The sequence below is a fragment of the Tachypleus tridentatus genome, chromosome 4 (assembly GCF_004210375.1).
Source record: "Tachypleus tridentatus isolate NWPU-2018 chromosome 4, ASM421037v1, whole genome shotgun sequence".
NCBI lineage: Eukaryota > Metazoa > Arthropoda > Merostomata > Xiphosura > Limulidae > Tachypleus > Tachypleus tridentatus.
Genome location: NC_134828.1, coordinates 40,775,154 through 40,847,242, shown reverse-complemented (window position 1 = coordinate 40,847,242; position 72,089 = coordinate 40,775,154). Strand labels below are relative to the sequence as shown.

General features: G+C 34.0%; 2 protein-coding genes and 1 non-coding gene across 3 annotated transcripts; 2 read left to right on the top strand and 1 right to left on the bottom strand.

Moving 5' to 3' along the window:
* The first annotated feature begins 6,534 nt into the window (after positions 1–6,534).
* LOC143248923 (transmembrane emp24 domain-containing protein bai-like) lies at positions 6,535–22,760 on the top strand. Its single transcript, XM_076497915.1, has 5 exons — positions 6,535–6,889; positions 8,920–9,040; positions 18,614–18,684; positions 18,961–19,087; positions 20,271–22,760. Exons 1-5 carry the CDS (start codon positions 6,710–6,712, stop codon positions 20,390–20,392), a joined length of 621 nt encoding a protein of 206 aa, XP_076354030.1. The 5' UTR covers positions 6,535–6,709; the 3' UTR covers positions 20,393–22,760.
* Positions 22,761–46,398: 23,638 nt separating this feature from the next.
* Positions 46,399–55,882, bottom strand: l(3)neo43 (cytochrome c oxidase assembly protein COX16 homolog l(3)neo43). The gene is made up of 4 exons (XM_076497911.1): positions 55,753–55,882; positions 52,931–53,005; positions 49,709–49,786; positions 46,399–48,485 (listed from the first exon to the last, which is right to left on the bottom strand). Exons 1-4 carry the CDS (start codon positions 55,822–55,824, stop codon positions 48,351–48,353), a joined length of 360 nt encoding a protein of 119 aa, XP_076354026.1. The 5' UTR covers positions 55,825–55,882; the 3' UTR covers positions 46,399–48,350.
* Positions 55,883–56,395: 513 nt separating this feature from the next.
* Positions 56,396–56,502, top strand: LOC143250043 (U6 spliceosomal RNA). Its single transcript, XR_013028082.1, has one exon. It is a non-coding gene; the product is annotated as a U6 spliceosomal RNA (small nuclear RNA).
* Positions 56,503–72,089: the final 15,587 nt, after the last annotated feature.

The following is a 72,089-nucleotide window of genomic DNA, read 5'->3' as shown; positions in this document are numbered from 1 at the left end:
AACTTTTGTAACTGAATCTTTAGACAGCATTATAATCTGGATTATTTCCTTCATATATCTTCAATATGTTGATTCGGTTCCCCTCGGTTGGCTCAGCAGATAGCCCGATGTGGCTTTGCTATAAGAAAACACACTTCAATATGTTTTCTGAATAAAAATACTGCAGAAATCTATTAAAAGGATATATATTTTCACGCTTTATTTTTTAAATTTAATTAATCGAGATAAAATTTAATAACACGATAGTATGTGTTCGTTTTATTTTTAAAATATAAATCGTTAACATGCTGTTCTCGTTTACTTTCAGTTATACTTAATCGATAAATTTTACATTTTTCATCTTAACTGTAGACGTTTACCAACATATTCATATTTTTTTTCAAATTTTGGAATATTATATATACTAACTGGGCCTTTTAATGCTTCTTTAATATCCTTTAGTTGTTTTGGTTTATTATTTTTATCAACCAATGATGAATTGTAATTTTCTCTATCTGTTGGATGGAAATATGTTGATATATAATACACGAAACATTCATGATTTGTATTTCCATTATTTAACACGTTTTTATCATGCATCTTTTCAGGTAATTCGATATATCATGAACAGTCTAATAGTATATACCTATTAATTCAAAATTCTAAACTGTCTGTGCTTTCTAAGGTCCATTCAGATCCTCTTGCTTAAAACTTAGTTATTTCACTTAAAATTTGTAAACAAGATCTCTATAATATTTTTCCTGATCAACTTCAAAATTATTTCATTTTTAGTTTTGTATGAAATTTATTATTCTGTTGGATAGTCATAGAATAATTTATCACTACCTTTAACTTCCTTTTGCATTTTAACGCATTAATTTTAGAAATTAAAACAATTTTTTCTAGCTTGGTTTGTTTTGTTTTGAATTTCGCGCAAAGATACACGAGGGCTATCTGCGCTAGCCGTCCCTAATTTAGCAGTGTAAGACTAGAGGGAAAGCAGCTAGTCATCACCACACACCTCCAACTCTTGGGCTACTCTTTTACCAACGAATAGTGGGATTGACTATCACATTATAACGCCCCCACAACTAAAAGGGCGAGTATGTTTGGTGTGACAGAATGTTTTCTAGTAAACAAAAATTGTTGAAGATCAAAATAATCATTTACATTGACATTAGTTTTCAAACGCCTTTATGGGGTGTTCCTTTTCTTGAATAACTTCATTTTATGCTTTTTAACTTTCAATATAATATTTCTTATAAGATGGTTTGTAATATTTTTCATATACATCCCGTTTTATTTCTTACTGCCTAGGCTTATTCATTTTAACAATTATATCTTCATGATACTTATATTCTATAGACATTTCTCTTCTATTCTTATCGATAAGAAATTATTAAATACCATCTTTTCCAAGTTTATAGTAACACTATATCCTTTTTGTTAACAAATTTTTCACTCATTTTCAAAGCTCTACTTCTTGAATAACTTCTTTTTCTTTTACTTTCCATATGAGAGTTATTATAAGATGGTTAATAATCTGAATCGCATAATCACATTTTAATTGTTTCTGCCTAGGTGTAGCGATTAAATATCTATGACACGTGTGTTCTCTATCAAATACTTTTCTGTCATTTATATCTATAAGAAGTTTTATAAAATCGACTGTTTTATTCTTATCAATAAGAAACTTTATTGACTCACTTTGGGCCTGGCATGGTCAGGTGGGTTAAGGCGTTCGACTCCTAATCTGAGGGTCGCGGGTTCGAATCCCGGTGGCATCAAACATGCTTGCCCCTTTCACGGGCGTTATAATGTGACGGTCAATCCCACTATTCGTTGGTAAAAGAGTAGCCCAAGAGTTGGCGATGGGTGGTAATGACTAGCTGCTTTCCCTCTAGTCTTACGCTACAAGATTAGGGACGACTAGCGCAGATAGCCCTCGAGTAGCTTTGCGCGAAATTAAAACAAACAAACAAAACTCACTTCTTTTACGTTCAGAACATCTATAACGTCAATTTGTTTTAAATGGTTTATTCTGAATAAATGACCGGACGAAAAACAGTTTTAACAAATGTGATGCGGAATTTAACTTAGTATGTTTTATTATTTGTATTAAAATTCCCTTAAAAGCAAACCATTATGCAGTTAACACCGCCATATATAATGGTAATAGTCCTAAACGTCTTTCGCTAATTAGCATCTATAAATATTATAAGAATAAACTACCTACCGCTACCAAGTGGTCCCATCATAAAGATAATAAATCACATGTGTATTAAAAAAGGGCAATTTTGTAAATACAGGGTGTCCCCAAAAATATATATTTACAATTTGAATGATTATAAATACGATGTTTATTAAGATATATCTAGGTTTTAAAATACAAGTTTAAGAAGACAAATAAAGAATCTTTTGAGTTATCGCAGGTGTTCGAACTTATGACCGTTCTGATCCAGACACTGCCGATAACGTGAACAGATGAAGTTGCAAACTTCACGAATCATTTCCTTTGGTATTTGGGTGCATTCTCTTTCAATTGCTGCTCTCAGCTCATTGATTGTTGCAGATTTTGTGTTATAAACCTTACCTTTGGCGTATCCCCATAAAAAAGTCCAGCGAAATTGTAAGATACCATGGAACTGTTCGTGAAAAGTAATATCTCTACACGAATGTATCTGAAAATAATACACGGACTTTGTCCTAAGAGGGGCCGGAGTAAGTACTGTTTGCTTTGACCCTCATGTACATTCATCAAGAACTGTGCACCAACGTACAGGAGGGAGGAAAAGGTCAATGAACCTGACCTTCTTGGGTCGTTAGATCTAAATCCCGATAAAGGAAGAGAGAAAAAGAGATCACTAGTTTTACATGGAACAGTTGTAAGTTTACAGACTACAACGCTAAAATCTAGAATTCGATTCTTGACAGTGAACATAACAGATAACATATTTCGGCTTTCCCCTAAAACGAACAAACTAAACATTACTTCTTTGAGCTGCTGGGGAGAGAGAAAACTAAAGAAATGCAAAGGCTTTATTTATATAATTATGTAACAACTTAAATACAATGAACTAAATAACTCATTTATTTAATAATTTATTGACTGCAATAAATATAACACATACAAGTAAAATGATACTAATTAAATAGATTTTTAAAACGATTTTCACGAGCTACTTTGGTTGGAAAATTTAGACTGCTTCGTTTACATCACATAGCCAACCAAAGTAGGGATTGAAAATCGTTTTAAAATCTGCCCAACTAATATTTTTTTACTTGTTTGTATACTTTTTAATGCAGCATTTATTTTGTTTTGGATACTTCTTATAGCAATTATACGAATAAAGACTTAAGCACAAAGCTACACAATGGGGCATGTGTGCTATGCTCACCACGGGTATCGAGACCCGGTTTCTCACGGTGTCAGTCTGCAGACATACCGTTGTGTCACTATCGCTTAAAACCCTAAACCATTATAAATCAGATTTACTCTTGTGGCTTTTGATCCTTTATATTATACGGTCTTTCTAAAGTATATAGATTACTTTTGTCTCCTACTGGAACCAAACTTGTTTTTCAATTTGCACACATTTATACTAATTATCTAATTTAAGGTTAGTTTATGTACAAATCTGACTAACTTCCCTTTTTCAACTTTCTCGTCAACAAAAACTCTCAACATCTGCTTCTTTGTTCGTTTCAAAAATTATTTGCATCTACTAAATTGTTTCAGTTTCTTTAAACTACTTGGACTCTTCATCATCAACACTCAATTTTATTAATTGATTTTTTATAGTTTGGTAGACGGCGTTTATATAGAGTTCCCTCCTATCTCTTCCTAACCTTAGCTACCTTTATCAACACTGCCTGAGCCCATCGGACCAAATTCCTAACCATTTGTACACGTTACACTTTACATACTAGTAACTTCTAATATATTAACTGTAACTTCACAAAATTTGCTAGACTTTTAGTAAGCATTACAAGACTTTTGCATAAGAAAAGTAATATTTTTATGAAGTATTTTTTGTTACTATTTGCTCGTGAAATTGTCGATCATTTCTAACTAGTACTAGAGCAAAGCAATTTTCGTTCTGAGATTAAAAATACTTTTCTTTGTCTCAAGAATCTCATCTTTCACTTGTATAATTTCTAGAACCTCTTAATTATGAGGTTTCAAAGTACGTACCCTGCAAGTTTCAACTGTTTAACATATTCCATAAATTTTCTGTGTTTATTTTACTTTCAACATCTAAAGTTAAGCCCACTGTAAATTAAGCTGACGTCAAGAAGCCTCAGAATATGTTTTAGTACGTCGTTGCACACGACACTCGTAATAAGACACCCTCGAGAACAAAAACGCACGCGCAAAACAGAAAAGTGCTATTCATACTTGCCCTTGTTCCAATAACACAATACTGGACTAAGCGGCTTATGTTTCCTACAACCTTTACAAAAGAAACTTGCAAGAGTAATAAAATTGCAATTATAATGTGTGACAACATTACATAGTTCAAAGTTGCGCTTGTCCAATACACATTGTAGGTTTTGAGCCTCGCCGATACATTTACATCTCAGGTGTTTCAGTATTACTACTCATCTATTTTATGTTTATCAAATTTCGCAGCACATCTATATGGTGTTACTTGGGCATATAGTTATAAAATTTTGTTTTAAAGTTGTCAAGTTTTGTATGTGGTATAATGTGGTTTTAAATTTGCCCCAGTTTATACAATTAGAATAACACAAATGCAGTAGGCATAATTGTGTATTGACCAATAAAAGTGTACTATTTCTGTTATTGTACGTTACATATGTGTATAAATATACATGTACTTATTACTATTTATTCATAAATGTTTAAATTTTAGTTATATTTCTTAAAAGAAATATCATTTTCTTTTAAATTAGGTAATGAAAACATATATAATATTAAAACTTAAATTATGAACTACGTTTTGATGCCAGTCTCATTGACGTAAGTAATAAAAAGGTTATTTAAGAAACATTTTGAAAATAACGCTCCAAACGTCGTGACACGTACATTTTAATCTACAGGGGCGAGCAGAGGCGAAAGTTCTACCTCTTTTTTATGTCACTACGAGCATTTAACAATGTCACAACTGTCCCGTTGAATTTAAGTTACGTGATAAGCAAATGCACTGTACACCTATAAAGGACAAGAAAAACTATCGTTATTTAGACAAGAAAAATAAAGTGTGTGTACCTACCCCAGGTAAGTGGATGATTGCTGTTGCTGGATCAGTGATGAATATCTGCCAAACTAGTCTTCATGAAAACCGAATATAATTGGAAAATGTGTTTGAATTTGGAACATAAATCATCTTTCTTTGTTCAGTTGATAGTAGTACTTCGTGACCTATATACTCGGCCATCCAAAGATTTATCAGTACTAACCTATTCAATTCAGAATCTACATGCAGTACTGAAATATCCTTCTGATTAAAGAAGACACCACCTACTACGGAACAAAGAAATGAAACAGATAGAACAAATAAAATTTCTTGACCACTTGTAGTTGCCAAAAGAGTGCGGAAACGAAATGAAACGGAGTTAACTGTAAATTGGATGAAAAGTATCTTAAAATCCCATAAATACCATTTTTGTTTTAATTCTGTGTTATTATAAAGGTAGAAAAAAAGCATGATATAATCTCATGGTTAACAGTAACACTACTCAACAAACGAACAATGTGTGCACTTTCTTATAGCAAAGCCGCATCGCACTGTCTACTGAGCCCACTGAGGGGAATCGAACACCTGATTCAAGCGTTGTAAATCCGTAAACTTACCGCTGGACTAGCGGAAGCACAAATGAATAGATATAAGCAATATATTCATTAACTAGTTTAATAATACATTTTATGATTATTAACATTTTTTCATTTTTCAACTTTATCCGAAAATCCTAAATGGTATTAAGTAATTTGGACTAAATGTACTTATTTATTGTTATCAATTGTTTTAGGCTTAATAAAATAGGTAAGAATAAAATAAATAATAAGAATAAGAAGCTTTGGAACTAAACCTCTTTTTGTTCAGGAAAGTGTTTAATGGGACCAGCATGGCCAGATTGTTAAAGCGTTCCACTCGTAATATGAGGGTCGCAAATTCGAATCCCCCATCGCACCAAACATGCTCACCTTTTCAGCCGTGAGTGCGTTATTATGTGATGGGCAATCCCACTATTCGTTGGTAAAAGAGTAGTTCAAGAGTTGGCGTTTGGTGGTGATTAACTGCCTCCCCTCTAGGCTTACACTGCTAAATTAGGGACAGCTAGCGCAGATAGCCCTCGTGTAGCTTTGTGTGAAATTCAAAAACAAACATATAAAAACAGTGTTTAATAAAATGATACAAAATAAAGTTATTAGCTGTTTTTACATATATATAAATGCCTTATTATTATAAATGCTGAATAAATAAATTTGATATATAAAATTATAAATATCGGTTTCGTGCCTTCAAGGATACTGTAACTTTAAATCCAATCTTACGTTTATGTTTCTGCAGAAATTTTTGTGACTTTGAATTTTTTAATTTTATTTTTGTAGAGGACGTCCTTTCTTAAAATACACGAAAAGGTTATGAGCAGTATCCTAGTAATGTGGTGGTGGTGCCACGTTAGCTTCGGGATAGATGAGGACCTAGTACGTAGTTGAAACGTGGAAAGAAGTTGTTTAACCTTTCCGTTAAGTGTGGAGAATATGTATTTGTGTTGTAGTTTTTGTCTTTTTTTAATATTTTTAACTCATAGTGTTGATTCTTTAATGTTACAATTACCGCCAAATACTAGGCGTTGTTTGAAAGAAGAAATAGAAAAAAAAGTTCTTGTTACAGGGGAGTATGAACTAAGTGATGCTCCTGGACAGAGAACTGATATAATAGTAAGTCATTAATGGTGAACTTTAAGCCTAAGCCTGAAAATTGCTTTAGGATAAAAGGCAGTATTGAATTCATAATTTCACTTAGAGATATATTCGCCTTTTACCTTATTTATTAATTTTGTTTTTAAACTAAATTAATACATTCACTTTTCTTTTAAATTTAAGTTTTAAGTAATTTGTTTTGTCACAACTGTCACACTCGGTACGGATCCAAAATTTGTGACAGTAGGCTTATCTTTGCAGTATAACATAATCATAATGTAATTAACACTAAAAAGTAAATTTTAAAAATACCCCATGATCAATGCATACGCTTGATAGAATTTTAATAATGACAGTAGTTTTTATATTTTAACTATTGAAAATCTCTAATTCAATAATTGTGCAGTACTTGCTAATTTGATTTGATATTATTAATAGTATTACAGAGTTAGAAAGTAATTTACTCAGTCTTAGTAAAACTGGGACTATCGTAATTTTTAGCCCAATTTTTTCTCTTTCAGTCGGAAACAGTAAAATTGTTAGTCTTGTAGTTTCTGTATACATCAGTGCAAGATTGATATGCACAATTTGCCATTATACATTGCTTCTTTAAATTTTATTTGGAGAATCACTTGACAGATAAAGATTTTTCTGTACAGTATTCCCTTCCAGTTCCACATTTTTTTAATCTAATCTCAGACAGCTGCAGGTATTAGAATACTTGTTCACACACAAAAACCAAAAGAAAACTGCAACCTTTTTCCTTTAAGACTACTTAAATATATTTTTAATTTATTTTTATAACTAGGTAAGCTTTAAACAAATTTTATTTTTTGTAGGTTTAAAAATAAAATGTGATGCAATAAACTTTATCTTGAGATAGGTAAAAAGTTTTATAATTTAAATTGTTTCAGAGTTGTTATAGTGAAACTGTATGCCACAATTTTTTCACTGGAAGTCTGGTAATCTTAATGATGATAATTATAAAGAATTAGCAATAAATGATTAATGATAAGTTATTTCAATATTGACATGATTAACACTGGTGTACAAAATTTGTGAAAGCTATTTTAATGAACTTTCATTGGTCTGAAGCATATTCAATTTGTCTTAACATTATCTGTTGCTGTCCTTAGGAAGTAATGTATGAAATACAATTTTTTTGTTTCAAGATTTTCCATCAGTGTCTGACAAATTTCTCTTTCTGGATGTAAAATGTGGATGTTTATGCAAGTTATTTTGTGCAATTTTTACTGCTTGCACTGTAAGTATTAAATTGTATACAGAGGCAATTGTTTTTCTGGCACTTACCAATTTCTGCATCTAACAATTTATAGATAAGTAACTGTTTTGTGATGTATGTTGAAAGAATTACATAACTGACTTTTTCCTATTACATTTTCAAAACCTTAAGACATGATGTAAATAAGAAACAGTGACATCAGTAGATGATATTTATAATCATGAGACCAGTTTTAAATTGATTGGAATAGTATGGAATCATATAACAAGGGAGATAATTTTCTTGAAATGATTCATTAATATTTTCTGAACAAAATGTTATGAAGCCAGTCAGAATTGGTATTATTTTAGATTTCTTTTTAACTCCACTAATATTGTTGTTACAACAGTTGAAATAAGAAAAAATTGATAAAGTAATCATTGCATCATTTAGTTTGAGGTTTGCTCCATCATGTGGGGATAAAAATAAGTGAAATTTGTATTCCTAATTTTTAGAAAGTCCATTTTTGAGGCCAGAGATAAACATTATCATTAGTGAATTGGGTAATGAGCTAAAGGTGATTTGGAACAATAGATCCACAGAAGTGTCCTAAACAATATCTTCTTTGGTTTGCTTTTATTAAGGCACAGTTAGTGATTTCTTAAAACTGATCTATTCAGTGATATGTGGTGGTTACAAGGATCAACTAGGCCTCAATTTTCCTTTTCACCAAGACACTACAATTTAAATGAGGTAAAAAAATATCAATAACACAAAAATACTTCTCTGTGAACTAAATATGATGTGTTCCTGTATTAATTTTTAGGTGACAGACTCTAGAGGGCAAGTTTTGTTTTCAAGAGAAAACATTGATAAAGGAAAGTTTGCTTTTAATACAGATGAAGCTGATGTCTTTGAAGTATGCTTCATTACCAAAATGCCTGCAGGTAAAATGGGTTTAGCAATTTAATGAACAAAGATTGTTTTGTTTATTGAGAGTTATTGTCAATATTTAATAACATATTGAGTCAGGATTTTGAGAATGCAAAGTTATTAGAAAATTTAAACCAGTTTATGCCTTTTTAATATAAGAACAACAAGGAATTATTTTCATGGTATCTTTAATTCCTGTCTTAAACTTGTAAAGTGAAGAATCCACTACAGTCAACAGCTAATCATCCAGTTCTTAAATGTTTTAACTAGAGTTTAACTTGTCTTTTTCAAATCTCAAACTTGTCATCTTACCATGGATGATCTTGTAGACTTCAATAAGATCAAGAGTTTATCTTAAGGTTTACCTAAACATTGATGCTTTTATTGTAAAGGATGTTCAATTTATCAGAACATATTTCCTTCTACTCTTTCTTCTGTTACTCTTTTCATTGAATTTTATCAAAGTGCAGATATGTCATTGTGTAGGTTTGTACTTAATTCCAAACAATCAAACACAATTTTCTTTCTTAATACAAGTACATTTTAATATACAAGCAATAATACGATTTATAATAAATGTTACTATAAATAGGTAATACAAATAATGATTTTAGATACAAAGGTTTTTCAAACTTGCAAATCAGTTTTTTCCCAGTCTGTAACTTTCTTGTTATCTTATTGGTGGTTCACAATGAACAAATTTATTCCAAGTTGATATATATAGAAGTCATTTAACAGCTTTGTATTTTTTGCTAGTCTTGAGCCATTTACAGGTTGATTTCTCACCACAGAAGTTATGTAATGTTTTCTTAAAAATATTGATGTCTGATGTGAATTAACTGAAGTTGAATGAATTTTTCATAATGTTCAAAATATGTAAACATTCATGGTCAGATATCTAACTTCCTGATTAGTAAGTGATAATCTAAATTATAGCTGTATAGGTTTATACTACACCAACTGTAGTGACCCAGTAATATATACTGCCTCTTGGCATGTCAATTTATAAACTTTAGGCGAGGTTCTCACTTTCAATTGACAACAATAATTGATGATACACTAGTGTTTCTGTAAAACATTGTTGATCTTTACACTAGAGTATCTTCTACTCATTTAGTGAATTGGCAGAAGTTTGGCAATACACATTTAACAGTACAAGTTACATGCATTTCTAAATATAAGTTTATCTTGCACAAATGTCAATAATAAACTGAATATATAATAGCAAATGTTAGTGTATTTACACAATTTTGAACCTCTCCAAGTGGATTCTTGTATGTGGTGAGGGGTCCAACACCAATACACCACTTTGGGCTTGAATTCCTATAGACAGGTGGCCCCCAGTGTCAGTTGGCTGGCCCACTTGGGCTATTGTTAACCAAGTACCAGTGTTAGACATTCTCAACGGGTGTTGTGGACATTGTGTCTGATACTGGTGTTCAGGTATAGTGCGTATGAAACCTTGGCGTTGCTACAGTGTCCTTATTTGGCATTGTAGTGCATCCCCCCCATAGAGCTTCATGGTGGGGGGTGGGGGTCAATGGGCACTAAAATGTAGCATCTTTACTATGAATGACCCCATTTATGAAAAAATAAATAAAACTGAAACAAAAACATTATAGGAAAACAACCACACATGGACAACTGTTGTACAGTCAACATCAGTCAGATTCTGTACCTTGATTTCTTATTATCTATTCTTTATCTGAGAAATCCTTTAGGCAGATGTCCCCCTCTTTTACTTAAGGGATTGGCAAGGCTTGCTGGCTCCCCTAAGTCAGTAAAGAAGTTGTGCCTTGGAGACATTTTGATGGAAACATCTTCACTACTGCATACCAAACTCCTTGAAATTGAAAGTGATTGAGATTACTCCTTATAATAATTTGAGTTATTTCAGAGGAGTTATAGATGAGAGGGATTTAAGGAACATTCCTGAGTTGGAGAGCCTCACTGGTTTCTCAAGCCCGAGGCATTTCTGCTGTTCACCAAATCTCCACTCCTTTGCAAAGATGGAATTATTGTACTTACTAATGGTCTGATATTGACTTTTACATCACCACATCCTCTTGCCACAGTTAAAGCAGGTTATCTGAACTGTAAGGTATGGTCATGCATTCCCAACTTTAAGATGTTACCAGTGTCAACAGTTCAGTTACTCAAAAACATCATGTCATGGTTCTTTAACATGCTCATTGTTGTGGCAAAGATCACAACGCATACGAGTGCAAACAAGAACCATGTTGTGTTAACTTTAATGGTCCATCCCATCTTACTCTATTTCTTGCCCTAAATTGGAGGAGAAAGAGGTGCAACACTTGACTATAAATAATCTCTCCTATCCAGAGGCTCAGAAATTATTGTTCTCAACTCCATCTCAGACATATGCTGCTGCACTCCATTCCACTGCCACAGTGGGAGTGCAGATTACCTCTCTGTCTTCAGCAGAATTGTTTACAAAACATTTGAATAGTCTTTTGCCCTCTATGATTAAAAAAGATGATTAATCTATGTCTACTTTCATCTTTGGTCCTGCCACTCCTTCCAGTGACTGCATGGTTCCACTTCCTTTGGTTTCAGGTTTGGGTATTTCCATGGGTCCATCCTATTTGCAGACCTGAGAAGTAAAATGATCATTCATTCATGCCCTCAGCTGCTGAAATCTTTGTCCACAAATAGAGACCTGCCTACTTGACTGAGGGCAGGATCCATGGAGGTCAATAGACCTCTACCCAGTAAAGTAAAAAAATACATGGTCAAAGGCAGAAGGACTCCCCACCATGTTCTTATCCACGTAAACAAAACTCGTCACTCTGATCCAGTAGAACTGTCAGGATTTTTGTATGATTGTAGATGACATTAAGGATCTGATTAATTCTATCATCCTATATCTGTCTTCTTACAGGAAACACTTCTGAAACCTGCTGATACAGTCATCATTTGGCAGTTTTCTTTGTAAAGATATGACAGGTGATGTGAGGGATGAGTGTATGGTGGTGTGGCACTGCTGGTTGATCAGTATGTGCCCACCCTGTCCTTACCACTTGATACATTCTTGGAGGCTGTAGCTAGCCATGCTTCCTTGGGTCATACCATCACTATTTCTCTCTACCTGGCTCCTGAAGACACCTGTGATCAGTCAGACCTTGATGCCTTCATTGAACAGTTACTGTCACCCTTTTTAATCCTGGGGGACTTTAATGGACATCATCCCCTCTGGGGAAGTGCTGATATTGATGGGAGGGGTTGCTCCTTAGAGCGTATGCTCTCTTATCACAACCTTTCTCTTTTTCAATAGTGGTTCTTATACTTATTTTTCGTGCACAGTCAGTCTTTTACTGCTGTTGATCTTTCTATATGCTCCCCTTCACTTTTCTCTTACTTTTCATGGAGGATTGACAGTAACCCATGGGGCAGTGATAATTTTCATATCATTTTGAGACAAACTGGTTGTGGCCAGTACCACCTGACCCATTTGCCTTGATGGAAGTTTGACCAGACCAATTGGCCCTTTTTCACTGCTCTCTCAGAACTTGATCCTGCAATCGTCTGTAAACCTTCAATAGATGACTGTGTGGCAGCAATGACTGACTGTATTGTCCAGGCAGCTGCTCAGTATATTCCTAGAACCTCTATCTTTCTCAGAATATCCTCATCCTTGGTGGAATCCTGCCTGCCATATGCAAGGAAAGCTCAAAAATAGGCTTGGGATACTTTCATAGGTATCCAACACAAACGGCATTTCATTTCAACAGGTCTGTGCAGTGCTTGGCAAGTCAGATATCAAAGCCAGAAAGAATCTTGAATTAAATACACATCTATCATCTCTTTTACCACTAGTTCCAAAGTCATTTGGTACAAGATTTGAAAGGTTAATGGACAGTATACTTTTGCCCCCCCTCCCTTTTTATCTTGCTCTCTGATGGCCAGGAAGTTGCTGATGCCCAGAGCATTGCCAGTACTCTTGATAAAAGTTTTTCTTGTGCATCTAGCACTTCTGTTTCATCCCCCACCTTCTTAGCTATCAAGACACAGGCAGAGCCATCGTCTCTTTCCTTTTGGGCTGATCGTCTCTGACTATAATTGCCCCTTTACACCGGTGGAACTCAAGCTTGCTCTTCATCGGTCTGGCAGTATATCAGTTGGACCTGATGATATTCATTACAAGATGCTTCATCGTTTCTCTCCTGTCTCTCTTGCTATTCTTTTGGTTGTATTTAACTGGATTTGGCAGGAGAATGTTTTTCCTGATGTTTGGTGCCATGCTAAGTCTGAGAAGGATCCCAAGATTCCTTTGAACTACAATTGCATTGATGAGCTGTCTTTGTAAGATTATAGGATGATTAATGCTAATCTTGTTTGGTTTCTTAAATCAATCTCCTTTCACCCACTCAGTATGAGTTCCGACAACAGCACTCCACCTTGGGCCACCTCATTCAACTTAACATTAATCAAGAAAGCCATTCTCAAGCAACAACATCTTGTTTCTGTTTTGTTTTGTTTTTTGACTTGAGAAAGCTTATGATACAACGTGGATGTATGGCTTCTTGTGAAACCTCCACTCCGTATGGATTGTATGGCCATTTACCCATTTTGTAATGAACTGGTAGTTCCAAGTCCGTATGGGTTCAACCCTTTCCTGTTCTTTTCAACAGGAACTTGGAGTACCTCAGGGCTGTCTTGAGTGTTTCACTTTTCATTATAAAGATTAATGCCAGCAGTGGACAACTTTCACATTTGATAACAGTCATTTAGAATGAGGTTTATTGACTGGCAGCTACAGACTGCCCTCTTACAGAAGTGGACCACAGCAAACAGTTTTACTTTTTCTTGGTCCAAAAGCATTTGCATGCCCTTCTACCACCAACAGGTTATTCACCCAAAACTTGATCTCTGTCTCAGAGAAGTTATGCTTCCTGTGTTCCCTAAGGCAAAGTTCTTGGGGCTTATCTTTGACTGTAAGCCAACCTTTATTCTACATGTGAAGCAGCTGTGTGTCAGATATACAAGGGCACTGAACATCCTTGGTGTCTTCTCTTCCACCTCTTGGGGAGTGGATTGATGTTCCATAATAAAATCTATTGTGCCCTTATTTGATCAAATCTGGACTACAGGTCTCTGGTCTGTGGCTCTGCCATGAACTTAGCCTTGAAGATGTTGGACTCCAGTCCAGAGTTTGCTCACTGAGTCTCATGAACCTCCTGTATATCTTTGCTGTTTGCAACTGTCTTTACTGTATGCTTAAAATCTTCTATACCACAGCATCCCACCTGGGGTTGTGTTTTCCTTCCTCAATGAGCTATGATTTTTCAGAATAAATGGTCTGTCATTGTTCCTTTTGACCTTTGAATGAGATGCAGTTAGATAAATTTGGTCTGTCCTTGGGTAACATAGCTGTATCCACTGATTAGCCCATCCCACCATGGCTCATTACCATCCCCAGGTGTGGCCTTTCTTTGATTCATCTGAAAAAAGTGGATATTCTTGTTTGGAAGTATTGCCCACCTTCTATTTGCCGAACATCTTTCGAACCATTCTTCCATTTCAGTTTATACAGATGGTTTGAAATCAGGTGACTGTAGACTCAGCATGGTTTGTAGTGATGTGGTTGTTGCACACAGAATCCCCTCTACAATTTGTGTTTACTGCCAAATTGTATGCCATTTCTCTTGCTTTGGATCACATAGAAGCTATGCAGTACACGACCTGTACTATTTATACTGACTTGCTTAGCTCTCTATTGGCCCTTGAATCATGTTAGTTCTCACCCTATTCTCATCGATATTTGAAATTTAGTGCACCATTTCTCTTTATCATCTACTTCTATCCAGTTATTTTGGATATCAGACCACATTGGTATTCATGGGAACAAGCTCACTGACATTGCAGCTAAGTCTGTCTGCACTGGTACTGTCATCATCATACATGGACTACAGTCCTGTATTGCTCTTTGGCTGTCTTGCTTCTGTAAGGATCAGAAGGAGGAAATTGTTTTGGCTGAGCTATGCATTGGTCAGTTTTTTAACTCATTACTTTCTTTTATATGGTACTGATGCACTGATGTGTGGTCTTTAACACTTGGGCCCTATATATTTTGCTGTCATACCATTGTCTACACAATTTTAAACGTATTTTTACAATGGGTTCACCTTTGATGTTGGACGGTGTCATTGACGATGGTGACTGTCAACCTTGGTTATGTTTTTAAATTTTTAAGAGCTGCTGGTATTTTTTAATGCTATTTAAGATTTTAATTTGAAAATTAGACTTTTGTTTTATCATGATTCTTTTTTGCTGTTTTTACTTTTTTTACCTTTTTTGGGGTTTGGCCCAGAAAGCCTAGTTGCTTTGCACCAATAAACACTAAACAACCAACACAATTTTGAAAAATCTTGCATGACTTTTGAAATTAAGATGCATTTGAGCCTGTAGATAACATTTGATTAATAAAAACTGTACACATACTCAATTACAAAAATTGAATATATCCTCAAGTAATGAAATTGGTATTCGTAGGTAATATGTAAAGGTTACTTAGTGTAAGGATATATGAATTTGCTTAGTATTACTTGACAGCTAAAATTGGTTATACACTTTTAAAATATTCTTATTACTTTTATTTTATAACCACAATATTGAAAAACATTTGAAGACTGGTCAGATCTTGATTTTTGATTAAAAAATAATAAATAAAAAAAAAGCAGAACTTAAAGAATCAAGGTTCATTTGTTCACCTATTTGGGGAACATTGCATACAGTCCAAATCATAGATCCAGAGTTGGCCAGAATAAGCTGAATTTTAGTTATGTCAGTATTCAGTTTGTTACATGTAACTGCATATACCACATTTTTGTGTAAATATTGTAATAAAATATATTGACTACCATATTAGCTCTTGAAATGCACATAACCTACCTGGTTCTACTTTGATTCTTCTCTCATATACTCTATAGTCTCCATATTATATTTGCTGTTTTTGTAAGTCATTCCTTTATAAAATCTGTAGTTTTATAAAGTAGCATTATTTTTTGGAATTGCAAGCTTCAAAAACTCAGTGGTATCTTGTCCCTTGTAGTTAAGCTTGGAATATATGAAATTTATACAGAAAAACTTGCAGTGCTGTCATTTGTGTATTCAATTCTTGTTAGTATAAAACTGAAATAAACATACACAATTTATCTCAGAAAAATGATGAATCTTTCTCAATTCATTTGTTTTATATCCATAGAAAAGCTGAATATAAGGAAAATAGGTAATATATTGCTTGTCATTTCAAAACAAACTTTCAGTGGTATCAGCTAGCAGATCGTAACATTGCTGGTGGCATTAGAATGTGATATAAACAGTATCTGCCAATGAAATTAGAGAAGTTATTAGGTTACTGATTCTTGGTTGTAGTGAAGTCGTGATCTACTCTATGAACTTGGTTGTTTTAACTTGCAACATTTAGCAACATAGTTCTCGTTAGATTGGTCAAGTTCAAACTTGTCTTGGAACAACAAGAAAAGGAGGGGGGTACAAACTTAATGTTGGGTAAAGAAGTTAAATATCTATGTAGAGCAGCCAACACAGAAAATGCATTTCTGTTTCAAAAAGCTATTGTAAAATTATGGAATTACTTTAAATAAAACATCTGATTTGTTTTAGTATAGTCCTCTGGTAGATCACCAGTTAGTTTCAGAACTTACAATACTAGAAGCCAGTGTTTGATTTCCTATGTAAACAGAATGCAGATAACTCATTGTATAGCTTTGTCCTTAAAGTAGGCTCAATGTAATACACAAGATATATTATTCAATAACATTTGGTAACCAAAGTGTTGAAGTTGTATAATAATCTCTAAATGAACTAATAATTATTAACATCATTAGAAAAAATTTTTAAAGCAAAATGGCCTTGCTAACAATTTAAGAATTATAAACCAAATTTTAAAATATAATTTGAACAGTAAAATAAAGGTTTTGGAAATATTAATCAAGCACTTGGCAAAAACTTATCAAATGCAGTTAAAATGGTATATCAAATATAATGCAGTTTTTGTAACATTAAATAAATTAGAGAAATGGGAGAAAATATAGAATAGGTGTAACGAGTACAACCCTTCTATTTATGAACATTCAAATACCTGCAACAACTGTAATCAAACTAAAACAGGAAAATTTTTAGCCATGAAAATGGTTCTACCATTAGAAAAATCAAAAGATATCACAAAATTACTACCCCTATGACTTTTCAAAATGGGTCTTAATTCAAACAGCAAATGTTAGATATAAAAAAAGAAAACATCTCTTGATTTTGCCATTTGAATTTTTACTTTTTTATTACACTTGGTAATACTGAGTAACTTCATTAAAACATTGTATACACCTTCCATTTTTATTAAATTTTGTTACATGTGTGTGAAATTGTAGTTACTAGTTTCAATACCTTACTCTTTTTAGCCACAGCTTATAGAGTGGCTCCAAGATTGTATTCTTTTTGAGCACAAATTTTTAGCTCATAGCTCCATCTCTTGACCAGTTAAATATCTAATTACAGTTTTGGATTTGTGCAAACATACTCTTTCAATTGCTGTATTTAACCATGCCCTAGGTCTTGTAGATTAATTTATTCTAATCCTGCCAAGGCTGAGGATTTCCTCTTATCATAAACTCATGCTGTGTTATATGAAAATTGGGAATTGTAAACAAAATTGAATTGTTGAGTTATTTTTAAAAGCAAAATTATAAAGTGTTACATGTTTTAGCTGATAAAATTCAAACCTTAAGTAAGGGTGCACTATCTCATATGATTAGTTTCTACAAGCAGTATTATAATAATTAAACTTAAAATTTCTTTGTCAAACCTTTATGATTGGTGAAAAGGTTTAAGCTTGTTAGATTGTTGCATTGTAAAGAGAAGTCAGGGAATGTGCTGTAAACTGTCATTTCTACAATGTGTAATTAAGACAAGGTCATGCCTTATTCAGATAGCAGTAATAGTAAGCACAAAGTAATAAATCTAAAGAAATGCAACACAGTAAATGGTAACCTACTGTTTATTATTAAATATTCATAATTTTTGTGTATTAGCAAACCTAGGTTGCTTTATATACGTATGTGTTTATATGCGATATAAAAGACGGAAATGAAAATGGTAATTGTGGATCATTTAATGCTCGCATACTGATAACCCTACCAACATGGTCATCCTATAGTTGCAAGTCAAAGGCCATGTCACATCCTTTGTGGATCTACATTAAAAATTTTATTGAATTACTATTTTATGAATGTTTATCAACGAGTTTGGAAGGAAGTTGTAGATTATAATCTGGATTTTAATACTATGTATTAATTAATTTCTTAGTTAGTAATTTAAAAAGTTACAGTACAGTTGCTTGATGGTTACTTTTCAGAATACTGGCTAGGTGGAATCTACCCATCCATATTAGAAGGGTTAATTTGACTTTTGATACATGTTAGATGTCATGTTCCATTGAGTGTTTATTTGCTGTATTTTTTAAACTATTTATAATTTCATTTACAAAGCTTTGGTTTTTGGACCTTAGAAATTTTCTCTGAAAAAAGCCCTACAATTTTTTCGTTTTCAAGGTCAAGGTGGAATGACAAGGGAAGCAACTCTTTCTCTGAAACATGGGGTTGAGGCCAAAAGCTATGAAGGTGTAGGTAGATGAGTGAACTAGAAGAATAAAACCTCTTGTGTTTATAATTTGTATATGATCTTATATGAAATTATAAACTACTATTGATGGTATGGTATCTCAATTATTTTAAATGTGTTTTATGAGTATTGTGTAAAACTTGTGTGCATCATTAAAAGATTTCCTTATGAAAATGTAATGATATTTTAAATGTATTCATACAGAATGTTATCAAAGTTCAGTTTAAAGCATGTTACTTAAAGAAGTGTCGTTTTAGTGACGTCTTTATACTTCTAGCTTCAAGAAGTAGGGAAGCTGAAACCATTGGAAATTGAACTGCAAAAGCTTGAAGATATGTCAGAAGCAATTGTTAAAGACTTTGCATACATGAGACAGCGAGAGGAAGAAATGAGAGACACAAATGGTAAACTTGTATTTGAAATACTTCAGTTGAGTATAATTACTGTAGAAATTGAGGCAAACTGTATCATGATTTGACCAAATGTGTCTTTCCTGGACATTTTTAATGTTACGTGTACACCTGATTATAACATTTAAATATTTAAGTAAAAGTTAATTCTATTAACATTTTGCTCTAAATATTTTGATATTTCACACACACAATTCAGTATTTATGTATTTATTACTGCACAACTCCAATACATTTGACTGTTGTTTTTTTTGTGTGTGTGAAATATCAAAGCTGAAGTTTATACTTGGAAGTAAACTAATATCTGTTGAAAATATAATAAGCATATACTTTTCACCATAATTTACTTCCTCTGTCACTGATTTTAGTAATAACAATAGTTAATTGTTTTGTGCTGGTGAGAGTACCATTAGTAATGTAGCTCAGCTTTAAACAACTAGATGAAAGATTGTTATAGGATATAACAAATTATGATATAAACACCTCATAATAAAGTAAACAGAGTTTCATTCAATAATAGTTTGTAGGGGTCAGTTTAGACTCAATACAAGTTTTTGAAAGTAAGGAGAATCCACATTTCTCTTAAACACATTCCAAACATATAAACATAGTTTATTAGAGGAAATGTTTATTTTGTGGGTAATTGTATTTTTCTGCATTGTGAACCAATAATCTATCTTTGTTTAAGATAATATAAAATTATTTTCTGAGTTACTGCATTTTCTTTTAATTTTAAACTTTTGAATGCCCATTATGTTCTGACAGTTTCTGTGCCCAGTTGCACATATCTCTTTTTGTGCATCTTTACAGATTAAGTAATGGCAAAAGTTGTGTGAAAATAAGGATGCACTTCAAGGGTTAAAAACAAGGACATGGTTTTTTTTATTCCAGCTCTTGTCAGTATTATTACTGATGATGAAATTCTGTAGAAAAATTATGCCAAAGTACAATATGGAGGTTTTCTGATGCTTGTAATAAGTTTTAAATTGTAAGTGACTTGAATGTTGCTTAAATGTTTGGTTGTGGAATGTAAAGTATGAAAGTACTAGTTTTGTTTTTTAAAATTGTAAGCCATATTAAACTTTTGAAAATAAAGTTGTAATTTTTCATTGATTAAAATGTTAAAGGTGTCATAGGTTATTCTTAGACTAAATATACTTTTTTTTATCATTTACAGAGTCTACAAACACTCGTGTCTTGTATTTTAGCATCTTCTCCATGTGCTGCCTTCTTTCTCTTGCTATTTGGCAGGTTTGGTACCTCAGACGCTTCTTTAAAGCCAAGAAACTCATTGAATGAAACTTAAATATCTTATGCAAAGTATTGCAAATGTAAGTCATATGAAAAACATAAAATGGATTAAAATGTGCATTCGGTTGTAGAAAAAAACAAACTTGAACAATAACATTTTCATATGACTATTAGTAAATTTTTTTGTTTTGTTTCTGATGTATTATGTGTAGTTCTCTTCTAACTTTTTTGATACATACAGGGTTGGGAATAAATTAAGTATATCATTATATACCACATTTTTATTCTGCAGACGTTTAGTACTTTTTATGAATTAATTTGTTTAATCTTATTCAGTCTCGCACAGAAATTTTCACTGTGTTCAGTTCTACACTATGTTTTGATGGAGCAACTCTTTAACAGTAGGATGTACTTCAGTGACTCCAGACATGAAAAATATTATTATATTAGCAAATTAGCATGTTGAAAAGTGACTGATGCATTTTTGGTATAATAATTCTTGTTTGTCAAAATCCTTGACACTTAGGCTTAAATTGTTTTTCAAAGATTATCCTTAAGAAATACTTAATTTTTTAGTTTCCTCTATGCGAATTAGAAAATTTGTTAGTTGTCAAACAAAAACAACTCCAAGAAAAACACAAGTTATTTTGAAATCAGACAATGTTTGGCCCAGAAATACTGGGTGATAATTGGTTACAGAAATTAATATTAAAAATGAGAAATAGTTGTACTGTATTTTGATTGGGCCACTGTTTCACCATATGCATATAAAACTACTTTAATACAAAAAAATACCATTTTGTTTTTTAAATATCTGCTATTTAAAAAAAAAAAAATTCACTGTAATAAGTCAATAATACTCATCTTTTTATGAACCCACATAGGTGAGCTGGGAGAAAGTATAGAAACAAAATATGCATTAAATGTTTATTACTTTAAAATAAATCTTGCTTAGTTTATGCTGTGTGGAATTACATTTTAAAACAATTCAGTGTATTCTGTGATCATTCTTGCTCACAGGTTTAATGAAATAAGTAAAAACATGCAGTGTTTAAAAATTTGCAATAATTTATTGTATAAGTTAATAGCAAGATATACAGTTTAAAAACTACATGTTTCTTGTGGTCTTTTGAAAGTGGTTTAATATTTTCCACTGAAAATGTAGTTTTTAATTCTGTATTTTATTTCAAACTTGTATATATGTACACAATAAATTATTGTGAATTTTTTAAGAAACAAAATTGAATGTACTTGTAAAACTAAGTTTTAATAATTCTATTCTTCTGCTGCAATGTAGTGGAACATTGAATTATCTAATATAACAAAACAAAACTGCCTTATATAACTAATTGTACTAAATAACATGTAATAAGAAGCTTCAAGATTAACTTATTTAACATTTTAGTGATATGTGAAACAAAACTGACAGCTTCCAAAGATGGAAAACCATATTTCAAATTCACATTGGGTTGTTACTGTTACACCAATTCACTAAGTTCAGTTATAATTGAAGTGTCAAATTAGACTTGGAAGTGTTCATATTATTAAATATTCTAGTTATGTATCAGCAATTTTACTTTTGTATATATACATCTGAATGCTTGTTGTTATTCACAGGAAAATTAAAAAAAGGAAAAATTTAGTTTTTTTCTTGTAGTCATACTTCACATTTTCAGTGATTAGGTTGAGAATGAAAAAATATGTCCAGTGGTAAAGGTGTATATTTGGTGTCCTTCAAACACCACACCTAAGCCAAAAATAAGTAATATGTATACGTATTAATTAATCTTTGTTTTTGTATTTCACCCTTTTAAACTGTAGCTCAAGTGAACCTTGAGTAATATTTCTAACATGTGATTGATTTTTACAAGATTAGCATCCTTTAGTGAATTTTGAAAAGCAAATGTTTGTGATTACTCTAGAGTCACAGTAAGTTACTTTCAGTACAACAGTTTTTTCTGAATTTTTAGTTTTTATCAATAGTTCCAAATTCATTAGTGGAGAATTACAAGTGTTAGAATATTCTTTTCAATTTAACTCAGCTAGTAAAATTCTAGCTAATTTTAACAGATTTTACTTAAAAGCACTAAATGATGACAAACCTTGCAAAAAGTTCATTTCTTTTAATCATGCATGAATAGGTTAAAGAATTAAAAATAGTAAAATGTTAAATTTTTTATATGAAAGACTGCTTTATATATTAACATATCACAAAACTGTGTAGCCTGTTTTTATGCCATAAGGTCATTAAGAGTTTTCTAAAGAAAATGATTATTTAATGAATTGTTTTCATACTGTTCTGAATTAAAAGTTCCTCTTGTTATACAAAGTGGCATGAACAAAAGTTAATGGCATGCAGGATTGTGCTATATGAAAGTGTTTTGGATAGGTGGGAAAATAAAATAAATGTATGATACTTTCCAGTTGTTAGTCCATATTTAGCTAATACACTTTTCAAAGATTATCCATTAAAAAATGCAATTCATTCTTAAGTTGTTTTTTTTCTCATAACAATTTCAAATACTTAAATTGCATAATTTTTCTAATAGTTAATTCTCTAACTGGTTTTTTACATCAAAAGCAGAGAAGCAATTAGTATTTCATTGCCTTTTTAGGTTACTAAGAACTTTATTCTTAATAGCTTTAATGAAACTCAGACTTAAATAAACTGTGACTGAATTATGCTTCATTTATGAGTAAGTTGTCTCAGAAAGCACAATTTAACTTCTGTACAATTCAGGTATCTGTAGTCCCTAGTGAAATGTTATATGCATTGGATTTACTTATTTTCCCATTAGACATGTTTGTGCAGTGGAACACAACTAATAGTAAAGTATTTAAAGATATGCATGTAACACTTAATAATGTAGTAATTGTTATGAAAACACAAAATAATGCAATTTCATACAAGTATCTCTTTCATTCACCAAGATATTTTTAGTGGCATGTAAAAATACCAGTACCTATAGGTCCATCTTGGATGTTTCTTTTTAATTTCTCACAAAGCTACTCGAGGGCTACCTGTACTAGCCGTCCCTTATTTAGTAGTGTAAAACTAGAAGGAAGGCAGCTAGTCATTACAACCCACCGCTAACACTTGGGCTACTCTTTTACCAACGAATAGTGGGATTGACCATAACATTATAACGCCTCCACGGCTGAAAGGGCGAGCATATTTGGTGCGACCAGGATTCAAACTCGCGACCCTCAGATTACGAGTCGAACGCCTTAACGCACCTGGCCATGCCAGGCTGTGTTTCAGTCTCTAAACTAAATCAAAATAATTTTAAAAATCTTGCAGCCATCCTTTATCATTCATATACTTGACAAGCTTTTTCTTAATCACAAATTTACTACTTCTAGAACATACTAAGGCAACCAATTCCAAAGGCTGTGGTATCTTCCCATTATATTTGGAATAAAAAGAAGTGTTGCAATATGAAATATGCATAAGTATCTAAAAATAAGAAATGTGTATACATGTTAAACTTGTTTTAAACCTTCACAATTTTAAACTGTAGTTCAGGGTTTCCTAAACTGTGAGTCACAACCACATTTAATGCTTTCCCGTAAATTATTTTTTATAGAATTTAAGAAAAAAGTGCAAATATTTTATCAAAATTCCCCGAATAAGAATATAAATAAAATTGCGAATCATGGTTTTCCTTACTCGTCCAGTTAAATATTTAAAATTATTTATTTATAAAATTATTCATTTTCAGGTTAACTAGTTTAATGTATTTAAATACCTTACTAAAAGGATTACCATAAAGAATGTACTGTGACATTTCATCATTCAAAACACTGCATTCTTCACTTATTCCTCTGACTTTTTGGGTAAATATACAGGGTGTTCGGAAAGTCACTGTGCAGTTTTGTAATCAGCATTCATTCAGTCTATTTCAAGCCAGCAACTGATTGCGGTGTTTAGAAACAAAATAAGAAGGATCCAAGCCTGTATTGATATCAACGGGGGTCACTTTCAACATTGTTTATAATTGTCATTCATATTTACCTCCTGTATTCTATATTGAAACATGTCTGTTAATAAATATATAAGTGCACAAAGACTTTCCGAACACCCTGTATATAGGCTGTATTTTTATTATTGAATTTGAAATAAGTATTGTACTAAAAACGTTTATTTGAGAAATGATTTCAAACAAAAATTTTGATTTGCTTTCAAACTGCATGGAATAAAAAAAAAATCTTAAACTTTAAATGTGTTACGTATTATTTATCTCGTTCGAGTGTGCGATTTATTATGTTACGTGCGTTAAATATTACGATTTGAAATAAACAGAAACCGGAATTTGAATTTAGAAGTTAATTCAGTGTCAGTATATATCGAATTTATATCTACCAATAAGATTGATAGTTTCCCTTAACACATGTTTTAATATACAAAAAGGTACATGATAATTAGAAATTATTTATATACAAATATTTTACAAACATATGGTCTGAAACTCTATCTACGAGCGAAATAATTTTATGTTGATACACAGACATACTTGACGGTAACGCTAGCTAGCTTTATATTTGTTTGACGTAACGCGGTTTACAAGCTTACTCTTTACAGAGGAAGAAGATATCTAAAGTCCTCGTAGAAATACTAACGTCCGAAGTTATTCTCTGAAGTTGAAAGGTTTGAAATCTAAAAACGTTTCTGGTAAAATATCTAGTTTTTCCGATTCATAAATCACAATTATAGCTTCCGAGTCTTAGAGTATCATGACTGTAGCAAACTAGCAATATTATATTGTCTCTTGGCGCGTTGATTTTGGTGTGGCTGGATGTAAGATGCTACTGGTTTATAAAATGATTTGGCTTACTGGGAAAGGTGAGCGAAAAAACGGCAGATGACTTTTAATTATAATAAATGCAAAGTAAAGCATGTAAATATCACAATTTGAATAATGAGTGCAATTGTGATATGAATAACCTTAGCAGTGTCATAGAAGAGAAAGACCTTTGTGTTCTGGGTCATCATTTTCTTAAGTCATCCAAGTAATGTGCTGCTGCTAGTGTTAAGTGTAATGTATTACAATTTCGAACAATCGAAAATGTTAATTTAGAAGTTAATGGAATGTTGACATACATCAAACTTATATTTACCAACAAGATTGATACACAATTTTTTTCTTGACACAAATATATTTTAATATAAAAACATCAATAAAATTTATGATAGCGGTTATTACAAATAATGATGTATGTACAAACGTTTTACAAATTTAGAGAATATTAAAGTAAGCTAGCTATCCTTTCACAGGGAAGTTGTTCCGAACAAAATAGCTACTTTCCTTGTAGCAGTACTAACGTTCGAAGTTAATTCATTGAAGGTTAACGGTTTGTAATATTCAAAATCTATAAATGTTTCTGGTCAAATATATGTAGGTTCCCGATTGATAAGCCTTTATCACAGTTACAGCTTCCAGATTTAAAAACTTTAGGCGAGGTTCTCGAAAGTTCACTTGACAACATTACTGTCAATCGTATTACATTCACACCAAGTACATTGTTGATTTTTTACGCTCGATAATCTTTTAAAAATTTAAAAAACAGGCGGGACTTTTGTAATACATTTTTAACAATGTATGTTACATGCGTTAAAATGAAACAAACGTAGATCTTTAAATAAATGCACAACAGCAAATTCGTCACATCTCTCTCTCCTTAGAGAATTAAAAGTTGGCGTTAGACAATTTTGAACTATATATAATATTAGTTTGTTATAACTTAAAAATCCAGCCGAAATAAAAATAAATTAAACAAGAAACGCTGCATTAATTGAAAAGATCACAGGGTATAAGCTACAATGTGAGATTATAAAATGTACCCTAGGTTTTGGAGATGACTGAAGAAGTAGGACCTACATTAGGGTGGGGACACCATCTATCAGTCTTAACCTGCATTCGCCAGTCTCATAAGAAATAAAAGAGTAGCAATAGATATAGTAATAGAAATTAAAAGAGCGAGATGAGGGTGCACGAGCCCACAATGCCCCACTTCTATATCACCCTTCATTCCCTGCAAATAGTTGTGGGAAGGCGACTGTTGTCGAAAGCAAAGAAGAAAAATTAATTGAAATAAGAATAAGAAAATAAGGTACTGCCATTTCGGGGTAAGGAAGTGGAAAACTTGCCTCTTGAAGTTAGTATTCCAGCCCCCATTATGGTAGAAAAGCACCAATTAGTAACCCAGTAAACGAATTATACTAATATGAAGAGTCACATGCCCTTATCCAAATAAATTAGTATTTTATTGAAATTATTTACAACAATAAAACAGTACAAATGAACATTATATTAACATACAACAACATGACAATTTATACAGATATGTATAAGTAATTAAATTTAAAACTACAAAAATTACAAACATTATATAAACAAAGCCTGAATTGAAAAGAAATACAAAAATATAAGAACAAAATACAACAGAAAAATTTCAAAAACATACAAGTAGAGAAAATTATTAGAGATATAATTGCTTGTTTTGTTTTTCGACTTTCATGTGAAGCTATACGAGGGCTATCTGCGTTAGCTGTCTCTAATTTAGCAGTGTAAGACTAGAGAGAAGGCAGCTAGTCATCACCAACTTTTAGGCTACTCTTCTACCAACGAATAGTGGATTTACCGTCACATTATAACGCCCCCACGGCTGAAAGGGCGAGTATGTTTGTTATGACGGAGATTCGAACCCGCGACCCTCAGATTACGAGTCGAGCGCCTTAATCACCTGGCAATGCCGAGCCAATATAATTGCAAAAATATAATCACAAAGATGAGAAAAATGAAAATCAAAAATTTTGAATTTAGTTACAACTTTACACACAAATCATAAAATAAAATTGAAAATAATACAAAAAATAACAGCAAAGAGGAAATAATTACAAAATACAATAGAAAAATTAAGAAAAAATAAAATACGAAAAACTATAGATTAAAAGAATACAATTTAAAAGTTACACCTATTATAGCGGCAGACTAACTCTATCACCTATAAGTGTGCATATCGGCGAAACATCCGGGCGCCACCATCTTCCTCAGCCAGTATCTTAAAGTACGTCACCGTGGTCTGATCAAAAACGAATTTTTTTTTGTGAACCTGACGATGACCGAAGAAGGTTAAAACACTGTTCGCTCCTCTACGTAAAAAAAAACAAACAAAACAAATCTCAACCCAAACAAGCCGTTTTTACACATATATTTTTCAAAAACGAATAGATTTCGAACGAGCCAGATAACGTACTTAAAAACCATTACAGTGTAATGAAACTTGAAGGCCAGATGACTGGGAACGGGGACCGGCACGTGATACAATGTGGTCCAAGCCAAGACCAGACAAAGGACCAACATGTGGAGGACAGACTCCAGCCGAGTGTTACACAATGGACACGATTCAGTAAAACTGTTATTTAAAAGATATAAACGTTGTCTCACCAGTAGGATGTTAGAAGAACGCGCCAGTTGAAAGCCTTGAGGTCACTATCAACACGGCGCATCGCAACTCGTCTCCAAATAACGTCCCACTGAAGAGCAGGGTGGGGTTGCTCTATCCTGTGAGCAAATTACGGGGCCGTGAGACGATAGAGAGAATCGAAGTCCGTCGAAAAGTCACGTGATTTGGCGTGACAACATCTCATCGCTCCAACAGCTTCAGCATATCAATATGGAGGAGCAAGACACATTGGTTTACTCATACCTGGTGAAATACCAAAATGCCTAAGCTCCGTGCCAATTAAGAACTGAGCAACACAGATAGTCGTAGACAGAAAGAGGGTAAGACACTTGGTCAAGATACATGAGATGCCCAGACATCCCTTGTGAAGTGGTTTAATTAAATATAACCAAGACATCACCTCAGACTTACTATTCCACAGGAAGGTGTAGATGTGCTGCTCGACGGCCTGTGCAGTGCAGTTGTTCAGAGGAAGAATAGCCTCAAGATACCATACCTCCTCTTCACCACCTCTGCCCTGCCAAACAAGTTAACAGGGCTGTAACGATAGTCCCGAACTGCCGAACTGACACGTTGCACCATCTACTACCAAGCAGCCTCAGAACTTGCAATGAAGCAACTCCCAAAACATTTAACCAGAGAAAAAGTCCATGCCAGTCCAAATTGGGTGTCTGTAGATGAGGCCCATTTACCCAAACACCAAGCACTAGACTTGGCATAATTGAGGTGGGCTTCACTGGCCTGAGAGTACTTATCAACAATTGCCAGTGCTGAAATAAAAAATGTTTGGTTTACCAAAAAGAGGTTCACTTGATTGACACCCCACCTGGCAACTGAAGGTCATGCACTGAAACAGAGTGGTACAGATAAGAGAGCAGGCACTCCATCACCAACATATAGAGAGATGATGATAACGGATATCCTTGATGAACACTCTGACAGATGTTAAAGGGGGCCATCAAGTATCTATTTACTAAGAGCTTGTTCGAAGAAGACGTATAAAAGGTTCGCACATACTGCTCAAAGACTGGAGGAAAACCATATCTTTCCAGAATGTACCACAAAAATTTGTGGTGAACTCGATCAAAGGCCTTACTCTGGTCGAGTGACACGAAAATTGCAGGAATGTCCCTGTCCATGATGTAATGAAACAGGTCATGTAGAATCACCAAGTTTTGTTGAATACTTCTACCCTTCACATCACACGTCTGAGTGCTATGGATCAGATGAGGCATAACTGCGCTCAAACGGGCACACAAGACTTTAGATACAATGTTTTTGTCCACATTCAAAAGTTATATGGAATGCCACGAGGAAAGATCTTCAGACTGGGTGGGATCCTTACATATTAGAGTAATTAACTTATCCAGTGTACCTAGAAGCATGGGCCCATGAGTTAGACAGTCATGAAGAAGTATAACAAAGAAGGGTCCAATAACACGTCGCACGTGGTGATAGAATTCTACTGGCAGGCCATCTGGTCCTGGACATTTACCAAGCAACATAAACCAAACAGCCATCCAACATTCACCCAGAGTAATAAGTTTCAGTAGTTATTAAAATTTTGAAGAATCGAGGGTTGGCAAGAACTGTGTAACGTCTCGCCAAACTTCTTTGTCCACGGGTGAAGCCGAATATAATTGGCTATAACAATTGAGGTGTGTGTTGAGGATGTCAGTGATGTCTGAGGGCACCTCACCACTTTCTCTCAACAGTCTGGAGATGTGCTTATGTTTAAACATCTCTCATGCCTTACACAATGGAACTCTAGTAGCATTTCTGGGATCCAGTGCTTCCATCAGGCTGGAAACGCTCGCTACTCAGAACAGTTCAGTATATTCCAAGTCGATGTCCTTTGTAAGCCATTCAATGCTCGAAAGTATCCACTGATCCATCGGTCTGCCCCTAAGCAAGGCTGCCAAGATGTCCTGCTTGCCTCACAGGGCGAGACAACAGGTTCGTGAATTCCTCATGCCAGCCTACCTCAACAAAGAGGCATAGGCTTCCTTGAAACCCCCCACCAGGTCTCACTGATGGTGTTAATGGAACAGAGGCTCTTGACAGAGGCGATCAATTCGTCCCCATCTCATCCTTAGCACGTAGGGAGACACTGAGTCTCCACACTGCTGGACCCATAAAAACAGGGTTAAAATCCTGAAATGTTGTTAGAAAGGCCCGACAGTTGAACACGTGAAAGAAAACATCACCGACCCGATAGACTGCAGCTCTGACTAGGCTCTGCTTCAGGCTAGCTGTTACATAGAAACAGTCCAGGCGACAAGATATGCCTTGACTGATCCAAGTGGTCATAAACGCAATGTCTGACAACACTGATTGCAGAGCTGCATATTCTGATCACCAGAAACGGGTCTCCCAACCTTATCGAGGTGGAGATCTAGCACACAGTTGAAGTCGTCACCAAGGAAAAGAACATCTCAATTCTTTCCCCTGAACAGGTGCTTAGACATTAACAAGCCGAATCTTACGACCCTGAGTGACGACATCGCCATTTCAGCACACAACCACCATTCAGTATCACTATGTGCTGCAAGGATGTTTCCATTGAAGTTTGGGTTGAGAAGGAGTCCCATGCCTCGTGCAAGAGTTGAACCAAACGACCAAAAGCTTTGAGAGGAAAACAATTTATGAAGGAAGAAATGACACCTCCTGCAGAAAAATGACATCAACCCTAAAACGGTTGAAGAGGGAGAATACATAGAATTGCTTAGCAAGACTATGCATCCCATGAATGTTTATAGTTAAGTAGGAAAACCCATCAGCCTTTAGGGAGGGACAGTCCACTTTAGCGGTTGTTTAAGCTGTATGCCTGGCAGTGAAGAATCATGCACCCTCTTTATACTGCCTGCCTCATTACATTATCAACTTGGTGATCATATGGATGGGATAACTTCCACATAACTTTACTGCCTCCCAAACTTGAGTCCAGGAGATTCAGAGGTTGTCTTCTCCTTCCTTCAGTAATTTCTGCAAGCTTAGGAGACTGGGGAATTGAACCAAATATCCATGGGACAAACCTCCAAAAAGAGGGATGGAGAAAGTAGCTAATCTCTTACTTGCATAGAGCTTTCCTCCCTAACCAGAAAGGGGCCCCTGGTTCCCCCTTGTACCTGTGATGAGGTCTGGGCCCCTTCAGAGGCCCTAACTCTCCATACTTAACAAGGGGCCTGAGCCTCCTCCGAGACCCCTACCCTTTCTTACTTAACAAGGGAACCTAAGCCCCCCCTCAGAAACTCCAACCTCTTACAGACCAGACAAAGGGACCCAAGGCTCCTCACAAACTCCTGTCCCCTCGCAAGTTGTTACAGAGGCCCGAGCTCCCTTTACTGCCGGTACCGAAGATTGTTTCGACGAGGACTGGGCCTTTCTTTGTTCTTTGAAAGCAGTCTTCTTTGTGGTCTTGTTTTCAGAAACCTCTTGCTTGTGTATGACGACACACACTTTGGACACAGTTATGTTGCATGGTCGCCATCATATAATGGGCACTTAACAGTACAATAATTGCCCACGTGCCCGAATACTAAACACTTTGGGCATTTCGGAGTCTCACACTGGCCCAACATATGTCCACTGAGCTAACAGCGATGGCACCTTCGCTGTATGCCCAAATAGTGGACTATAAGAGTGAAACTCTTAATTTTTATAAAGTTGGGAATGGGCTGTTTCACGTTTACACATATCCTCTTATTCCTCTACACACTCCTGGACGCGTTTGATACAACTCGTGTCCTATTTTAATGATGTTGCCGTATTTACATAGTTCCGATGATTTTGCTCGTGGGGTAATTCATAAGGAGCTGACCGGATCGTATTCCATTTAATGTTTTGTTCACCCGACTCTACCGAAACGTTTAATCCATTAAAGGTAAAGTATTCTTTATTCAGTAGAGTCTAGGCAACTGCGGACGACGAGAACATTGCCACATATCGCCCTACACCAAAATGTTGCAAGCACTCCAAATGATTTCTACATAGATGTTTTTTATAGCATCTATTACCCCAGAAGATAGCGAGTCCGCGAGCACCACAAAACGAAGGAACCGCGGACGCACAGTAAAATTGCATAGCCATTCTAACCACAGTTCAACAAAACATAAAAATAAAAACTTACAATATTATAACGCGCACACGACAAAAGAGACATGAATTAGCAAAATGTTGCACAAGTTAACTCACTCGCACATGAATCATACTCCAGACGAATTATCAAAAAATCGAGCCAACTAAATAAACTAGTATGGCTCATAATCACCACCCATTTATAAAGTCTACTGTGACTATCATGCTCTAAACAAGCCTTTAGAGGCGGTAAGGTGTACATCCACATAAAGTAGTGCCAAGTTGTTAAGTGACCTTATTCGTAACTAAAAGGGCCTGGCATGGCCAAGCGCGTAAGGCGTGCGACTCCTAATCCGAGGGTCGCGAGTTCGCGCCCGCGTTGCGCTAAACATGCTCGCCCTCCCAGCCGTGGGGGTGTATAATGTGACGGTCAATCCCACTATTCGTTGGTAAAAGAGTAGCCCAAGAGTTGGCGTTGGGTTGTGATGACTAGCTGCCTTCCCTCTAGTCTTACACTGCTAAATTAGGGACGGCTAGCACAGATAGCTCTCGAGTAGCTTTGTGCGAAATTCAAAACAAACAAACGTAACTAAAAATAGTTATTAGAAATCTTAAATAAAATTTCTCTAATTTTTATTTCTTTATATTTATTTAATACATTCTTATATTTGTTACAGAATAATTTAATAATTTTATTTAAAGTTTCTTTATTAAATTCATTAACTGTTAATTTTTTTCAGTATTTCAACATTATTGGTAAAATATTGTAATTTATTACAAATTTTACAATATCTGAATAATGGCGAAGTTATAATGCTTACAACAGAAGGGTATCGTACATTACTATTAAAAATTACTAATATTTTCTTTTATCAAAAATGTTTACATTGATACCCTTATCAATTATTTTAATTTCTAGATTTAAATAACGTACTTCTATATTAAATATAACAGTATTTTCAATTTCTAATTCTGCTGTATAAATAGTGTTAATAACATTATTCATAATCTGTATAATTGTAAGTTAAGGTAAAAATATCTGGACTTGCGTTGTTTTCAACAAATATGTGCTCATAATAGTAAACATATAAATTTGCTATACAAGTACAATAGTTATCTCCTATTGTAATTCCAATTACTTGCTTAAAAACCTGTTTGTTGAAATATATATAATTATTGTAAATACAAAAAACTTATTTTATGTTTTTGGAGCTAAATTTTCTTTTTTCAAGTTTTACAAAAGGATAACAGAACTGTTCTATTAATGAGTTTAAAACAAAGATTAAATATTTTAATAGAATTGTGGTGTACAATGTGGTAAAATAAAATATATGAATATTATTTGTTTGTTTATAATTTTTTAGACATTTAAAAATAAATTGATTATTTTTTATTTTCCAAAAAATATGTTTTTTAATTAATAACACTTGCATTTTAAATTTTATCAAGTAAAATACTGAGTAATTTATTTAATAATATAACTGGTTGTTTCATAATCGTTCTTATTGAATTAGAAATAAACTGCTGGCCAAAATCTTAAGGCCAATGAACATAAAGAAAAATATGCATTTTGCGTTGTTAAACCACTTATTTGAGTAGAGCTTCGAAAGATGAAAATAAGAAAAGGGAAAATAAAAAACAAACTTTTTTTTTGTATTTTATAGGAAAAATGTGAACACTATGAAATTAGCCTAAATACTTGTTTGTTTGTTTTTGAATTTCGCACAAAGCTACTCGAGGGCTATCTGTGCTAGCCGTCCCTAATTTAGCAGTTTAAGACTGGAGGGAAGGCAGCTAGTCATCACCACCCACCGCCAACTCTTGGGCTACCCTTTTATCAACGAATAGTTGGATTGACCGTCACATTATAACGCCCCCACGGCTGAAAGAGCGAGCGTATTTGGCGCGACGGGAATGCGAACCCACGACCCTCAGATTACGAGTCACACACCTTAACACGCTTGGCCATGCCGGGCTTGCCTAAATACTAGCTGGTCAAAAGTTTAAGATCATACCAAAAAGAAGCCCTAAACAAGGTAAGAAATGCCCAATAAGAGGTCTCAGTAGTGAGTTGCACGGCCGTCATTGCAAGTAACTTCAAACATTCGCTTTGGCATGGTCGATATAAGCGCTTGCAGAAGGCTAGCTCGAATGTTATTCCAAGTGGTGAAGATGGCTTCACGAAGATCATGCACTGTTTGTTATTGATGTTCCCGTTCCGTATCCCTCAGGGCCTTTTAAAAATTGGCAACAGCAGTTTTACTACGCCCAATCTCACCAGCGATGGCACGTTGAGAGAGACCTTGCTTTTGCAGCTCGACAATTCTGCCACGTTCAAACTCCGTCAACTTTTTAGCCTTTGCCATGTTTTTACCCAATGTAACACAGGAGATAACAGTGGGAGATGTTGACAACGCTAATGCTTGAACACAAATGACTAAATTTCGTTACGTGTTTACCGATTAACGCTTCGTTTCAGTATGGTCTTAAACTTTTTACCAGCTAGTATTTAGGCTAATTTCATAGTGTTCACATTTTCCCTATTAAATGCTAAAAAGGTTTATTTTTATTCTCTCTTTCTTATTCCCGTCTTTCGAAGCTATACTCAAATAAGTGGTTGAGTTTAACAACGCAAAATGCATATTTTTTCTTTATGTTCATTGGCCTTAAGATTTTGGCCAGCAGTGTAAATCTAACTTTCATTAGAGATTTATGTAGTTTGGGAACATCATAAAGAAACGGCAAATCTACACACAAATTTTGTTTAGAATAAAGCTTACTATAAGCTTTAATGTAATGATTAATTACCGTATCTTTGGATTGTTTAACAAGTTTAAATGTTTGTGTATTATTGATTTCTTTTATCATAATTAATGCATAAAACTTTTTACAAATGATACCAATGTTACAGTTTGCCTTATCAATAGGAACTATAACAAATTTTTCTTGCAGTACTTGAATCTTACTTTTTAACTGATGAAACAACAAATCTATATGGTATTTGTTTAATTTTATATGGGATATTTTTATTTTTATTTTTTAAGTATATACAACTTCCATTCCAGAAACCATTTAGATGAATAACATGTAATATACTTAAGTTTTAAAATATATTCATCAATATTGTTCTCAACATATTTTAGAATATTATTCTTATTGCATTTTGTGGCTATTCTGTGTCTAGATCCTTCATTGAGTGTTTCACGTAATATTTTATGTTTTATAATTTTCAAGTTACCAGTAACAATAGAATTATAAAAAAATTATCAATAAATAAATTAATTTCACACTTAGAAGGTAAGTTATTAACTTCATCTACATTTTGATTAGTTTAAAAACTTTTACACAGTAATGGTCCAGTTAGAACTTCGTATTCATAACTGACGGTAGACTTTAAATTTGTATAAGGAAAAATATTATTTTTATAGATTGATGAATAATTTTAGAAATTAGCAAATCATTGAATATTTTATGTCTAAAATTAATTACCAAATATGAAGGTTTGAACTGCAATTTTTCTTTTTCAAAACTTGATAAATCATTGACCTTTAATTGATATTTTGTAATATCTACAAGTGTTTTGCATAATCGTTTCGAAAATCAAAATTGTTTATTACATTAATTAATGCTCTTATTTCGGGAAAATTAAATTGATCTTTTAAAAAAATAATTTACGTACACTAATACTAGAATAAAACTATTATCCAAATAACTACAAAAGTTTGAAAAAATCAACCTATTTTCATTTATTATTTCCTTTACCTCTAGTTTTTCTATTTTTATGAAAGTTATCTGTAAGGAAAAACTAGCAATACAGTAATCATTACTCATATTTAAAGAAGTAGAATTAAAGTCTTGGTTTAATCTATTAGGATATAATGTTCTTAGCTTCAAAATGTAGAAAAAGTTTTCTCGTAGAAGTCTCTTAGTGTCTTCATTAACAATTTTCAATATAGTTATCTTAACAGAAGAAAAAGGGTGAATTCTAAAATGTTTTGATTCTACAGAATTCATTACATTGTTTTTTGTTTGAGTTCTATGCAAATTTATGCAATGGGTTTGAAGTTTGACCTACATATTCCATATTACATTTAGTACATGTTAATAGATAAATTACATTTTTTTATTTTAAAAAAGAACTTCGTGTGAGTAACAGGGAGAAAAGTATTCAGAGTAAGGCATGTGAGACACCTTTTGCTATTACATTTCATAACATTTGCAGTGATATAACTAATATAATCAGCGCCTTAGGCTTAATTATAGTTTCTCAACATTTCATTATTTAAGGCTCTTACACTTAACTTCATAAAGTTTGTTTGGAATTTCGCACAAAGCTACTCGAGGACTATCTGTGCTAGCCGTCCCTAATTTAGCAGTGTAAGACTAGAGGGAAGGCAGCTAGTCATCACCACCCACCGCCAACTCTTGGGCTACTCCTTTACCAACGAATAGTGGGATTGACCATACATTATACACCCCCACGGCTGGGAGGGCGAGCATGTTTAGCGCGACGCGGGCGCGAACCCACGACCCTCGGATTACGAATCGCACGCCTTACGCGCTTGGCCATGCCAGGCCACTTCATAAAGATTGAACGTGATAGAAAAGTGCGACCTTGTCATCCACAAATCACATACACTGAATATATTTTAGTGAAAAAGAATACGTTTTGATAAAGTTAAGCAAACAATATCACAATATTAAACTATTACATCTTTAAGGTTTTTACATACCTTAAATTATACGATATAATTTTGTAAATATGCATTAGTTTGCGTACTCATATTCACATAAATATACAGCTGATATTTAGCTAGTGTATTAACACACTTAAACAACAAGTTTTCATTATATGCATATAAATATGCAAATAAATACTTAAATTTCAAACTAAAATTTATAACTTATATATCTATAATTTATCTAACTTTTGGTCTAGCTTATACGGCTGGTAGCCTACAGAGGTTGCCTAGGCCCTACGAAAGTCTTGATCCGGCACTGCCCCACCAACAGGAAAGTGTCACACCTCCTTATCACTAACTTCTACACTTTTGCACCCGTGAACCTTCATTTGTTTCTTCAGAACTGAACTTTTCAGATATATTTTTTTATTTGTCAAGTTAACTAGGTTTTCGATGAATAAAAACTTAATATCCTTCCTTTTTTAACAAACTGAACACTACTTCATGTAACATCTACTGCTTATTTGAGTAAATAATTTTTCACACACGTTATGTAACAATTATGGCTTATGTTCGCTGAGGGTGACGTGATGGTTATTGCACATAAAGCACTGTGTTCTTTTAAGTAGCCAGTTAAATAATTCTAATTTCTTCGTTAGGGATTGTTTTTTCTTTGTTTTGAGAAAAAAAATATGAGAAAGACGAATTATTTGTTTCCTTTCGGTCATGCTTTGGGAACTTCTCTCCTTGTTGAATATAAACTTTAAACTTTATCGCATTATTAGGAATTAATTTCATTGGTATGTACTATTCTTTCCCTTTTATCATATTATTCTTGTTCCCTACTACTTAATTCTATCCATAACTAATTTCGTTTACTTTTCATTGAGATAATTACATTCCTGCAACTCCAAGCCTCATGCCCTCCCGTGTATCTTATTTTTATCCTTGATTTCAGTTATTTTGTATCCCCTTTAACAATACTCATGATAAAGATTGTCAAATTTTTGGAAGGAGGACTGACTATTTGGCTCTGGCCTCCAATGTTCAAACTCCAATCTATTTTTACTATTCCTCTTTACCTTTCCTCTCTACACCTCAAATGTAAGTCCCTCTATTATGATAAGAAAATTATGAAGGCAATTATCATTTCCTTCACTTTTTCACTATGTTCTGATTTACTTCTATCATTTTTACGTTTACTTGGCTCTTTTTTTTGCTGAGAGTTGGTGTGTAGGGATATTTTCCTAAAGTTTAGTAGGTATTCCTGATTTGATTGAATCGCGAATTGAGATTGACCATACCTTGCTTTTGTCCTACGTTTTCATACTGTCCCAAACCCAGCTCTACATCGACTTAGACCCCAGTTCCCGTTGTTTGATTCCCACTTTTCTCTTCTACCTGGTGTCAAATTTGTTGGTGATGATTAAATTCAGTTATACCCTATAGGAAGCCAGCTATCAATGTTTGAGCTCCGTGGTCACAATTTTCTGTCCATACAGAGTTACTGTACTTCTTACCTATAGAGTTTCCAGTGTGCAACAACATTTTTAAAATTTACCATACTCCCACTCAGTATCATAATAACTGGCGTGTTTTTCGGCTCATTTCTCAATTGTGATCAGCCTTCTTCAATTTGTGTGTGAGTTATTGAGTTACTGGTCTTCACGATCTCCACTTATACTACTCGTGTTGTATGATGAGGTTTTAGTGTTTGGAGACTATAGAATAACCGGAAATACTTATCCCTTAGGGTCACATAAGCATCTTCTCTGTTGATTCTTGCATAACCAAAGGAACCTCTTACGGGAAACTTTTACTTCAATGGCTCACTTGTCCCCTCCTTTACTCAAGACTTGTATTTGTGGCTGGACTGATCCAGTATTACCTTTGGTGTCTCATTACTTCTACCCAAAGTGAACTGCGCCACTTAACCACTGCTTCCCCTTCGAGGGGAGCATCTCTGAACAACAATATTGTATTTGTCAGGTGGACCCAGCACGAGTCCTTTCTTTACATTAATGCACTCAAATTTCTGGTACTCTATTAGGCATGCTCCCATTTCTTACTCCTCCTACTGAATTATTAGAACCCATTGTGACAACTCTTCGATTTTTTCTATATCATCTGCCATGGGGTATCCTGATCCAGAACCTCTTGCTTTCAAACTCTGGATCTTCTTTATTGAGCTAATTTTCAATAGATTTATTCCATCACCTGCCACGTACGAGGAGCTATAAATCTGGTGATGGACTGCTTCTCTTAACTGGATCATGTACTGCCCATGGAATAGTCTCTTCACCTCTGAGTTTCCATTGAAGATGCTTTTTTCTTGAGAATTTCATTTATTAAAGACTTGCCACCCTGCTCTTTTCTAATCTTCCTCTTTTCTCATCTTCAGTTCCCCACCACGTGACTCATTCTTTTTATCATGCTTACTCTCCTCTCTGTCTTTTATCTTTGGTCCTGGTCTTGATTAAAGGCATTCTTTGTTATGTCCTATTGGTGAACCCCCCTGGTTGGTTCAACTTTGTTTCTATTTTCTTTTTCACTTGGAAAATAAAAGAAAATGTAAACAATTGAATTTTTTATTTTAAGAAAATTATGTTTTGAGGTAGCACTCTTCGTCATATTGTACAATTATGCTACCTAACAACCTAACTTCCTCTTTTCCTATCAAATATACTATTTTATCCTGCTTTAACGTCGCATGTCATTATTCCATCACGAGATCTTGTTTCTCCACTTTCCCATTTGAGATTTCTCTGGTCCATCATTCTCTGAACTGTACTTCCCAATTTAGTATCCTTTTAATTCTTATTTCTTTCATTTTGACCTTACTCATCTACTTGTGCAAGTAGCATGTCTTTCGATGTTGGTCATCTGTTGCCACCTTCCTCCTGACTGTCCTACCATTGAACATCTTATTTCCCTTTACCTTTCTGTTTGTAAGTACGTCAACAGTCTCTACCATTGCCAGTTATTCAATAGCCTTGTCTACAACATTCTGCTTTTCTCGATATTGCAAGGTGTTTTCCTCTCCACTTATCTTCACCGTGTTCTGATCCTTCTTCTTACCCATAGACTTACTTGCTCTGTTCCCACGCCAAACTGGGACCTCGTTGTCATCCTGCACTCTTGTTCATGGCCCTTTTGAGTCATTGGCAATTTGCGCATTATACCACCTTTCTCTTAAGTCATATTTTCTCGTCTCACCTGGTTATCATTGTTCACATATCTATGCTAATTACAGCCATTTCTATTATATATTACTTATCCCAACTGGTACTTCGTTCCTAAGTCTTCAACCATTTAGGAAGGAAACTGCTCTTTCCTCTCATTTTGTTTCCCGCTAGTACAGCGGTAAATTTACGGATTTACAACGCTAAGATCAGAATTTAAATTCCCTCGGTGGACTCAACATATAGTCCAATGTGGCTTTGCCATAATAAAACACACAAACAATCCTTCTATCTCAAACTTCTCTGATCAATCAGCCCTTGAGAGACTTCTGTGTTCTGTTTATACATTTTGTTGCTACTTAGTTTGTACCTCTCACTTTTGTGGCACCCATCTTTGAGTCTAATTTCCTTGGGATCCCTCTTCCTCCAAAAGTATATCTCTTTTTACTCTACCTGCTATCAGATATACAGTGGCGGCACCAAGATATTTTCGTTGGGGAGGGTGGCTGAGGTAAACTGTGGAGGGGCTTCCCAAAATGCTATCAATATGAAGTATAGATGGTAAATTATAATAATGTAAATACCAAGATACATTTCAGAAAGGTGTGCTATTTTGAACTGCGCTTTCAATGCAGTTTTCATTGGAAACTCATACTCTGATTAATAATTCATTATTACAAATTAGAAATAATCTGTTTATGAAAATATGCGTATATGTAAAAGAGGAAGTTCACCTAAATTCCACCCAAGGTAATACATAATAATAAAAAAAATTAAGAATAGCTTAGATTGAACATTTAATATACTATTAAGAGTAAAGCTATAAATTAAGAGAAATATAACATAAAGACATAGTTCACATGGCAGAAACGAATTATCCCATGTAAAGTTAATACACTCTGAGGAAAGTAAGGTCACTATCAGGCAAACTATCTTTCATCATGTTGAGTTTATAGTCAATATTACTTCAAAACAATGTGCCTGTTCTGATGATTGGCAGCAAATGTGTCTATAACAGTATAAATATCGAGTTGTTTTGCCCTCCTGGAGTTTACTGATATAGATGGTAAATTATAATAATATAAATACCAAGGTACATCTCAGAAAGGTGTGCTATTTTGAACTGCGTTTTCAATGCAGTTTTCATTGGAAACTCGTACTCTGCAAGGTTGCTGGTGCGGTTGTTACCACTGCTGTTGTGCAAGTATATCTTGAGAAGCTTCAGACATGAGAAACTTCTCTCACAGGCAGCTGAAGTGACAGACAGGATCACAGCGATGCATACAAATTTGTGGTGATCCATGAAGGCATCCTTGTATGGCTCCAGCATGGTTGCAAGCTCTAATGGTGTGGATACTTCCTGCCCCTTGTCTTTCTTCCTGGCAATTAGCCAGTTCAACTGGTGGACCTCCACTGTGAGGTCATCCTCTGTCACACCATATTTTGCTGCCATTCCTAAGAGTGCTTGCTTGTCCAGAAATGTGGAGTGTTTGGGGTTCAATGCAGTTGCACCCATCAGAACACTGCAGGCATCAGAGGAGAATCTTCCATTCAGCTCGTTAAGCATTCTGTTTATGCCATTCTTCTATGCCATCATATGGCATAGAATGTGTGTCTCCTGGCATCCAGAACATGTCCGTGAAATACTGTTAGATAAAGTGTTTATCTTTAACCATATAGCACAAGTACTTAATTAGAGGGTAGTGATAATGTAAAATTACAGGGCTAATTAGGGAACACAAACACAGCTTTGATAGGGCAAGTTGTAAAACTGTGGGCAGCTAATGGGAGTGAGTGGGGGGTGTAGCGTGCGGCTGCCATCTGGATCTCGATGGGGCTGAGCCGATCGTTAGCCTACGCATGAGCGTACACCATAGTCAGCGGCTCAGTGATCATATGCTTAAGGCGTTCGAGGTGGGAATTGGGCGCTCGAACAAAGCTAACTCACGGCCTGGATATTGAATGGTCATAGTAGCACCAAAACAAATATCTAAATTGCAGTTGGCCTTCATAGAAAGACTGGTTTCTTCATAAGTTCACATTATTCATACAGGCCAAACTGTGATTGTGATATTGTTCTTATTATCATAAGTGTGACAAGCACCTGTTTCAATAATGTAACTACTTCATTACATTAAATTAGGCACTTCTAAATAGCCCAATGACAATTTCAAAATTCATTCTAGAATTGTTTAAAAATATTATTTGGTCAGTTAATATGTAAGGTTATTATCTAATCATAAGTATAACATTAATTAGATTGTAAGTCACAATTTTAAGTGCATGCCACAATCATAAGTACAATTTTGGATGGCTGATACACAATGCAAATTGATCTCACTGAGAACACAATACTGGCTAAATGCTTCATAGTTTTGACCTATACACAATACACTTATGCATGTATGCTATGTTTTACTTTTCAATAAAAGATAAAAAAATTAATGGGTAAATACCTGTGAAACCTTTGGTTTATCAAGTGAAATCAACGTGGTTGTCTAATCTTCGTCAAAGCTCAAGATATAATGGCATTACACAGGAAGCAGCAATACAAAGCATGAGTTTCAGTGCATTCAGTACGTTGCTATGGGACGCATGATACATACTTCCGTCTTAATGAAGACGTTGAGTTCTACAGATCTATGTCTATCTGATGTTAATTGTTAAGCAACAACGACGATTGTGTTTTCCATATTTTATGAACATATGTAGGTAACAATATTGGGGGCTCAAGCTCCACTGGCGCCGCCACTGACACACAGTCAGACGTTTCTGCATAATTAGCTAAGATTGCCTTCATTACAACTTTATATTTGCTTTGCAATAATTAAGCAAAGTTTTTCAAATAAATTAGGTTTTCTTTTGTGTTTTGAATTTCGCGCAAAGCTACACGAGGGCTATCTGCTCTAGCTGTTCATAATTTCGTAGTGTAAGACTAGAGGGAAGGCAGCTAGTGATCACCACCCACTACCAACTCTTTTACCGACAAATAGTGGGATTGACCGTCACATTATAACGCCCCCACGACTGAAAGGGCGAGTATGTTTGGTATGACGGGTATTCAAACCCGCGACTCTCGGATTACGAGTCGAACGCCTTAACCCATCTGGCCATGCATGGCCTAATAGATTAGGATTTATCGACTTAACGCATAATGCTTACAATAAAATGGCTTAAAGGGCGTGCGTGAAAATGATAGAATAAGGAAAATTCAAACGAAAAGCGTGAAAACTACCTCGAATGTTTTGCTGTTAGTGGCTAGTAGTTAGATATTACACAAAACCTTTTAGGCAGCATGAATCTGAAATTTATTTTTTAAACCTGCTTTTATAATGGGCTTACAATGAATCTGGAAAAAAAATCCACAATTTGCACCTAGTTTTAAATAATACCAAACGAATCATCTCAGTCCTGAAGTACGTACAAAGCCAAAAGTTTCACCCCTTGCGATGCCCGGCGATTTTCCCAAAAAACCTTTCTTCTAGCCTACTGGACTTACAAACATCTAAATGGCGTCAAACGAGTTGTCTAGACCCGGAGGTTTGCACAAAGGTACAACTTTTCACCTAACTCCTCAGGTAATTTGGATATTTCACGAAAACACTTTTATGGGTATCCCCGAAAGCGGACCAGTGCCGAATTAAAAATGACGCGTATACCTCTGGGCTTCCCACAAAAGCAAAATCATAACATAATCACAAATATGTTTTTTATTTAATCAAGATATTTGAGCCTGAACAATAATTGTTTAAAGAATGAAATTATTTTAAATTCACCTTTGTTTTATACTTTCTACAATTTAAATGAAAATTTATCTTTGACATCATATATCGTCGATTTTTATTTATGACAGTTTACTAACGAGCGTATGTTAAACGTCTCCCTCAAAATCGAAACTTTTGTTATTGTTTTTTTAAATTTCGGGTAAAGCTACACGAAGGTTATCTGTGCTAGCCGTTCCTAATTTACTCGTGTAAGACCAGAAGGAAGGCAGCTAGTCATCACCACCCACACTTTTACCAACGAATAGTGGGATTGACTGTACCATTATAACGCCCTCACGGCTGAAAGGGCGAGTATGTTTGGTGCAACAGATTCGAACCCCCGCCCCTCGGATTACGAGTCGAATGCCTTAACTACCTGGCCATGCCGGGCCTTACAATGAAGCTTCTCAAGAATGATCTTCGTTCTTCTGTGAGGCACCAAAGACTGATAAATTTTGACCATTCTTTTTACTGAATATGGATTAGATTATATCATTCCCAGCATCCAAAGACAATTTAATTAATTATGAAATATTTTGAACTGTTATTATGTTTTAAGTTGTACAAGATTCAGTATTAAATTGTGTTTATTATTTTAACATACACACACCCATATATATATATATTAATTACAACAATTTAGCTCAATATAATAAGAGCGTTCCACAAGTAAAGTTTCACACGGATGCATAAGAGCTAAATCCGGTATAAAGCAGAATTATGCACTCATGTACATTCGAGCACGTAAATAAGTTGGTCTACTAATTACTGTTCATAACTTAGTTAAAAAATCTATTATAGCGTCAATGAGCATTAAACTGTAATAAAAATAATCCAAGCATTAAATTTGTATTATAACAACCTTGTAAATGTTAACCATAGGTTCATTAGTATATTTAAAAAAATTGTAGTCTTAGTAGACGGCTAAAAGACTACAAACAAACAAAAAACCCCTAAAATTTGTGATGAAAATCACATACACTGCTTTTTTCACCTTCCTTCTAATTTTTTTTTATCTTGGGATTTAATATAAGACATTATTTTAGTTTTTTCCTTAACAAAAGTACTCAAATAATTTCTCTAACAATAACAAACTACATTTCTAAACTCACGCGATACGAACTTACGCTATGATAAGCATGAGGTCATGATTTTTCAAAAAGGGATGATATCAGACAGAAGCCTTATGCATATGCCTTAAAAATTGATTAAAGAAATGGAAATCATTCTTGCTAAAAAACTTTATGACACACTTTTAAAATCAATTGTGAATCAGCATTGTAAAAGTAATGCAGTTATAGAATATTACTTCAATTCTGATTTGGAAGAAATGGTAACAGAAAATGAAGATTTCAATGAAGCTCTCTCACGTTGTGATAACTGTATTCGCTTTTTCAGGTTTAGTGATGATGGAAAGATTGAAAAGATATACTTTATGAAACTGAACGACAACTCGCCAAACTGTTCTAATAACGAATGCCAAATTTGCCAAGACCTTGTTGGCTTTTGCGTTGAAGATACTACTTTCTCATTGAAAAACAACGGCCCAAAATACGCCCAGTTAGCAGATACTACAAGTATCCCCCTTCATAACAAAAAAAATATTAAATGGGTTCCTAATAACTTTATGATAGATGATGAATTTTATTATGATTTAAATTCGCTAGAATTTGAGACAGAAGAGAAAGGCTTAGCTTCCGAAAAAGGCATTTTTCTACGAACTAATAGGCCTAGCACTGAGGAAATAGAAAAAATATTGGTCAAATCTAATAATAACTGTGATAGCATCAAAAATAACGAAACAACTACGAAATTGGACGATATTAAAACCGTCTCAACAACTTCCTATAAACCTAAAATCAAGAAGTTTAATATTTCAAAAGGCAGCTTAAGTTTACAGACTACAACCCAAAGTGGCCTATCGAAACACGTAGGAAAAGATGAAGAGATTGAAGACAAATCATCAATACATGTATGCGAACAAATTGGCCAGCCTATTCAACAGTCTACCCCTCGTCACCGTTTTTCAGAAGCTGTGAATACAGAATACCTTCGAGTCATCTTCGCCACGCAATCTCGTGTAATAACAAGTTGCTATTATCTTATTTATCCGCGGAAGTCGAAAAATGCCTCTATTGTTTTCCTTTCCTTTTGTTTCTGTTTTTTTACAAGATATTTGCATGCTACGTTTATATATACTATTTAGTATACTGTATCACTCTCTACTTTTTAAATCCCAACTTCTCGTGTTAGATTTTGAACAGTTTAACCTGAGTAGCTAAATAAAACGGGATTAAAGGAGAAACAGGGTCGAGAAGTTTTAAATAAAAATCAGAAACAAAATACAGAACCCATGCATGTCAGAACTTGAAGTTACTAAGATGAGGCATCTTCAAATATTGTTTTCATTAGATTATATTCACAACAATATTATAAATTGGGATTACGTTTGAAAAATGTTTACCTAGCCGATGCCTTAAATTTACATTACAAATTTATAGACAGAAACGTGCAAGTCATATATTTACTGTTATTACCCATTTTTTCTTTACTTTCAGATAATGGCCCACTTGTATGTTCAACAAGGAGAAGATCAAACATTTTCTAGGAGTCAGTCAAAAAATCAAATGCTATTGAGTCTCATGGGATCCTTTTTTGGAGACTTGAAAGCTGAACCCGGAAAACGAATTAAGTGTGATATCCGAGTTAACTGGTTAAAGGATATTTACGAGAAAACAACAAAGTTCCTTCAAACTCACCAAGTACTTACATTTTATGACAACCAAAGGTATGTATGGAACATTATCGGAGAAAATAAGTACCCTATTCAACACACATGAAAAGCTTGTGTTCTAAATAAGTAAATAATTATTTGAGGTCTGAACACTCATAATAAACCTCTTTTAATTCCTTAATTTAATTTCTGGATATATATACATGTCACTACTTCTCTAGTGTTATAACTAGAAAGCAATTTCAGTAAATGACGTTTATCAGAAAAAATTAAACCCTGTAAACATTAATTTGACAACAATGCGTTAAAAAATAAAATATATACAACTGCTCAGTTTCTTATGGTCTTTGCAGAAAATATGACTTTATATTATGTATACATATATTCCTGCTCACAGCCAAGATAAGTTCGACCTTACACATTAAGAAAGGTTACCCTATTTTATAACTTACTCACATTAGTGTAGAAGAGGATAAATATTACATTTATCCATGATTTATCAGTTTCATGGTTACTATTAGTAATAATTACATACTCAATAGCAGTAATACCATAGAATTTAAAGACGTATCCCAAGGAAATAATGAAAACACCAAAAACGAATGTTTTTAGAAATTTGACTCTTAAAACAGATCATCCAATTTAATTTTTTTGTTTTCTGGCATAAAAACATGTTAGTGCCATATACTTCTTGTTCATATAAACAAAAATTGAATTTAGAAAAATAACTCCTACTTTTCATATCATGGCTGTGGGCTTAATACTCAAAGTTTTGTTTTTAAATATACATTTTAAAAACAATTACAAATTACTTTATTAACAAACTGAATAGGACATTTACATCACATGTCTAGAAGACTAGCCACTTAAAATAAACAAACCTTTACTAATGAACTTATAGTTTATTTTGTAATGATTTGCAGTTGTTTATGTATGTAACTGTTAAAATTTTCATCAATTACATTAAACTTAATGGCATATTTGACTGAGAATGCTAAAATACTATTTTAATGAAATTGTACAGAAGTCTATGATATACTGTTATATATTTTTTATTCTTTAGGCTCAATGACACATATGATGCAGTCCTGGTTCTTTCTTCAGATGCCAGTGCACTCATACGCCATGAAAACCTAACCTTTTTAACTACTTTACGCTACCTACTAAATACAAATGAGACAGGATTATTAATTCTAGTAGAGCCTATTGGTTAATAAAACCAAATTCAACAAGACTAACTTTCTTTTAATTATAAAACTGATATTTTCAAAATTTAAAATTGTTACTATTTTTTAAATTCTGGCTTTAAAAACAACAGCTTTTATGGTTGAATGATTAGTAATATTAGTGCACATAAAATATTAAAAATATGAAGAGATAAATAACTACCTTAATTGTTTTTTTAAGCTATTTCATAACTTAAATAAATCATTTAGTCCTGAATTAAGTAGCAGTTCCTTTCATGTTCCTTATAATACATTGAAATATAATTTTGTAACAATAAAATAAAATTACAAGTTAACAAATATCAATGATTCCTTTAGGCATTCAAAGTCATATTTTGGATTATGAAAAAAAAAAGTTAATTTTCTCTGTATTATACACAATATAGTTGAAAACAACTAGCTAATTTTTGTTCAAAAATGTAATGTAAATCATGTAATGGTTTCCCACAGACCTCCAATGAAACAAAATGTTAATGTCAGTTCCATATAATTTGACATAAGAATATTTTCAACTGAAGTAAATCTCAAGTACATCAAAGCTGAGGCGAAAAATATTTATACAAAGGAAAGTTCTACAGTTACAGCTTGTTTTAATTATATTAAGTTCAACACAATCAACACAAAAGTTGGTTATAAAAAAATTATTTTCAAGGTTTAGCTTATTACTCTTGAAAATCGTAACATGCAATACTATTAAAACAATTTTCAAGATTGTGCAACTTTCTAATATTTTATAATATAACATCTGGTAAGGTCAAAGTTGTTCCAAATCACTGGCTACTGGTATTAAATACCACACAAAAAAAAAACTGTTGATTCAATACACATTTCTTAAAGATAATCTTGAGTAAAATACTATTTAAATTTATAAACATTATCTATCTGCTTTTTTAGTCTGAGAATTTCTTTCTGCTTGCTTCTGCTTTATTGTTTCTATGTATTCTGTTTCTTCCCAAGGACGAGGTCCACGAATGTTTTCCCAGTTGTTAATATCCATCTCTTTGATTTTCTGATAATTAAAAATATATTTAAAATTCAAGTTTATCTTTCACATATGATATTTGCTGAACTTCCAAAAAGATGTTTTCTGATTGTATTATATTTTTCTTGCCTGATTATTATTCACAGTCCATTTTTTTAGCTAATAATACATAGTTATATACTTTAAATTTACCTGCTTCCTACTAAAACATTTGCATTTTCAAAATATGTGAAATAAAATCTACCTGTAGAAAATTAATATTTAAATGTATTCAAAATAAAATACTTAAATGTAAAAACTGAAGGTTTAAATATTCTACACTGTTTTCAAACTGTAACAGCAAAACTTTATTCAAATGATTGAAGACTATATAACCACAGAAAACTTGTTTGTAAGTACTCTTTCTACACAACAAATACATCAAGCTGGCTGTAGATACTAACAATGTCTTTACTAGTTACAACTGTACAGAGTTTTGCCCAGGAAGTGGTTGTCTGGTATAGTAATACAAAAAGAAACAAGTCTTCCCCATCAAACTAAACAATTAAACTTTGAGATACAACATCAACCTCATTTTCAATCTTTATTGAAATCTGTAACACTTTACTAATACATTCATTAAAGAAATTCAATGTTTTCATTTCTTTTTATTGTTATTACTATGTCACTTGATCGAAAGCAGGAACATGAAAATTTCTCTAGTGTTATGCATTACCATCATCCACCATACCTGGATCCCTTATAATATCAACTTTTTCATTTAAAAGATATCAAAAGTTTAACTGACTTTATATTAAGAAATTATTAAAGCGATGTAGATGATGTTTAGGTTCTGTTGTACTTTTAGGTGTACTCTAACTAAAGATTTTACTACTTATAAAACTGGGAAATTATTCGATAATCTATGATTATCAATTAATGTTATGAAAATAATCAACTAACCTAAATTGATGCTTTGGATTATTACAACTATTGAAGTAGTCAAAATATTGCCATTATGATTTCTCATTATTATCATCAATTCAAGTTCAGCTTAATCAATCATTGTCATGACAAAAGAAAACAATCAACTGATCAGAATTAGTGTTTCTAATTATTACTATTTTGAACCAACCAAGTTTCATATGAAAATAATTGTGGAGTTAAATGTGATCAATTAATGAGCCCAATGATCAGTGATTATCAAATTCCACCAATCATCTAACTCTTCACTTATCAACATGGTTATCACCAGTTTACTAATAACATACCTCATATTCAGTTTCAAGAGTCACTTCTCCTTCCTTTCTCTTTTTTATTCCATACTTTTCTACCTCCTCTGCAGAAAGCTAACATTAGGCAGATTAATAATAAAAGAAAAAATGAAAATGGTGATATAAAACAATTTAAACAAAACTTTGTATTTCTTATTAATCTGTTCAAAAATACAAACATACATCACAACAAAATATAGGCTATGCCAAAACAAACAAATTGTAGCTGAATAATAAAAAGATGCCTATATATCCCCACAAAGTATTCATACTAAAAGAAGAAAAATGTATAGTGAACCATTTTGTGTAAAACACAAGGAATGAATTCATGTTCATATGTTTGTTCTCTGATATTTAGAATTTTAAATTTAACTTCATTGGTTATTGAGCATTTTTATAGGAAACCTCTGAAATATTACATGGTATTAATGGATACAGTATGTCAGTATTTATTAAAACCTAAGATTAAACACTGATTACAACCCTCCATCAAAGACATTAAATAAACGATGCTAATATCGCGTGCAGTCTAAAAAAGTTTTTACATAATGGCGTGTAGTCTACACAGATACTATTATCATCACTGTTTTAACTTTTGCTTATTTGCAATTGGCACTAGATATTGTGAATAATGTTTTTAAACTAATCAAATACAAAATACTATTACATAATGTTTCTGGAGCATGTTACAGTGTAAATACCATTGTAGATTGTACACTATAGCAGCACCAGTTAAATAGTAATATAGTTATCATCGATGGATGAGTCATACTTATGTTTTTGAAGAAAGGTTGTGTTATTAATGCAAAAACTAAGAGTTAACATAAATATTTACAATTGTCCATACCCTACCAATTTTACATGAATTATGCATTATTTTTTAAATCCAATTTGTATAAGTTGCTTTCTTCCCATTAATTAGGTGCAATGATGGTATGGAAGTCATAACAAACAATGCACTGCGTAAAGTTGGACAACATTCATCTATATTTTCTTTATTTGTTTATGTACACTGCAACAAACAGTAAGTATCAGGAAGAAAGGGCACATGTTTAATTCAATATCCATGTACTACATGGCAAAATGAAGAAAACACATCTACTCACAACTATTAGTACCAACATTTTCAAATGACTGGGAGCAATGAGTGTATTCTTACAAAAAGCTCACAAAACTGACTCCGATACTTACAACTGGATCATTATTCTCACATAAAAGTATGTCTTAATACAGGTAAGTTGTAATATTGGTATAGACGAATGTTCATGCAATTAACAAAGTATCATTTACAACTGAAGCAGACAGTGTTTTAGCCATGTTTAATGATCTTTAAATCTAAACCTATAGTATGCAACACATCAGCAGGCATTGTATCAGTAATAGTTAGTACGCAGGACAACACAGACCTTGTGCTTACAGTGTTCATACCGATTTCTGAAATTCCAACTTAGACAACAGCTGTAAGTGTTATGTTCTTTGATTATGAAACATGTATAATTGGTTTAAAATTTAAGAAAAATCCTGTGTTGGATTAATTTTAAATGGTTTATGATTTTAAAATAAAAATTATGGAACATAATTTTATATGGTGGCAAAAGGATATTAGCTTCTACTGACCCAATGCACAATCACATAAAAAATAAAAATATTCGATTTCTGAAATTCCAACTTAGACAACAGCTGTAAGTGTTATGTTCTTTGATTATGAAACATGTATAATTGGTTTAAAATTTAAGAAAAATCCTGTGTTGGATTAATTTTAAATGGTTTATGATTTTAAAATAAAAATTATGGAACATAATTTTATATGGTGGCAAAAGGATATTAGCTTCTACTGACCCAATGCACAATCACATAAAAAATAAAAATATTCAAATAAATTAAGCTATGAAATCTACTAGATATAATACTGAAGATGAGTGCAACTTCAAGGTTTAGGATGTTTATCAAACAAAAAAACATTCAGTAGTGTTACCTAGAGATTTACACTTTGATAAAAATTGCACTGAACAACCATCCATATTCAATTGTTGCTAATCAAGAGTTTGTTCAGTTGATAAAGAAAGCACAATCACTAAAACTATGGCCAACCAAATCTCAACTGTTTGTGGGAAAATTGTCCCAGATGTATATGAAAGATGCAAGATTTCATTTCCCAGTAAGAAGCCTTTATCTAAGATCAGATATTTGATCAGATTCAACAACACCAAACAGAATAACTAGTTTTATGGGGCACTGAATCACAGAATGTATGGATTTTCAGATTTTCTCTGGAATTCATTTAAGCAATGTAACAGAAAAACTGTTAAAGACCTAAATAATACATGGAAAATCATAAAGAAAAATATTCACTTCCTAATAAAAGATAAGTTGGTGAAGAACTGTAGTTGATCTCATAAGTAAAAAAAAAAAAATCTTTACATATGTCAACAACACAGCCCTTACCAGTGGCTAAAAATTATTTAACTATACCTCAAAAGAAACAATGTACAAAATGAAATTAAACCTACTGTCTTCTTGAAAGGCTTTTGGAAAACAAGAGAGAAATGCGCCACTGTATCAACGAGAGCAAAATTACCAGCCTCAACAATAATTAATGGTTCTTATTACTAGCATTGAAAAAACACCAAACAGAATGCATTAGCTTTACATACCATCAACATTAAGAGAGAATGTGGGATATTGGACACTAAAATGTATATAAATTTTCTCCCTTTCCCAAAATTCAAATACAGCTCACATAATACTAAATGTTCAGGTACTAAGTAACTACAGGTAAGAAATCTCCATCAATTGAAACATAATTCAATCTCTTGTTGATCCTCTTAATTTTACAGAGTAATAATTGAGAACATTTGAAAGCTACTCACTATCACTCATTACAGTAAGTTTAAGTTTAATAAAAGAAATATTCACAAAAACATTCTGCAGCATAATTATCTTGCTTTAGAACTTTCTAATTTATCTTTCACGGCTCTGTCTTATCATTTTAAAACATAAAAACTTTGCCTCCTCCAAAGCCACCTGTTTGTCATCCCAGAGAGGCCAAATGCTGAATGTTGTTATAATCCTAAGACTAAAGTAAATTGTTGTCATAATTTAGATTACACAATACAATCCCAAAAGATTTTGTAATCATAATATTTTCAAAGACCATGTTTTTCCCTCTTAATTTTTATAAACAATTATTTATTGCAAGACAAAAATCCTTCTTCTTACCATATTATTTTTTCGATATTGATACCGAAGTATGGCAAAGTACTTCAAACCAAACGAACCACCAACAGTCAAGATCTGGAGGAATGAAGAGAGAAAATATGAATGCATGTCCATATTTTAAACTTGACTTTAATCTTACTTCCTGTTATTATGGAAAATATCATCTATATTCATGAGTTCCAAAACTCTTAAAATTTAAAAAAAAAATTCAGTTGTTTCTTTTATCCCCTTCTCTACTTCAACAAAAATATTTCAAGATTTTAATACCTGATCATGAGACTTCCCTTTAATTATTCCATGTTGTCTTTCTTTTATAATATTATGCTAAATTACTTTCTTTCCAAAATCAGACTAGACTTTTGTAAGTATATAAATAAAGCCAATCGTAATAAAGTACAACTTCTATGGTATTTCTTATCAATCCCATTAAAAATACAAATAATTAGCAACTTTCCAATTCTAAGTCACCTATTTACCATCTAGTGACTTGCCAAAATGGCAAGAGAGAGGCTTGGAGAATTGTATAAGAAGTTGAAAGAAGAAAAAATATAAGGGTGTAAGTATTACAAGATTCCTAAATCCTTTTATATAATATATGTTAGCTAATAATAAGGTTTTGGAAGAACCAACTAAAATAAATGACAAAAAGGAAAGCTCATTGGTTGTAATGGAGAAAGAGATGACCAGCATATATTATGGGGGGGAAGGGGATGACAGAACTTAAAAATTCCTAATAACTCAAAATAACATTTCTTACAAGTTGATTAATGTACAAAGTAAAAGTAAAAAGGTATGAAATGACAGCTGTTTCCCATAAAAAAAAGGCTAAAAACAAAAAAAGTACAATTACAGGTAAATAAGGCATTTAATCATTCTAACAGAAATCTCAAAACTCTTAACATTTCTTACAAGTACACTAACATACCAAATGAAAGTGGAATTAGAGGCTAAAAATACCAAAAAATTAGTTCACTTGTAAGAAACATTAAAAACTGCTGTTATGACTTTAAGTTATAAGCTTTCATTCTCTTTTTTTCCATTACATACAATAAGAATTCTATTCTCCATTATAATTGATGGGTGTCTTATCATTTGTTTAGTCTGTCCCAAAATATTCTGCTTTTAGGTTGTATACACAGAAATGCATTATTAACTAGAAGTTGGAGTATGTCTTCAGTTCACCACAAAATATTAATTACACTTCACTAGGAATAGTATGTCATTTCTGGCTACTTTATATATTTAAGAAAAAAAAAAATTGTTGGAGAAGGCTCAGAAACCAACTCTTACAAGAATGTGTTACAATTTCTCATTTTCCCTTAAAGGTAAGAGGTGATGTTACTGAAATTTACAAGGTCATCTAGGGAACCAAATAAATCACAGTTGGCAGTTAACTATAATAATTGTAAGGCAATACATGTTGGATATTATAATTTGAATAATGATTATAATTATAATAGGAATAACACTTAACAGTGTTATGGTAGAAAAGGGGCAGTCTCTTGAGCTATCCAAATGATGTAATGTTGCTAGCAACAAGGCAAACAGGATTTTAGGTCATACCAACAACAATAATAAATACAAGTCTAAAACGGTTATAATTTCATTGAATAGGTCAATGATTAGGTAATGTTTAAAGTACTGCATTCTGTAGGAAGGACACTGAATTTCTGTAAAGCGTTTAGAGAAAGGCTACTAAAATGGTACCTGAAATAGAAAGGATGTAACATGATAACAGTTTAAGATCTGTTAAATTGTTTTCTCTATAAAAAAAAAAAAAGTAAGGGTTAAGAGGGAGAGTAAGAATCATTTGCAACTAAGCCAGCTTTATTTTTGTAACAGAATAATTGGTCTTAAGAATGAGTTGACTTCTAATGTGATGGATGCAGTTAACTGAAAGAAGTTTAAGTGAAGGTGTGAATAATAATGGTTAGCTCCAAGTGTTTTGTTTCAAAATTTAGTTTAGTGTGTTGGATGGTGTAGATAAACCAACAAGACCCTTGTTCTTAAGTTAAATGAACATATATCAGTAGCAGTAATGCTCGCATTTTGTAAGAGGGGAATAGGTACTTGAAAAACAAAGAGTGGGGTTTAAATTTTTATTTTTCTAAGAATGCTTTACAAATATACAACTTTCAAGTTTAAGGACCAAAATGTAACTCTTATTGCCCATATGTTATGTTAAAAAACTGTAAAGCTAAGTACATTCAAGTCACATTCACAATTAAAAAAATAATAGTTTGTTTCTAGTAAATCAGAAAGCTACATAATAAGCATCTCTGTGCCCTACCCACACAAGTATTTAAACCTGGTTTTTAATATTATAAATCCGCAGACATACCACCATGCTACTGATGGAGGCATAATAAAAGTTTATTTTTTTAATTTTGCACTGCTACACAAGGGCTATCTGCACTAGCCATCCCTAATTTAGCAATGCAATAGTAGAGGGAAGGCAGCTAGTCATGACCGCCAACTCTTGGGCTATTCTATTACCAACGAATAGTGGGGTTGACTGTACATTATAACGTCCCCACGGCTGAAAGGGCAAGCATGTTTGATATGATGGGGATTCGAACCCGCGACCCTCGGATTACGAGTTGGGCGCCCTAACCACCTGGCCATGAATAATAAATAAATAATTGTACATGACAATTTTCTGTCTCCCAGCAAAGTTACTGAACAGCAAAAAATATATAATACATTTGAACTAGCGTTAACTTACAATTATACTGTTAATGTTCAATAGCCTGAATTCTGGGGCAGTGTAATATTAAAAAAAAATGATTATATTATTATATGTAATTCAAAACATATTATACCAGGAACGGAACTCCATACTTGAAAAATTTCCTTTCAGTTATAGACTTTAATTTATGAACCAAATCACCCATTTCATGACCCAAGCAGCATGTATTCGCTAACGCTTTTTCTTGAGACACCTGGTGATGTTTTATTCTATATGCACTTAAATGAAATGTATGTGTGTATTTATATAAATGATACTTCAAAGTGTATCATTTTTTACACGCTTAAAATAAAGCTAACTGAGGTAGAGTTGATTAACTTGATATAATATTATACAAGATTTATAAAATATTGATTAAACTGTATGTATGAAATCACTCCTTTAAAATATTTAGGTAAACCCAGAGAGTTAATAAACTGATTATCAGTCAGGAACGATATCTACTGTTTGGTAGTTTGTGTGTCCTGACACCTAAATGAGACGGATAAAGATATGTATATATACATTGTTACGTATTATGATTTCAAATATCCTGAAATTGAAATTTGGAAGTTAATTAACTGTCGAGATCGTCAGTTTCATGATATTTACCAATAAGATTGACATAAACAGTTTTCTTTCTTAATACAAATAAACTTTAATATAGGAATAATAACAATTTATTACAAAACTTTTACAAACTTACAAACAAAATTGAGTATTTTGTCTGATCGGTTGTACTTGCTTTGGCAGTACATACACTAAAATTGGAACGATAAATGGAAAACTAGCATGGCCCCAGCGCAAGGATGACCCGCAAAATCTTGAAGGGTTCCACATTTTTCAAGGCCCGGCATGGCCAGGTGGGTTAAGGCGTCAGCTCGTAATCTCAGGGTTGCGGGTTCGAATCCCCGTCGCACCAAACATTTCTTCCCTTTTCAGGCGTAGGGGTGTTATAGTATGACTCGTTGGTAAAAGAGTAGCCCAAGAGTTAGCGGTGGGTGGTGATGACTGGCTGCCTTCCTTCTAGTCTTGCACTACTAAATTAGGGACGGCTAACGCAGATAGCCCTCATGTAGCTTTGCGAGAAATTCAAAACAAACCCAAACATTAAATAATTAATAATTGGCGTTAGAAGAAAAATTAAATAAAATTCTCCTTTACTTTGGAGAGCAGTCATCTTCCCACAACTGTCTGCTAGCAGTGAAGGGTAGGACATTGTGGGCTTAAGCACCCCACATCTAAGTCTCCTAATTTCTGTTTCTATATCCATTGCTACTCTTTTAATTCTAATGTGAAACTGGCGAATGAAAGTTAAAACTGATAGATGATGTATCCCCACCGCAATGTTGGCCCTACTTCCACAATCATCTTCAAAACCTAGTGTACACTTTATAATCCCACACTATAGTTTGTAGTCGGGTTCTTTTCAATTAGTGCAGCATTTTTTGTTCAACTTATTTTTGTTGCAAGTTGTTGTATATTTTTTAAGTTATAACAAACTAATATAATTAGTCAGAGGTTTGGATTTCTTGTTTTTAACGCAATCCTTCCTTGTGATTTTGTTTATTCAGTTTTATCAAAATGTATTAATTGTATTGTTAAAGAAGTATTGAAGTTCAATAACTATGACAGTATATAACACAATCAATACAAGTAACCTAATGATCATAAAACCACATAGCATGTTAAAGTGCCTCAGCACAGATATTATCAGCCCCTTTGAAACGGATTATTTTCAGGTCATACTCTCGTAATGATGAACTCCAATTTAAGAGTCTTCTGTTTTCTCCTTCATTTTGGTTAAAAATGTCTGTTTTGTTTGTTTGTTTGTTTTTGGAATTTCGCACAAAGCTACTCGAGGGCTATCTGTGCTAGCCGTCCCTAATTTAGCAGTGTAAGACTAGAGGGAAGGCAGCTAGTCATCACCACCCACCGCCAACTCTTGGGCTACTCTTTTACCAACGAATAGTGGGATTGACCGTCACATTATACACCCCCACGGCTGGGAGGGCGAGCATGTTTAGCGCAACGCGGGCGCGAACTCGCGACCCTCGGATTACGAGTCGCACGCCTTACGCGCTTGGCCATGTTAAAAATGTCAATGGATTATGATCAGTGTAAATGATAATAGGCTGTTGCGATGCAGACACATACACATTGAAATATTTTAAAGTTAACACTAAAGCCAATGTTTTTCCCCCAGTGGAATAGTTATTTTAGTGGCACCTTTTAGAAAAATAACAAATAGAATGTTTAATACCTTTGGCATCTGATTACAATAGACTAGCATCAGCACCATAATCGCTGGTGCCAACAGCTGATACGAAAGGCTTATTAAAGTCAGGTGCCATTAGTACAGGGTAAGTGCACAATAAAGATTTGGACCCTTTCAAAAGCAGATTGGCATGTTTCAGACCACTTGAACTTTTGATTTTTTTTCATTGGGTTTGTTAATGGTACAGTAATGTCAGCGAAGTGTTTACAAAATTTCCTCTAATAACTAACTATTCAGAGAAATATTGTCAAACTTTTCTTATTGGCAGTAGTTGGATAATTTACAATACAATCAGCTTTGGCGTGAACTGAACAAACTTGGCCGTGGCCTACTACATAACCAAAATAATTGTTTGTTTTTTAATTTCGCACAAAGCTACTCAAGGGCTATCTGTGTTAGCCGTCCCTAATTTTGCAGTATAAGACTAGAGGGAAGGCAGCTAGTCATCACCACCTACCGCCAACTCTTGGGCTACTCTTTTACCAACGAATAGTGGGATTGACTGTCACATTACAACGCCCCCACGGCTGAAAGGGCGAGCATGTTTGGCGCAACGGGGATGCGAACCCGCGACCTTTGGATTATAAGTCGCACGCCTTAACGCGCTTGGCCATGCCGGGCCCCAACCAAAATAAACAACTTTGGCTTTACAAAAGTCACTTCTTGCGAAATTTACAGTGAGATTGGCTTTCTTAAGCTTCTCAAAAATACTACATAATACACAAAAGTATTCTTTATAGATGTTTTTGTAAATTACAATTTCATCAACTTAAATTACAACATCTGACAAATTGTTGGAACATTGATTCATCGTTTGCTGATAAGTTGCTGATACTTTTTCAGCCCAAACATCATTACGTTGTACTGTTTTAATCTATCAGAAGTAACAAAAACAGATATTTTGTTTGTTTTGTGAGTTTAAAAAATAGTCCAGTATCCCTTTACATGTCGCATTTTGCGATATATCACGCGTTTTCATTTTATCAGTACAGTCATCCATTGTTGGAATGCGATAAGAATCTATTTTTGACAAAGTATTTACTTTGCGAAAGTCTGTACAGAATATAACTGAACCATCAGGTTTAGAAATTAGTACATAAGGTGGAGACCAATTACTTTTGCTGGACTCTGTAATGCCAATGTCACCTACATCTACATCATGAACAGCAATGTTGGTTTGATTAGGAACGTCCGGAAATATATCTTCACATGCAATTAATAAACTAGCAGATCGATTTTTCTCTTTAGGAGACAAGTGATCGTGTTTAGGAAGCAAGATTGGACAAAATGTCAGAAATACTCAGTTTGATGTTGCATTCATCACTGATATTTTCAAATTTATGAGTGTCTGAATCAAAGAGACTGTCACGAGTATCAAAAGAACACTCGACAACTAAAATATTTTCGGATACACTTTGGATGTGATAAGGCTTCAGCATATTAATATGACACAGCTGGATAGTCTTTCGATGATTAAGTGCTTTTACAACATAGCTCGTATTATTAACTTTCTAAACAACTTCATAAGGACCATAGTATCTAGCTTTGAGTGGATGTCCCAAAGTATATAATATGAGACCATGTCACCAAGACAAAACTTATGCTCTTCAGTCATGATGCAGTCATAAACGTTTTTTTTTTATTTTCGTTTGAGATAACTTCAAATTTTCTCGAGCCAATTCACGAACATTTACGAGCCTGGACTGAAATGTGGAAGCATAATCCAATAAACGCATCCTTTGGTCATCTACCAACCATTGTCTCTTCATCAACTTCAAAGGACCATGCACTGAATGACCAATTGCCTATTCAAGCGGACTAAACCCTAATGACTCATGAACAGCAACTAATAATAAATTATCTGCTTCATCCTAATCTTTCTCATTATCGAAACAGCAAGTCTGCGTCATATTGTTCAAGGTAGAATGGAATCTCTCAAGAGAACCTTGCGTTTCGGAATAATATTTACTAGATTTGACCAGTTTACTACCGAGCTGATAAACAACTTCTTGAAGCAATCCGAATATAAAATAAGATCCCTAAGCAGACTGAATGTCTTTGGACAAGCCAACAAAAATAAAGAAGTTAATCAAAGCCTTAGAAATGTTTTGGTCTGAGATGTTTTTTTAAAGAAATAACTTCAGGGAATCGAGTGGATGTGCACATAATAGTCAACAGATTCTGGTTCCCTGATTGGGTTTTTGGTAAAAGCTCAATACAATCCACAATCACGTGACTGAAGGGTTCTTCGAAAGTTGGGCAGGTTTTAAAGGAAAAACATAAATTTTCTGGTAAGGTTTTCTGACCATTTGGTAGGTATAACAAGTTTTACAAACCTGAGAAACATCTTGTTAATTTTTGGCCATAAGCAATGTCTCATAATTTTGTTCACATGTCTTGTTGACACCTAACTAACCTCCAATGGGCAGCTTTCAACATTTCAAAATGATATGCTTTGGGAATAACTATTTGCTAAACTATAGCCTAATCTTCTAAAACAGGAACATCTGGTGGTGTCGATTTCCTCATAAGCACATCATTCTTGAAAAAAGTAATCATTAAGAACTTTCTCCAGTTCTCTTTTGGGAGTGCGTACTTAAATAGTGAAAAAACCTGTGGATCCTTTTCATTCTCAGTGATCAGTTTATTTCTAGCATACGGAGCGTCACCAGGCGAGCTATGTCCCTTACGTCCAATATTGTCACTCACCAAGAAATCGTCAGTAGGACAATTTTGCACAAGATCCCTGTCGGATTAAAAAATGTATGAGACAAATATATAATATATTCATCTGCATATATGTCTAACATTTATTTTTGATGCAATTTCTTAGCCTGAGTCCAAGTCACAGCACATTAGTGAAACACATTCGGATTTTCCTTAACAACATTATTCTTAGATGAAACTGTAATCAGTTCGCTAACCATTTGGGTTCAGCAACAACTCTTCTCCCAGCCAAATCGTTTCCCAACAACAACGATACGTTCTTTGTTGACTGAATAGGTCTTACTCCAACCACATATGGTTTTGAAACTAGGTTTAATGGTAACTAAATGTTATGAAGAGGAAAACTAACAAAACCACCCTCAATAACAGACTCACCAGTGGTAGAATTTGAATATAAAGGGAATATACCTTCTAATAACAATGATTGAGTCGCCACAGTATCAGATAGGTTATGTATGGGTTTGGGACTAGCAGTGTCATTTGTCAGAGACAAAGAACCAACTAACACGAAAAGTCTAAGTTCCTCCCTGACTACATCAGCCTTCATATAATTAGTTAAATCAACAATTTTAGGTGATTTGGTGAAACTACAACCATATGTGGGCATGAATGCATAAGGTTGTACCTCCTTTTCTTTTTTAAACCCAAAACAATCAGGCATAACATAACAAGATTGTTTTTACAAAAAAATGGCTTATAGGCCTTGATGGTATTGATGAAGTTTTATTCTGACTGTAAAAAGATTTCGAACTCAAGGGCTGATTTTTTAGAAAAATCCTCAACTTTAGTGGCTTAAACACGTATACGTTTTTGTCGAAATTGTTGGAATTTCTTTTTATGAAAATGGTTTTAAGTGTTAAAGTGTAATCTTTGGAAAGAGCAGCTGCCTCCTGTAGTGTTTCAATTATCTTTTCCTTCTAATAAGGTTTTAAGTCGTCACGTGCACAACTTTTAAATTCCTCAATTAGACATAATTGTATTAGTTTGTCGAAACTGTTGCAATATGCATAAAATTACACTATCTATTGAAATAAACCTTTTTCTAACACTGTAACAGTTGTTGCTGTATCAAGCGTCTTATATAAATAGTGTTTCTATTTAGTACTGGATTAATGTATAAATCACCTAGGCCCAGCCCAGTTAAATATATGGTTCATAAAACTATCGAAACAGATACAAGAGTGATCTATTATTATTATCATTATCTCCAAATATTACCTTGGTCTAGGGCCCCACCAAACCTTAAAAGCTAAAGAGCTTTAAACTGAGTGAAACGCGTCGTCGAAACTAGATAAGACAAATTGAGTGTGGTTATAATGCTATTATTATACTAGCTAAATTGGACGTTGTGTAAATTCATGATTAATTGAAAGTTATCTGAGGACAAGAAAAATTGTTTCCCTTATGTGTAATTGAAAAAAAAACGGCCATAAAAACTACAAAACACAAAATGTGAAACCACAAATTTGAATACTTCTCCGCATGGACATAACAAACCTTCCTGTCAAATTTGATAAAGATAAAAAAAAAAAGCGAGGAAGTAATGAGACATATAAAAACACCAATAAAAAATGCAAAACGGAAGATTTATATGTATCTCTCCGTGGACCCAACGAACCTTCATACCAAACTTGGTAAGGTAATGGTAAAAAACTTCAAAATGCCAAAAAATTGCAAAATTAAAAATGTATATGTAGTGACGCATAGACCCCATGAAAATCCATCAGCATCCTGCAAATTATTTATAATATTTATAATCATATACACTCTTCTAGTTCATGAAAATTATTAATACATTATGACAAGTATACTTGTAACCGTTTCTCACCAGCTTGTAAAAGTAGTACACACCACATATTCACACACACTGTGAACCTTTCTGTCATTGCTCTGTACTACTTCACATTTGCGCATTGCACACTACTGTCGATGGTGCCCTTCACTTCATTGAAGAGCTTATCGATTTTAGTTGTTATCACCCATTCTCATTGGAAACGTGTAGTTTAAAGCCACTAAAGAAATATTTGTAAATTATTTATGTCATGGAGTGTCCCGGAAACTACCGATCATTTGTTTTTGAATTTCGCACAAAGCTACTCGAGGGCTATCTGTGCTAGCCGTCCCTAATTTTGCAGTGTAAGACTAGAGGGAAGGCAGCTAGTCATCACCACCCACCGCCAACTCTTGGGCTACTCTTTTACCAACGAAAAGTGGGATTGACCGTAACATTATAACGCCCCCACGGCTGGGAACTACCGATCAAGAAGTCAGGTAATGCTTTTCATGGAGTGCCTCGCTACTTCACTAGTGAGAAAACGACACATTTCATATGTAATTTTACCTAAGTTTGTTTCGTTTTTTAAATAACTGCTGTATTATTAATATTGAAATTTGAACATTGGCTAGATGAAGTTGCATATCCTAGTAATAACATTCAAACAGAAATGTTTTTGGACCACGTAGAAAATTATAACGAAGTGGCGTAAAATGTTCCAGCACAATCGAAGTTAAATTCTAAATATGAGATAGTTGTGAATTTTGTAGAATAATTTTATGATAAGGAGTTGAATCATCCAGTGTTTTCTTGAGGTATATGGATTTATGTTTACTATCACACTTATTGAGTTACTTTGTGCAAGTAAGTTGATTTGTCAGTGATGTCAAGAAAACCCACTTGTAGAGAAAAATATATATGTAAAATCGGCTCGTTTGCGTTGAGAAAATATTTTACGTAGAGGAGCGAATAACGTTTCGACGATGGCCGTAGAAGGTCGAAACGTTGTTCGCTCCTCTACGTAAAATATTTTCTCAACCCAAACGAACCGTTTTTACATGTATAAGTTGATTTATGTAAGTTTACATTATTTATAACCAAGTCTACAAAAACATGCGACAACGTACAAGTTTTTAAGTTTATAGAAATATTAAGGAAAAAAATAAACTAATTTGTTATTCTTACATAGGCTGTACTTTGAATTATTTTCACCACATAACATAAAATAACCACTAACAAAATAATAACGTCATAATATAAAAATATACCCTACTTAGTTTGTTTTACTAAGAGATATCAAGTTTAAGCTGAATTATTTTCGTTAGCTCTAGGTTTGGTTTGAATTTCGCGCAAAGCTACACGAAGGCTATCCCAATTAAGGAGTGTAAGACTAGAGGTAAGGCAACTAGTCATCACCACCCACCTCTAACTTTGGGCTACTTTTTTACCAACGAATAGCGAGATTGTTCGTCACATTATAACGCCCCCACGGCTGAAAGGGCGATCATGTGTGGTGTGACGGGGATTCGAACCCGCAACTCTCGGATTACAAGTCGAGTGCCTTAACCACCTGCCCATGCCGGACCGTCAGCTCTAGAAGACTACTGATAATCTCAAAATAATCTTGTGGTGCTAAGTTATAGAAATTTGCTAGACTACTAAGTTTGTTTTAAGTCTTAAGAGAATTTCCACAGCAAAACACAGGCAAGCAAGAATGTAGTGCTATAATAGTATGATATATCCAGATGAAACTGAATTCGTTTTCGGGTCCCATCAGATAAAACATACGTATTTCTTGGCTATGTGAAAAACATATATATGTTTATATAGTTATAGCATAGCTTATTATAATATTTAACGTGTTGTACATAGTCTACATTATTCTGGTAAAGCATTAGCATATTTTAGCTTAAAATAGTTACATGCAATGGTTTCTATTGACAGTAAGTAATTGGTAGTCTGTTACTGTCAAATTTTATAGGACGTATTTTTTTTTTACAGTAGGTATATACAACTTGTTGATGGTAAATTTAAACAATAAACAGACTACACACAATCTACACAATAATATATTCAAAAAAAGTCAAACATGTATACAAAAAATTGTTATATTTTTGGTTACCACAGTTGCATCTAGAGCTTTAAGTAAATGTCTCTTTTTTCTTACAGTCCACACAGATGGGTTTAGTTATTTTAGAACACCTGTTGACAAGATAAGTTATGTTTTTGTCATTATCTCTATTATTACAATACCAGTAGTGAAACGCACTTAACACATCGCCAATTACGGCTAAACTGACAATCATATATATGTAAAAAGATCCATAGAACACAAAAAGTCACCTTCACACGTTTTCGAACACTGCAAATCAAATAAACACAACATAACCATAGAAAACACCCAAATACTAAATAAAAAACAAACATAAACTAACGCAAAATTAAAGAAGCCTTACTTATACAACAACTCAATCCCAAAATAAACCAATACAAAAGAACACCTTTATACCTATATTAATAAGTACGAGGTTTGTTCAAAAAATACGCGGACTGTTTGAATTGCGCGGCTCCAGTTGGTTCCAGTGGAATCCGCTTGGTGTCGCTAGGTTCGCACAGATCAGCTGATTACGACGCCATTTCCCGATTGCAGATATCTTCATTTGTATATTAGCTACGCGGTTTTAAGTGAAGTGCGATTTTTTCGTCTGGCGGATTTCAGAATGAATGACCTGAAGGAGCAACGACTTGCTGTGAAATTTCGTGTTAAACTTGGAAAATCTGCGACTGAAACTTTTGCTATGCCTAACACGGCTTACGGTGATGTTGCTATGAAGCGTACGGCATGTTTCAAGTGGCATGAACGTTTTAAGGATGGTCGACAGTCCATTGAAGATGATGAGCGTCCTGGACGTCCTTCCACGTCAACTGACGACCCACACGTCGACAAAATCAACACCCTGGTGCGGGAAATCGACGTCTAACTGTCAGGGAGCTTGCTGAAGAGTGTGGGATATCAGTTGGATCTTGTTACGAGATTTTGACCGAAAAATTGAAGATGCACCGCATTGCTGCGAAATTTGTGCCTCAGAACTCGTGAGTTTTTGGCCAAACACTCGATCACTGTTCTTCCCCACCCCCCTACTCACCTGATCTTGCTCCTTGCGATTTTTTCTTGTTCCCCAAACTCAAAAGACACTTGAAAAGAAGAAGATTTGAGACGATTCCCGAGATTAAGGCAAATGCGACGAAGGAGCTGGAGGACATTACAAAAGAAGCGTACCAGGACTGTTTCAACAAGTGGAAACACCGTTGGGATAAGTGTGTGCGTTGGGGAGGAGAGTACTTTGAAGGGATCCAGACCTGTAACTTATAAATAAAGTACATTTTGTTTTATGACGTCAGTCCGCGTATTTTTTGAACAGCCCTCGTATAATCAAACATCTAAGCACACCCTCTACATTCCTACACTCAGTTAAACAACCCCCTTCAAACATTTCAAACATGTGGTCAGCTATCGGTCAGTTACCTCTTTCTTTCTTTGTGAAACTGACGATAACCAAAGAAGGTCGAAATGTTGTTCGCTTCTCTGCATAAAAAAAAGTTTCTCAACCCAAACCAGCCGTTTTTACATATATATTTTTCTCTACAAGTGGGTTTTCTCGTCATCGTTGATAAACTGATAATCACGTTATCTACCCTCACTTTTACTAACTGACTTGTATTAATTTGGTCGCCTATACTGCCCAGTTGAAGTCTAAAACTTTTCATAAACTATGGGACAATGTGGTGTAACAATGCTCAATGAAATAATGAGAAAACTTAAAAGGTTCGAGTAACATGATGTCAGTTCACAGCAATTGAACACAAAAAATGATTCGTAAACAAATACCTGAGCAAACTTGCAACAAATTATTGCGTCTAAAAACACTAAATTTAGTACTCGCACTTTATAGCTATTTAAATCAGAACTGTCATACTAAATTTAAATGAAGCAGTTATGTTTATCTAACAATAAGTCCTCCTTCAAGAAAAATATTTACAATATTTGTATATTGTATACAAAAAGTATTTCCAATTCATACAAGATGTCTCTTCATACAGTCTGCGTCAACATTTGTAATTAAATTTTCGATCTCTCATGATATAAGGCATCTGGTAGGAGCTCACTTCGACTAGGTCCTTGGTCGTAATCTCAATGGCTGCCCCTGTTATGTCTTCTTCCATTCGAAGTACCTCTTCAACAGATTTGTGTTGTAATTTTTGTCTTTTCCTCTACTTCCACTAAAATCTATACTTACTAAGTTGAACAATAAACGTGGTGTGTATGTGTATCTCAGAACGGCTGGTATGGATATTAACACTTTTATTGATAAGGAGAGAACAACGTTTCGACCTTCTTAGGACATATTCAGGTTAAGAAAGAGTTTGCAAGTGACCGTTGCCGAACACATGTCTTAGGGACGACAATATGAAGGAATACGGGATTGTAGGGGGCGTTGCAGTTGGATATTAATTGGTATAAGAATAAAAGTGTTCCTTTATATTGGTTTAATTTTGGTTTTAGTTGCTGTTTAAGTAGGGCTTCTTCGATTTTGCGTTTGTTTATATTTGTTTCCCAACTAGTAGCTGCGTGTTTTCTATGGTTATGTTGTGTTTATTTGATTTGCAGTATTCAAAAATGTGTGAAGGTGTTTTTTTTTCTTTTAATCTAGTTTCAATTTTTCTGCTTGTTTCCCCAATATAGAAGTCGTGGCAGTTGTAACATTGTCTATGATAAATTATGTCACTGTTGTGTTTGTCAGTGTAGTTTTTACATAGTATGGACTTCAGTTTTGTACCTGGATTTTGAATAAATTTGGTATGTACTGGATCGTTGTGTTTTGTTATAAGAACACATACTTAGTTTTTCAATCACATTAACTCGATATACCCCAACACTAAGTTCACCTGTGGGTTTCTCGTCATCAAGAAGAGGTGTGTATCTATGACTGTTGCTACCATAGGTACACTAATTTGGACATCAGTTCCTTAAGCTGCATACCCAATCCATTTATTGTTTTACATGGAGGTGTTTTTGATTAAATATAATTAGCTAGGCTCATTTCAAGATATTAATTTATAATTTTAAACTACTCGTGTAACTTTCTTTTATCAGAAGATAATGCCAAATGTTCGTGATGACGAGAAAACCCACTTGTAGAGATAAATATGTACATAAAAACGGCTGGTATGAATTGAGAAAATTTTATGTGGAGGAGCGAACAACGTTTCGACCTTCTTCGGTCATCGTCAGGTTCACAAAGAAAAAAAAGAGGTAACTGATCGATAGCTGACCACATGTTTGAAGGGAGTTGTGTAACAGAGTGTAGTATTGTAGAGGGCGTGCTTAGATGTTTGATTATATTTATTAATATAGGTATAAAGGTGTTCCTTTGTATTGGTTTATTTTGGGCTTGAGTTGTTGTATAAGCAAGGCTTCTTTAATTTTGCGTTTGTTTATGTTTGTTTCTTTATTTAGTATTTGGGTGTTTGTACCATAACTCGTATTGTTATGTTTCGTTTATTTGATTTGCAGTGTTCGAAAATGTGTGAAGGTGACTTTTTATGTTCTTTGAATCTAGTTTCCTTTTTTCTACTTGTTTCTCCAATATAGATGTCGTGGCAGTTATTATATTGTATTTTATGAATAATGTTGGTTTGGTGTTTGTCAGTGTAGTTTTTACATCGTATAGACCTTAGTTTTCTGCCTGGTTTTTGAATAAATTTGGTATTAACTGGAATGTCATATTTTGTTGCTAGTTTTTGCCAAATGTTGGTTATTTTTCTTCCGATGTCTGGAATATATGGTATGAAGCAGTATATGGTTTCGTGATTTTTTAATTCGTGGGACATATTTACTTTTGTTAGTTTATTTGGTTTTTTGTGTAGGTGTGTGCATATGATGTTTTCTACGGTTTGTGGAGGAAACTTATTGATGTTGATGAAGCATTGTTTTATATTGTCTAATTTATCGTTAATTTTATCTGGTGAGCATAGTTTTATGGCTGTGTTTATTTGGTTTCTTAGTATGTTGAGTTTTTGTTTTGTTTCATGTGCTGAGTCCCAAGGAATGTATAGTCCAATATGGGTGATTTTTCGGTGGATCTCTGTTTTAAATTGTGTATCGGTTCTTGTAATATTGAGGCTAAGAAATGATATTTGATTGCTTTCTTCCTGTTCACATATGAAGTTAATGTTAGAATGTATAGAGTTAAGGTGATTGAAAAACTTAATTGTGTGTTCTATAGATGTGAATCCCGCAATCGTGTCGTCTACATATCTGTACCAGTATAGTGGTGGATGTAATGCTGTGTTAATTGCTTGTTTTTCAACTTGTGTCATAAAAATATTAGCTAGAACTAGTGATACTGGGTTGCCCATGCTTAGACCATTTGTTTGTATATAGTTGTGGTTGTTGAACATGAAGTTTGTATTCATCGTGGTGAATTCTATAAGGGTTGCTGGGAATGTCTATTGATGGGTTAGGGTCTTGGATATAGAGTTCTAAGGCTATCTTGCAGGCTTCAGCAGTTGGGACTTCTGTAACATTGAAAGGGGAGAGGAGTGTGGTGTACAGAAATAACATGCATTTATTACTCCCCCTTAATATATATTATTTTAAAACATTTCTATACATATTTAAGTAGGTGTTCTTAGTATAGAAGTATAACATTGAAACTGGCCATTAAGGCTTTATGATTAAGTTGATTAAAATTAGACTTGAGTTTAAAAGAGTCTTTGATGAATGAGCTGGCTGATGTTCATATTTGGAGAATGCCCATGTTATGTATTTTTGAAGATTGTAATTAAACGATTCATATGTGGACATTATTGGTCGTAATGGGCAATCTGGTTTATGAGGTTTGAGGATGCCGTATATTTGTGGTTTGCGTGAGTCGGTCTTGCGTAGGTAGGAATAGTGTTTTTTTTTTAATTGTGTTGGCTTTTTTCATTTTTAGTAGTATTTTGTTTAGTTGCATTTTGTGTGTCTTTGTTTGATTTGTGTGCATTGATTTAAATTTGTTTGTGTCTGATAGGATGTTTTTCATTTTTTGGATGTATTCATTCGTGTTCATTATGACTAAAGAGTTTCCTTTATCTGCTTTTATAGTTTTTATGTTCTTGTTTTGTTTTAGGTTTTTACTGGAATTAATGTATCTTTTTGTAATATTTTTTTCGGTTTTCTGTTTTGTTAAATTATGTTGATGGTTTTGTGAGAAAATTCTTTGAAAAAATCGTTTAAGCTGCTGTTTTTAGGTGTTTCTGGAAAATATAAATTTTTAATTTTACCTGGGAAGTTTGGCTGTTGGATGTCAATAAAATTATCTGAGTTGTCTTCTTTCTGTTGGTTGTTTTCGGTGGAAAGTATCACAAGTTTCCTGGCTCGGTCTTCTAAACCGTTGAAATGTACCTGGATGCTATTGCGAAGTTGAGTTCTTTGTTAAGTAGATGTATCTCGTCTGTGTTTAATTGTCGGTCGAATTTGTTAATAATAAGGTTAGCTAACGGTTTGTCGTGTTGATGTCTTTTCTGTTGTTTTTCTAGTTTTTTGTTATGGCAGATCTTTTTGTCCCTGCCATTCCTAGTGTTGATTTGGTTTATGTTTCTTTGTATAAGTCCGTAAATCTCTGGTTTAATGCAGCATGCCACTTGATGGTCTAGGTTCATTTTTTGTTTCTGTAAGTCATGTAGTTCTTTGTATTTCATGTTCAACATGACTTTAAGTAGTCAAACCATTGACTAACCTCATAATTAACAGATCCGACCAACAATTCATTACAGACGAGATACATCTACACAACCCCCTTCAAACATGTGGTCAGCTATCGGTCAGAAACTGGGCAGTCATTGGAAGGAGTGGTAGGGACAGAGATGGAAGTAGACATAGATGTATCAACATTTTTAATTATGGAGGACACAAGATTCTTAAGATGTTTCACAAACGACTCTATTTGAGGCACGGAAAGATTTGTTTGCACTCCCACTGTGGTAGTGAAATGGAGTACAGCAGCATATGTCAGAGATAGAGTTGGGTACAATAATTTCCGAGCCTCTGAGTAGGTGATATTATTAAGTCTTTAAGCATAGCACCTATTTTTGGCCCTAAATAGGAAGAGTATGTTTGTTTTTTCATTTCGCGCAAAGCTACTCGAGGGCTATCTGTGCTAGCTGTCCTTAATCTAGCAGCGTAAGACTAGAGGGAAGGCAGCTAGTCATCACCACCACCACCAACTCTTGGGCTACTCTTTTACCAATGAATAGTGGGATTGACCGTCATATTATAAAGCCCACACGGCTGGGAGGGCGAGCATGTTTGGTGCGACCGGGATTCGAACCCGCGACCCTCAGATTACGAGTCGAACGCCTTAACACGCTTGCTCATGCCGGGCCCAAATAGGTAGAAGAGAAAGAGAGTGGGGGCCGATACAGTTAACACATTGTGGTTCCAGGTTGCACTTGGAAGCATTGTGGCCTTTACCACCATAACTAGCACATATCAAAGAACCACGACATTGTATTTTTGAGTGACCAAACCGTTGACACTGGAAACATCTAAGTGGGTTAGCAATGTAAGGTCGTAACCTGCTGCGACTGTGACAGGAGGACGTAGTGATATAAACGTTGATATCATAACATTAGTTGGGTCCATAATTCTGTCTTTACGGGTGAAGATTTAGTGTATTGTAGTAACGCCTCGGCTGGAGAAATCAGCGATTTCTGACTCAGGAATGTTCTAAGTCCTTTTCAACTATAACTCCTCTGGAAGAGTTCAAAATCACATGGGGAGTAACCTCAATGGGTATATTCACAATGGTTTTTGATTTCAAGAGGAGTTTGGTATTCTGTGGTGTAAATGTTTCCATCAAAATATCTCCAGAGCACTTTACTACTTTGGGGAGCCAGCAAATCCCTTCTGAACGAAAAGTGGGGATATCTGCCTCAAGGATTTCTCAGATAAGGAATCAAGGTTTAGAATCTGGCTGTAATATTGACCGTACAACAGAGTCGTCCATGTATGATTATTTTCCAATGACCTGTTTATTTCAATATTTCATTTCTTTTTAGAAAGAGTTGTATCCATAATAAAGAAGCTACACTTCAGTATCTACTGACCCCACTCACCATGGAGCCCAACAGTGCCAAATAAGGACAATGCAGCAACGCCAGGGTTTCGTGAACACTATACCCAAACACTGGCATCAAATACAATGTCCACAACACCTATTGAGAACATCCAACACTGGTACTTGGTTCATCATAGCCCAAGTGGCCCAGCCGACTGACCTTAGGAGTCACCACAAGGCCGCCCGTCTACAGGAATTCAAGGTCAAAGTTGTAAGTGTTAGACTCCCTCAACCACCAGAATCCTCTCCTCCCTTTTACGGGTCACCACGCACGGCAAACATGAGTGGATATTTAGATCCCAGAGTAGGAAAACTAACAAAAACAAACAATCTTTCCTGGGAGGTCCCCTCACCACCTACAGGAATCCACACCGAGAGGAAATCCATGGGTCCATCTGCCTTTTGTCAAAGGTACAGGCTATTGGTGGTGGTATGGGAAATGTTTTCTTAGCCTACATTACGCCCCTTAATATTAACTGAGCATCATT

Coding starts and splice junctions, on each gene's coding strand:
- LOC143248923 (XM_076497915.1), top strand. CDS start 6,710: ATGTATTTGTGTTGTAGTTTTTGTCTTTTTTTAATATTTTTAACTCAT. Junction 9,041..18,613: donor CATTACCAAAATGCCTGCAG/GTAAAATGGGTT, acceptor TTCGTTTTCAAG/GTCAAGGTGGAATGACAAGG. Junction 18,685..18,960: donor AGGCCAAAAGCTATGAAGGT/GTAGGTAGATGA, acceptor TTATACTTCTAG/CTTCAAGAAGTAGGGAAGCT.